Genomic DNA, 72089 nt, shown 5'->3' with positions numbered 1-72089 from the left:
TCCCAGCCACTCCTCTGTGTGTCTGTTTCTTTTCCAATCCCCTCTATGTGTCTCTTTCTTTCTCCATCCCCTCTGTAGATCTTTCTCCCCCTATCTCCTCTCTGTGTCTCATCCTAGTCCATGTGTCTACTACCTCCCCAGCCCCTCCATGTGTATCATTTCACCCTCATTTACGTAAGTTTTCCATAAAACATATTTTTTCAGTTAAGAAATTAATAACTATATTTCACTGACTATTTTATGAACGCACCCAGTCAATTAAGGACATGCCTAACCTTTTGTTAAACACTGGAGTGAAAGCTTGTAATCTGCAACCCTGTATCTCTGTTTTTTGAACTCCATCGATCATAATTCAAGCATCAAGCCAAAAATGTCTCATAACCTACCAGCATGTTCCCATTAATTATTTTTAATTTCTGATGCATAGCACAGTTCTAACTAAAAAGGTTTAAACAAAAGCACTCTAAAGTACTTCACTTTTTCTGAATACAAATGCCTATGTTTGTGCACACCCTGCAACAAGTTATTATTTTGTTCAGGTGAGGATAAAAAGCTTAACTGAAGCAGAATCAATATGAAGATGCAAAGACGTCTAAAAATATCACACATTAGAGTCTTCAGGGAAATGTAAATGTACAAAACATGAAAAATGAACAGAAATGATGTATCCTTAGTTATTTTTATTAGAACATTATCTGAGTGTGGAAAACATTCTGACCTTCTATGAATACCTCAAGGCTTAACTAGAGTCAGTGATAGCTGAGAATTATAGGAATTTGCATAGCACTGTAAATTGTAAATGTAAAGTAACTTTAATTTCTCATAGAAACTGACATCTTGCTGTAGCAATTAAAGTACTGTTGCTTGCCATATTTGTGTGAAAATCGATGTTTCTGCAAATGCTTGCTGTTAGGTATGCAATTCAATTCATAGCACAATCATTAAAATGTGATTGGTTGCATAGTGTCAGTCAAACTTCTGACTTTCACTTTGTAGCCATTCGTATAATAGAGCAGGTGGCATTTTCAGGGACATTAAAAAGTGGTTGGAGAAGGAATTTTCTTCAAGATGGTTTAGAAAAGAATGGCTGATGTAGTGTGAATGGGAAAATGCAGCTGGGGAGGCTAATGAAAAACGTTTTTATGAGGGAAGATGAGTGGATGATGGCAGAGAGAGAGAAAACAAAATGTCTACATTGGCAAGGGAAGAAATGTTAGGAGTAATACTGCTAAATGGATTGGTCTGTTGTAAACAGGACAGGTGTTTGAGACATAACACTATGAACACAGACAGATGTAGACAGACAGAAGTAGAAGCAGCAAGCTATTAGTTCCATATGTTTTGCACAGATAATTTATATATATATATTTACATAACCATGAAGCATGTACTATGATACGATCATTTTGTATAACTTCAGGTAATGTGATTCTTTACCAGACAAAGGCAGGACTTAATAAAGGAATATTTATTATGAGCAAAAAATAGTCACAGTGCATACAAAAAATAGATGATAAATTGAAGATTGTAACGGACCGTTTCAGCAAAAAAAGGGGAAAAATCCGTTTAGGCGATAATCCCCTTTTCTAAAGACAGGCACAGCTACTGCAGAACATCACACTCCCGATCTGGATACGAAATAACACTCCGAACTGGAACAGCTGAACAAGAAAAGCATACAATCGGCTTACACTCTTGGCAGTCAGCTTACAATCCAATCCCCCCCAAGAACGAGACGACACTTCATTTTGAGGGTTAAGCAGGAACTGTGGACTGGGACACCCAGTCTGGCTTTTATTACAAACAAGTACATACAGGACACTCCCAGGGGGAGGATGAAATTAACCAATCACATGGATGTACCTCCCACACATTTCCTCCCCTTAGATTAACACTTAACACAATTATACCGTACACCTTTTTCCCCAATTCCTGGATGTACCCCAAATACATAGGCTACACCTCCAAAACAGGTATCCCCTGATAGCCCTTATTCAGGGGGACAACATATGCAAGAATCAGCCCATTCGGATAAACGGTTCGGGAGTTATGGGACTTTAAAGTATTGACCGACCGCATGGGTAAAGTATCCGAAAACAGTTCCATGCATTTTGGCCCTGCGGTCGGTCACAAACAAGGGAATGAAAACAGGCGAATTGCCTGTGTTATAGAGCCTGGAGAGGGTTTGAATGAATTCCCTTGTTTATGGGGTTCTTTCTACCGAACGGCGGGTCATTCGGTAGTTTCCATACGAATTTCTGGAAGTATGGAGGTCTCAGCGGTGTTTGCCTAGTCAAGTGTCCGATTTTAGTTCCAGACACTCGACGGCAAAACACCGCTGTTCGGTAGTTTAAGATGGCCGCCGCCACGTGTTTGTTTCCCGAATGGCGGCCACCCAGAGGACACAGAACACATTACATGATTGCCAATTACCCGTTTGCAACATTGTTGCAAACGGTAATTGGAGGCACACTTAATCCTGGGTGGTCTGGTTGTTCGGTAGTTTCCTCAATACAATGAATTGAGTGATTCTACCGAACAATCAGATGAATGCTGTACATATATATAACCTAGGTTAACTGCATACATAAATACATATACAATATACAGGCAGTACAATAGGATATGCTTCACAGTCTTAAAGGGACAGTAGTCCCAAAATGTCCATTGCTGATTTTAAAGGGCCAGTAGCAGCAATATAAATTAGTACATGCCCAAATATAGTCTTTAAAGTGCAATATGTCCAGGGGCCATAGTCAGCGGGCAGGAGGCTAGCAGCCAGGCTTCTCCAGCCCACAGTGGCGAAGTTGGTTTCGCCACAAAGATTATATTAGCTTTAGTGTACTAATAATCTTAATTTTAGTAATGACAGGAGGCAAATATTTGCATATCTTTCTTTACTCAAAACTCCAGCAGCATAGAAACATAACAACCAATCAGAAAAAAAGATAAAAACCATAAAAGGCCCTGTCTATGACATCACTTCATCTTTCTTTGAAGCGAAAATTTTAAATAACAACAATAAACATAAACATATTACTTCAACATTTCAACAACATATTAGGGAAAACAACTCCAGTGGTCCCATGATGCAGCGGTATGGGAGGTGAGCCTTCGTCCCGATGAGAAGACGCTCATGCTGCAAGAAAAAGAAAAAGGTGAAAGGTTTCTGGCTTGACAACTTGTCCGCATACCATAAACAATAAGAACCTGACATACCAATGAACAGTAGAATGTGTAACATATTAATATAAAAAAACTGTTCTAAAGCAATGACAGTTAAGAATCTAAAACGCAACTTAATTCAGGTACATGACTTATTACTCTATCTATACCAATCTTACAAGATACACGTTCAAGTAGCAAACATACAACCATAACGTACATGTCTTTCTGAACATAAACAACATATACCATACCCATAGGAAAACAAGGGAGGGATCTTACAGGGTGGGAAATATTCGCCTCCTGTCATTACTAAAATTAAGATTATTAGTACACTAAAGCTAATATAATCTTCAATTTTACCACATGACAGGAGGCTTCATATTTGCATTTTTAAAGCTTAGAGTTGACCAGAGTGAAGGAAGCATGAGAAGTTTGGCGGAAATAAAACGTCCTGAATGTACTCTCCCGTGTCCAGTCTGCGCAACGCATAATGTCGGTAAGGGAGGCGCCCATCCTTAAGGCTTGCGATGCTGCCACACCTCTGACCGAATGCGCTCCGAAGCTAGAGTCAACGCCCGCCAACGTTAGTAGCCAGCGAACCCATCTAGCCAGAGTTGTCGTAGACACCGGTCCATGAGGCTTTACGTAAGAAATCAGGAGTTGACCTGAATATTCCGTAGGGAGGCTGTGATTTCTGTATACCTCATTAGCATCCTGACAACGCATAGTTTGGGGTCTGACCCAAAGTATGGGTAAGACACCGAAGACGAATCTGATTTCGTCCGCCGTGAAATGGAAAAAGTAACTCCCTCTGGAGTGAGAGAGAAACCGTCCACATCGAACGCCCTAACGTCTGACACCCGTCGAAATGGGACGAGGCATAACAAAAGGGCCAACTTGGCTGACAGTTGTTTCAGCGACAGGTAGGGGTTGTCCGACCAGCCCCGAAGGTAATCCAGCACCGCGTCCACCTGCCAAAGGCTAGAGTATTTGGGCGCTGGGGGTCTCGATAGTTTGGTACCCCGTAGTAAACGACATACCAGTGGGTCTTGGCCTGGAACGTGTGCTGCCGAAATAGCAGATCTGATCACGTTGAGGGATCGATATGATCATCCCATCGAGAACAGATGGGCTAGGTAGTTGAGGATCATGGCAGTAAAGGGATCAGAATTCCTTTCCATGCACCAATCACTCCAGGCTGACCAGGCGGACATATAGCACCTCCTAGTGCCTGGAGCCCATGAGTCCCAGAGGAGGTCTTTAGTAGATTGCGATAGACCGTGTGGACTGACCAGGAACCCCTGAAATCATCCAGGCCACCAGTTCCAGTTGTCCTTCCAGGACGAGGGGATGTGGTTCCCCTCGAAGTCCCGACAGGAGAAGCGGAGAGGTAGGGAGCAGGATGGGGTGGTCGTTGGACATCTCCAGGAGTAGGAGTGATATCCTGCGAGTGCGCGTGTATCGCAGCACCTGTGGAATCATGGAAAATGGTGGAAATGCGTAAGCCCCTAGAGAAGGCCAGTCCTGTAGGAATGCGTCCGCAGATTCGCCATGAGGGTCCGGAAGCCAACTGTAGTATCTCAGTAGTTGGTGGTTGGTCCTGGAGGCGAACATGTCTATTGTCAGTGGGCATGTCCACTGCCGTAATGCCTGGGATATCTCCCTGTTGAGCTTCCAATTGCTGTTGTCTCTCCAGTGGCGGGAGAACCAGTCCGCCGTTAAGTTGGAGATTCCCAGTAGATATTCCGCCTGGAGCGTGATGTTCCTTTGTAGGCAGAAGCTGTAGATGTCTTTTGTGGCTTCTGTCAAATCTTTGGATCTCGCTCCGCCCAAGCGGTTGATGTATTACACCGCCGAAATATTGTCCATGCGGAGCAGGATACAGCAATTCGACCTGTCCTTGGCCAGGCTGCTGATGGCGAAGGATCCCGCAATCAATTCCAGGCAGTTGATGTGTAGGCTGGTCTCCTCCCCCTGCCACGGGCCTCCCGTGGAGGCGTCCGAGCAGTGAGCGCCCCATCCCCAGAGGCTGGAGTCCGACTCCACGATGAAGTACGGGGAAGGGCCGAAGATTGCCTTGCCATTCCAGGCTTGTATGTGTAGCAACCACCATCGAAGTTCCGACCTCACTTCCATCGAGAGTGGGATCCAATGGTCGTAAGAGTGTCCAGTGCGTAGGTACCCCGCCTTCAGACATTGCATGGCCCTGTAATGGGCCCGGGAATATCGCTTGTATGGAGGAGGAGAGGAGTCCTACAATCCGAGCGAGCATCCTGTGAACGACAAACTTCATCTGCAATTGTAGCCTGGAAGTGGATTCGCAAAAAATCAGCAAATCGTCCAAGTATACGAGACATCTTATGCCCCTTGTTCGGATGTGAGCCATTACCGGCCTCAGTAGCTTCGTGAAGCACCACAGCTGAGCTGAGGCCGAACGGCAGACATGTAAACTGGCATATCCGTCCTCTCCATCGGAAGCGGAGGAATTGTCGGCAGTGTACGTCTACTGGAACAGACAGGTACGCGTCTTTGAGGTCCAGACGCGTAAACCAGTCGTTCTTGATGAGGAGGTCTTGTAGAAGATGGATTCCTTCCATCTTGAAATGCCTGTAGATTACGAATGAGTTCAACTGTCGGAGGTTGATAACCGGTCGGTAATCGCCTGTTTTCTTCTTGACCAGGAAGACATTGCTTATAAAACCTCCCCCTCCCGGCGTGTATTCTATTGCGCCTTTCTCGAAGAGTGCGCGGATCTCCTCGTGGACATGTGAATCGGAGGAGGGTGGGCGTTTTTTATGGGTTTCATGGAGAATTCTATGACGAAACCGCGTACTGTAGGTTCATGCGTCCTTTTGAGGAGGTGACAAACCTAGTCAGTCGCACCGAAGGCACCATCAGCGACATCATACCATTTGTTTTCTTCCTGGAGCGTGCCCTGCGAAGAGTGCTGGATCAGGCCGTAGATGAGCGTGAAGAGGAAGAGGAAGAGTTGTGGTCACCATCACCACCAGAAACAGCCTTATCAGCATCGCTTGCTGGACCTGCAGCAACGCTGGAATAGGATTGTGAGGAAGAGGAGTCAGAGGAGGAATGTGGCTTTGAGGAGGAGGAGGAAGACCAACCACAACAGGCATCCCAGGGTGCTCGTTGTCACCTATCTGGTACCCGTGGTGTTGTACGTGGCTGGGGGGGAAAACATACCTTCATTGAGATCACTGAGGAGGAGGAACGGGAAATGAGTAGCTCGGCATCCAACCTTGTGCAAATGGGGTCTTTCATGCTGCCGTGTCTGTTGAGGGACCCTCGTATAAAAAGGCTGAAGGAGAACGACCTGTACTGGATGTCCACGCTACTAGACCCCCGGTTTAAGCAGAAAGTGGCTGAAATGTTACCAAATTACAACAAGTCGGAAAGGATGCAGCATTTGCAATATAAATTAAAAAGTATGCTTTACACAGCGTATAAGGGTGATGTCACAGCACAATGGGAATCTAACAGGGGAAGAGGTGAAAGTAATCCTCCTCCTTCCACGACCATGCCGGCAAGGACAGGACGCTTTAAAGACGTGTTGTTGATGGAGGACATACAGAGCTTTTTAAGTCCTACGCATTGCCACAGCCCTTCGGGATCCACCCTCAGAGAACGACTCGACCGACAGGTAGCAGACTACCTCGCCTTAATTGCAGATATCGACACTCTGAGGAGCGATGAACCCCTTCACTACTGGGTGTGCAGGCTTGACCTGTGGCCTGAGCTATCCCAATTTGCGATAGAACTTCTGGCCTGCCCCGCTTCAAGTGTCAGAAATAACCTTCAGTGCAGCAGGAGGTATTGTCACTGAGAAAAGAAGTCGCCTAGGTCAAAAAAGTCTAGATTACCTCACCTTTATTAAGATGAATGAGGGATGGATCCTGAAGGGACTGACAGTGGGAGATACATTCGACTAAAAAAGGCCTGATGAGATGAGCTGCCTTGGTCTAAAAATGGTCTACACGCTGCTGTATTTTAGCTCTGAATGCCGGTTGACTTGCGTGACTTATCCGCCAACAACCAGGGTTCAAGCCACAATGTTTTAGGGCACTTTCTGCCTGGGAAACAAACATCAATTTTCAGCAGCGGCTGCAACAATACCTAATTTTTAAGGCATGTGTACATTGGTTTTATTGTATACACTCTCTGTTTTGTATGTGTACATGCCTAATTTTTCAAGTCTCTGGTGCTGCACTGTGGTTTCAAAAACCAAACCAAAAAAAAGGCACATAACAGGGATTAAACTGATAGGAATAGTACTACTTAACCCACCACTCCTATCTGGTGGCACATTAGATTGCACGCGCAGTGCCCCAAATTTGAAGTAGGAGGACCAACCAAGCATCTTTCTCCATCTCCCGGTTCCTAAAATCAATGCCAGTGTGTATCAGGGTCCCTGAGGACAGGTGTCAATCCATATCTGCCAAGTGACCCTATGTAGGGGGAACAGTCCCTATTCTGCTCTGTGTCAGTGTGTATCAGGGATCCTTAAGATAGGTGTCAATCCATATCTGCCAAGTGACCCTATGTAGGGGGAACAGTCCCTATTCTGATCTGTGTCAGTGTGTATCAGGGTCCCTGAGGACAGGTGTCAATCCACATCTGCCAAGTGACCCTATGTAGGGGGAACAGTCCCTATTCTGCTCTGTGTCAGTGTGTATCAGGGTCCCTGAGGACAGGTGTCAATCCATATCTGCCAAGTGACCCTATGTAGGGGGAACAGTCCCTATTCTGCTCTGTGTCAGTGTGTATCAGGGATCCTTAAGATAGGTGTCAATCCATATCTGCCAAGTGACCCTATGTAGGGGGAACAGTCCCTATTCTGATCTGTGTCAGTGTGTATCAGGGTCCCTGAGGACAGGTGTCAATCCACATCTGCCAAGTGACCCTATGTAGGGGGAACAGTCCCTATTCTGCTCTGTGTCAGTGTGTATCAGGGTCCCTGAGGACAGGTGTCAATCCATATCTGCCAAGTGACCATATGTAGGGGGAACAGTCCCTATTCTGCTCTGTGTCAGTGTGTATCAGGGATCCTTAGGATAGGTGTCAATCCATATCTGCCAAGTGACCCTATGTAGGGGGAGAAGTCTCTATTCTGCTCTGTGTCAGTGTGTATCATGGTCTCTGAGGACAGGTGTCAATCCATATCTGCCAAGTGACCCTATGTAGGGGGAGCAGTCTCTATTCTGCTCTGTGTCAGTGTGTATCATGGTCTCTGAGGACAGGTGTCAATCCATATCTGCCAAGTGACCCTATGTAGGGGGAACAGTCCCTATTCTGCTCTGTGTCAGTGTGTATCAGGGATCCTTAGGATAGGTGTCAATGCATATCTGCCAAGTGACCCTATGTAGGGGGAACAGTCCCTATTCTCCTCTGTGTCAGTGTGTATCAAGGGCTCTGAGGACAGGTGTCAATCCATATGTCAAGGTGTCAATATGTCATATGTCAGGTGTCAATGCATATCCATTGTGATTTAGGAATGTTAGGTGATTTATGCCCTTTATGGATTAAAACCAGACTCTGCATCAACTGTGTAATTTTCCATGGGAGTTTTGCCATGGATCCCCCTCCGGCATGCCACAGTTCAGGTGTTAGTCCCCTTGAAACAACTTTTCCATCACTATTGTGGCCAGAAAGAGTCCCTGTGGGTTTTAAAATTCGCCTGCCCATTGAAGTCTATGGCGGTTCGCCCGGTTCGCGAACAGTTGCGGAAGTTCGCGTTCGCCGTTCGCGAACCGAAAATGTTATGTTCGCGACATCACTACCCATAGCTTGTGTTTTCGTTATGTTTAATTTATAATGTGAACAGTTATTATAGGATTGCAAAACTTTGTGCAAATTTGGTAAAGAAACATATGATTGTGTTAGCGTCATTAAAATATCATCTGCAAATAATGTTCATTATTTTTTATTTTTATACTATGAATATCTGGGTGATCTTGTATTAAAGTAGTCAAAGGCTCAAATATACTATAAGGGTGACAGCGGACATTATTGTCGCGATTCATTTGTTATTTTAAATTGATCAGATAAAAATTCCCCATTTTATATCTTTGCACTTGGATTACAATATAATGCTTTAACCATTGACAAAAACATAGATGGAAATTTATATTTCCTAAGGACTGATAAAAGGAAGGCCCAATGTAGTCCATCAAACACTTTTTCTCCATCCAATGAAAGGAATACACTGGGCCTCCTCCGTTCATCTTGTATATACATATTATCCAAAAATGTTTGTCTTTGTTGTCCTTGCCTTCCCTTTACAAAACCCACCTGATCCTTGTGAATTAAAGTTGGTGTAATAAACTTCATTGGCATAGTAAAAATCTTTGCTAAAATGTTAATGTCAGTGTTTAAAAGAGATATAGGTTACGTTATGTCCTTGATTGGGTGGTTTACCGGGTTTCGGGAGTGTGGCTACGTATGCCATTAGCATCTCTGTTGGCACAGTTTCTTGCTTTATTACATAAGTAAATATATTGCATAACTGAGGGGTCAAACTATTAGAAAATGATTTATAATATATGCTTGTAAACCCATCAGGTCCCGGTGTTTTCCCTTTGGATAAGGATTTTAACTATTTCTTGTGTACTAATAGGGTCCTGTAATTCATGGATTTGAGATGGGGTTAAAGAAGGCAGGTTCATTCAGTTAAACAAAAAAAAAGTATCAATAATTGACTGTGTTGGTTGATAAAGATTAAAATCATCTTTTAAATTATATATTTCCTTATAGTAATTGGCTAGTTCATTTACGATATCCTGTGGTTTTGATTGCTTTGTCCCTTGGTTATTTAATATATATTGGATTTTGGTTTGAGCTTGTTTTTGTCTAAGCATGTTAGCCATCCTTTTCCCTGCTTTATTATTCTGAGTATAATTTCTCATTTTTAATTTCTAAAGTGTGGAGGCCGTTTTTACTATCTCAATTTCATTTAAATTCTTAGTAAGAGTATTTATTATCTTTTGAGTCTGATCAGATGGGTTGAGAAAATGATGGTTTGTAACATGGCTCTGCTGGCTGTAAGACAATGTATTGGATGTGACTGGTGCTTAGTACCAGTTGCTGTAAAGAAATAACTCTTCACAGGGATTGTGTTTTGGTACATCTTCCAAAACTAATTATCAGAATGCTTATTGACCTCTAATCAACTGTTCTTTGTCCCCTCCCCTCTGTCATTCCATGTGTTTTAATTATAACCATACCTGAAAAACATGAAACTGTTACTTGGAGAAACTGTGTAACATCTAGATACTGACTGACCTATGTTATGCCAAGTGGTGTACACATTGCAGGCCCCAACTCACCCCTTCTGCCCTAAATTGCAGAGCCCCAACTCACTCCTTCTGCCCTACATTGCAGAGCCCCCACTCACTCCTTCTGCCCTACATTGCAGAGTCAATGCTCACTGCTTCTTCTCTACATTGCAGAGCCTCAACTCACTCTTTCTGACCTACATTGTAGAGCCCGCACTCACTCCTTCTGCCCCACATTGCAAAGCCTCACTCCTTCTGCCCTACATTGCAAAGCCAATGCTCATGGCTTCTCCCTGCATTGCAGATACCGCACTCTGTGCCCTGCACTGCCCCCCTACTCTCTGCTTCTGTCCTGTGCCCCCCCACACTCTGCTTCTGCCCAGTGTGTATCTGAGTGTTTATGTGCCATGTGTGTATCTGTGTGTCAAGGTATGTGCATGTGTCAATGTGTTTATAAGTGTGTTAATGTGTATGTATTTGAGTAAGTATGTATACATCCCAGCAATCAAAAACAACATGCAAACACATCCCTGCAAGCACAAACATTACATACAAACATGCCCCTGATTTTAAACTCCAAAATTATATATAAACACACTCCTTCACGCAAACACCAATACTTCACACAAATGTTTAGAAGATAACACTACATTAAATCACAACCCTGAAGGCAAATATTACATACAAACAAAACCCTGTATCGAAACGCTAAAGTTAGATGCAAACACCAACTCTACTCACAATTTTACACCTGCATTTAAAAGCCAATAGTACATACAAACACACACCCCTGCATTCAAACGTAAACACTACACACAAGTGCACCACTGCATTCCAATGGTAGTAGTACATACAAATACACCCCTACATGCAGGGCCGGCCTTAGGGGTGTGCGAGCTGTGCGGCCGCACAGGGCGCCATGGAGCAGGGGGCGCCGTGCGGCCGCACAGCCGGCCGGGATTTGAAAAAAAAAATATATATATTTTTTTTTTTTTACAATTTGCAGCGGGGGCGGAGCTTACCGTGCGGCGGGGGCGGAGCTTACGTGCGGCGGGGGCGGAGCTAAAAGCGCCAGAAAACTGATACAGGGGAAGCAGGAAGGAGTCCCTGCTTCCCCACCAAACAGTCACCAGGAGCTGCACTGCTCCCACAATGAACTCCACAGGTAACTGTGATTGTCAGGTGAGTGTGACTCTCTGCCTGTGTGTATGACTGTCTGTGTGTGTGTATGACTGTCTGCCTCTGTGTGTCTGTGTATGACTGTCTGCCTGTGTGTGTCTGTGTGTATGCCTGTCTGCCTGTGTGTGTCTGTGTGTATGACTGTCTGCCTGTGTGTGTCTGTGTGTATGACTGTCTGCCTCTGTGTGTGTATTACTGTCTGTGTGTGTGTGTGTGTGACTGTCTGCCTGCATAGGCGTGCGCACGGGGTGTGCCTGGGCACACCCTAATCCCCGCAGCACGCCTATGTATTGAGACCGGCAGGGGAGATCTCAGGATCTCCGCTGTCGGCTCATGCAGAGCCGGCGCTATCCGAGCGCCGGCTCTGCTCTCAGCCTCCCTCCCCACCGACCCACAGGCAGGGAGGGAGGCAGGAGAGGACCGGCGGAGCTCTTGCCAGCAGCTCCGCCGGGTTTCTCTCGCGAGATTTGAGCGTTGCCGCAGCAACGCTCAAATCTCGCGAGAGTGAACTCTAGCCCCGCAGGGTAGAGTTCACTCTCCACTGGACCACCAGGGATGGCGGTAGCATGATCCCCCCTCCCTACATAAGGTAACAAGGGAGGGGGGATATTAACTAAACGGCACCTCACCTCACCTCCACTGGACCACCAGGGAAGGCAGCAGGAACAAGAATCCCCCCTCCCTACATAAGGTAAGAAGGGAGGGGGGATATTGAGTCATGTACCCCCACCTCCACCCCCCACAATCACCCACACACATACAGCACACACACCTACACACATACAGCACCTTCACACATACAGCACCCTCACACAGCACACACACACATACAGCACCCTCACACAGCACACACACACATACAGCACCCACATACAGCACCCACACACACAGCACCCACACACACAGCACACACACATACAGCACCCACACATACAGCACCCACACACACATACAGCACCCACACACATACAGCACCCACACACAGCACCTACACACACACAGCACACACACACACACACAGCACACACACACACACAGCACACACATAGCACCCCCACACACACAGCACACATACAGCACACACACAGCACCCACACCCACATACAGCACCCACACACATACAGCACACACACACACAGCACACACACAGCGCCCTTACACACACACACACACACAGCGCCCTTACACGCGCACACACACAGCGCCCTTACACGCGCACACACAGCAGTGTGTGTGTGTGTGTATAAATAAATGCAACCATCCCCCCATGTTTCCTATATATATATATATACATACACACATACATATACACGCGGCGTGTGTTTGTGCTTTAGGGTGCACACCCTAATGCAATAGGCTGCGCACGCCTATGTCTGCCTGTGTGTGTCTGTGTGTATGACTGTCTGCGTGTGTGTGTGTGTGTGTGTGTGTGTATGACTGTCTGCCTCTGTGTGTGTCTGTGTGTATGACTGTGTGTCTGTCTGTGTGTATTACTGTCTGCCTCTGTGTGTGTCTGTGTGTATTACTGTCTGCATGACTGACTGCCTCTGTGTGTGTCTGTGTGTATTACTGTCTGTGTCTGTGTGTATGACTGACTGTCTGCCTGTGTGTGTCTGTGTGTGTGTGTGTGAGACTGTCTGCCTTTGTGTGTCTGTGTGTGTGTGTGTATGACTGTCTGCCTGTGTGTGTGTGTGTGTGTGTGTGTGGCCGTCTGACTCTGTGTGTCACATACAACCAATACACGCATATCACACACTGTTAATACACCCATTACAAATATCACACATAGCATACATATCACACACAGTCATCACACCTACTATCACATACACAGACAACACAAACATTACAGCATACATGGATGACGGGGGGGGGGGGGGGGGGCACTGTGAAGATTTTTCGCACAGGGCGTCTAAATGCCTAAGGCCGGCCCTGCCTACATGCACACATATACAAAAATATGCTTACATTCAATTGCACAAACATTGCATACTAATACAACCCTGCAAGGATGGGTATTTGTAGATCCGCCACTGGCATAGCATTTTTGGAGTTGTACGACAGGTGGGGATCTATCTTTTCGCCACTCTTGCTCTAGAGGGGGAGGCCTAAAAAACTCTTAGTTCAGCCACTGGGTTGGAGTGTAGGGCATGATTGTATGCCATAGAGTGGGAGGGCGGCAGAGTCCAGGGGGGCCAAGCAAATGCTTGCCCAGTGTCCAGTCAATATGAAAGACGGCCCTGTGTACCTGCCTCATACAGTTTCCCTGACAACTTAACAGTATTACACTGAATCAATCAATATTACAAACTTCATATTGCTTCCTGGTTCCTGTTTGACACATGGTGCGTCAATTTCCAAACCTTGCTTTAACCTATAATTCCCCAATGCTTGGTTATTCTTGCTTCTCTGTACATGTTCTGGCAAATATCTGCTTGTACAATTGCTTGAACACTGTTCCCAGTTACTTTATCATATAAATGAGACAGGAGCTTTTTTATAATAGTGCTTTGAACAATATTGAGATACGATCAGACAAAATGTGATGTGGAATACCAGACTCAGCAGTATATTTATATGTTTTTTTTATTTGTAGAAACCTGCTACTTGTTAGCATGCAAAAGTTTGTGACATTACACGTTGCTAAAGAACAATGACTCAAGGCAATACTTTGACAATTACATAATATATACTAATTTGCAATAGTGTAGACTTGAAAAGCTGATAGTGGAGGGGAGCGAGCACTTTATATTAATAACTGAAATGATTCCGTGTTAAATCACAGTACTGTCATCAATTTAGTTTACCCTTCGAGTGAAATACTATCACAGATGCTGCATTGGAAAAAAGCCATTAAATTACTTAACACACCATAAAAAAAACCCAACTAATTACAGTAAACCCAAGATCACCTGAAAGGAGATATTTGTGACATTTTGTCCATTCAGAACACATTTATTAACTGTTTATTGAAATGTAGCTGCATTTTGTGAAGGCTGGCTAAGACATATCAATAAAGAACATGTACTATTGACCAGAGGATTGTAAACTAAAGAGGTTATATCAGTTATGCATAAAACAAAACTGCATGCATATTCATTGCTGTGAATGAATGTTATTCTGAACAATATAAACATTTCCCCATGCCAAATATAACTTACCAAGTGAATTTCCACATTCTAAAATCAGTCTCAATGTCAAGATGATAAATACAATAAGAAATGGAGTTGTCATTATTTAGCATATCTATACACAGAGGGTTTATATCGTCCTTCATAGTGTAAAAAACATGCAGAAAGGAAAGAATACCATTCTCTAGAACAATGTTAAATGAACATTCTAAGCCCTATGGCTGCTATGGCTTATTGTAGTGGTTATGGTGCACAGAGTGTTAGGGTGCCATCTCAACAGTTTCTGTCCTACCCTTTTCGAATAGTTTAAGCAAAACTAGGAGTTAAAGTGTGGTCCATCTATCCACTTTAGCAACCCACGCTTGCACTACAATGATTCAAAGACTGAAAAGTAAATGCATAACCACCACCACATAGTTCATTACTTGTATGAATCATTATGTCACGGTCAGCTTTGTACTGGAGTATGTAAGGGTCAGCAGATAGTTGGTTGCAAAAGAACACCAGGAAATGGTATCTAGATTCAGCAGCAGTAGGCAGTGGTGTACATACCAGGGTCGCAGGGGTCGCGGCTGCAACCGGGCCCGGCCCACCAGGGGGCCCGGCCGCCCCTGCGACCCGGTATGTACGCACTGGGCCAGCCTCTTCTCCTGGGGGGGCCCAGGAGCCTGCCACCTCCGGGCCCCCCCGAGGCTGGCCCTGCTTACACCCGGCGGGCAGTCAGGCTGGCCGATGCGCGAGGGAGCACTCTCCCCTGAGTGCTTCCTCTTCAGCTCCCTCGCGCACCGTACTGATACCGGAGCCGGAAGATGACATCATCTTCCGGCGCCGGTATCAGTAAGCGGCGCACGAGGGAGCTGAAGAGGAAGCACTCAGGGGAGAGTGCTCCCTCGCGCGCCCGCAAGCCTGACTTCCCGCCGGGTGACCGGCCCCCCAGGAGCCCAGCAGCACCACTGGACCCCAGGGAATCCCCTCAGCACTCCAAAAGGTAAGGAGGTTGGGGGAATTAAATTAAAAAAAAAATGTGTTAGTGTGTGTGTGAGTGTTAGTGTTACTGTGAGTGTTAGTGTGTGTGTGTGGGGGTGTTAGTGTGTGTGTGTGTGTTAGTGTTACTGTGAGTGTTAGTGTTACTGTGAATGTTAGTGTGTGTGTGTTAGTGTTACTGTGTGTGTTAGTGTATGTGTTACTGTGAGTGTTATTGTGTGTGTTAGTGTTACTGTGTGTGTTAGTGTATGTGTTACTGTGAGTGTTATTGTGTGTGTTAGTGTTACTGTGTGTGTTAGTGTATGTGTTACTGTGAGTGTTATTGTGTGAGTTAGTGTTACTGTGAGTGTTAGTGTTACTGTGTGTGTTAGTGTGTGTGTTAGTGTGAGTGACAGTGAGTGTGTCTGTTGAGTGTGTGTGTCTGTTACTGAGTGTGGTTGTGTTAGTGAGTTTGTTTGATGTCTGTTAGTGAGTGTGTGTTTGTCAGTGAGAGTGTATGTTTTGTAAGTGAGTGTGTATGTATGTCTGTCGCTGAGTGTGTCTCTGTCAGTAAATGTGTGTGTCTGTTAGCTAGTGTGTATGCGTCTGTTCGTGAGAGTGTGTGTGTGTGTCTTCAGCACTTACCTTTCTCCAGCGCCGGACTCCCTTGGCGCTGGGGATCCCTCCGCCGCTCAGCTCCAAATGCGCATGCACGGCAAGAGCCATGCACGCATTCAAACCGCTCATAGGAAAGCATTACTCAATGCTTTCCTATGGACGTTCAGTGTCTTAGAATCGCGGAAGCTCCTCTAGCGGCTGTCAGTGAGACAGCCACTAGAGGCTGGATTAACCCTCAGTGAAACATAGCAGTCTCTGAAACTGCTATGCTTTCAGCTGCAGGGTTAAAACTAGAGGGACCTGGCACCCAGACCACTTAATTGAGCTGATGTGATCTGGGTGTCTGTAGTGGTCCTTTAAGTGTGTGTGCATCTGCATGCACTGGTGTACATACCGCGGTCGCAGCCCTGCAACCCCTGCGACCAGGTGCCCGCCGCCATGTGTTGCGGCCCCGGCCTGCGCAGAGTAAGCGTGCGGGGGGGGGGGCCCACGGATCAATTTTCGCACCGGGGCCCCATAGGTCATGTGTACGCCACTGGCAGTAGGTATATTATAAGTGGAGTTCCTGAATCTGTAACACTGAGACTTCATACTTGTTTATTTTTTCTCTATATCTCCAATAACAAAAGAAAATCAGGAGAGTAATATTTGAAAAAAAAAAATATTTCGGAACAGGAGCAACATTAAGTCACATTTAAAATATAAAGCAGATCAAATACTTTGATCTCAAAAATCTACTTTTTTTTTTTTTAAATGCACATGCATTGACATAGATTCCAGGAACATAAGTTTTTCACAATAAAAAAATAAGAACTCCAAGATTAAGAAAAGTACAGTATCCTTACTTACTGATATCACTGATGTAGAATTGCCACCATTGCAATTAGTCAGGTTGTAAAATTTCATCCATGCTAGCTATTTCACGGTCAACTGTAAGTGGTATTATTGGAAAGTGAAAGCATTAAAGAACAATAGCAACATAACCATAAAGTGGAAGACAACATAAAGTTACGAAGCAGGGTCACCAAGTGCTGAGGTGGGGTCACCAAGTGCTTCCATAGCATCCATAATGTGATTCCGTAGCTGAAAAGTTCCAAACTTCCAGGATCTTCATGGAATGGGTTTCCATGACCAAGCAGCTGCTTGCAAGCCTAACATCATCAAGTATAACACCAAGGATCAGATTGAGTGGTGTAAAGCATGCCACCACAGAACTCTGGAGCAGTGAAAACATGTTCTGTAGAGTGACAGACAATGCTATGATCCAAACTTTCTGGGAGAAGTTTGAGGAAGCCCTTTTTCTTTTCTAGCATGATTGTGCTCCAGTGCACAAAGCAAGGTCCATAAAAACACGGTTTGTGGAGTTTGGTGTGAAAGAACTTGACTGGCCACACAGGGCCCTGACTTCAACCCCATCAAACACCTTTCGGATGAACTGTAATGGAAAATGTGAGCCAGGCCTTCTCGTCCAAAAACTGTGCCTAACCTCACAAACCACTTCTGGATGATCAGGGAAACATTCCCACAGAAACACTCCAAAATCTTGCGGAAAGCATTCCTAGAAGAGTGGAACCTGTTATAGACCAACTATATGTAGATACCAACTACATATTAATTCATTATTTATAGAGCACCAACAAATTCTGCAGCACTGTACATTGGGTGGACTATCAGACACATATTTATAACTAGACGAGTTAAACACACAGGAACATATGGATTGAGGGCCCTGCTCAATGAGCTTACATGCTAGAGGTAGTGGGGTATAGTGACACAAAAGGTAAGGGTGGGGATGAAAAGTAGGTTGTTAGGGTAGTATTTACTGTTTTGTTTTGATGACAGTTGCAGGAGAGGAATCAGGGTGTGGAGAGGGAAAGCTGTCGACAGTTTATTTGATATGCTATGTAAAGGAGAGTTCAGAGTCAAAGAGAATACCAAGGCAGCGAGCCTGCGATGTAGAGCTGATGGTAGCACCATTGACATGGAGAGAAACCGACAAGGGAGTAGCAACACATGAGGGATGGAAGACCAAAAGTTCTGTTTTGGATACGTTAAGTTTAAGGAAATGAGCAGCCATCTACTTGGAAATAGCAGAGAAATAATCAGAGACATGAGTTTAGAGGGGTGGTGAGAAATCAGGGGAGGGCAGGTAGATTTGCGTGTTATCTGCATAGAAATGATATTGGCAGTCAAACTTGCTGATGAGTTTACCAAGGTAGGCAGTATAGATTGGGTTACACCAGAGGGGATTGGGGAGAAGAGAGAGAGCCAGAGAAAGAAACACTGAAAGAGGGCTGTGAGAGGAAGGAAGAGCACAAGGGGAGAGCAGTATCTCATAGACCAAGATTACGGAGGATGAGAAGAAGATGTTGATGATCAACAATAAAAAAAGCAGCAGAAGGGTCCGGGAGGGTCAAGGAGAATTAGGATAGAGTAGTGGCCATGGGATTTTGCAGTGATAAAGTCAATGGATACTTTGGTCACAGAGTAACGAGCGGAATCCAGACTGAAGCGTGTCTAACAGTTGGATTCAAGGAAGTCTGTCAATCTTGCATACATTTACTCTGTAAAGGATCTTGAAGGCAAATGGCAGTAGCGAGATAGGGAGGTAGTTGGAAGGGGAATTAGGGTAAGGTTGGGCTTTTTCAGAATCGGTGTTACAGTTATATGATTGAAGAGTAGAGGAAACATGTCAGAGGAGATGGAGAGATTGAAAGTTTTAGTGAGACGCAGAGCAAGAGAAGGAGACAAAGTGCAGATAAGATGTGAGGGAATAGGATCGAAGGAACAGGTGGTGGGGTGGGAGAACCAGAGCAGAGAAGATACCTCTTCTGTTGTAGTGGGTGCAAATGAGCATAGGACAGTGGAGGGAGTGGGTAAAAAATTAGTAGGGAATGGAGAGAGATGAGAGATTTCTTCCCTGATTGTAGAAATCTTCTCAGTAAAGTGAGTTGCTACGTTTGTGGTGGTCAATTTTGTAGGAAGGGGAGATGCAACAGGGCAAAGAAGAGAGTTAAAAGCATGAAATAGGCATTTGGGTTTGTGGGAGTGTGGTTATGAGCACATTGAAGTAGTTTTATTTTGAAGAGGAAAGAGCCAAACTGAAGGAGTGCAACATAAATTTATAGTGGAGGAAGTCAGACGCAGAGTGAGACTTTCTCCAGCAGTGTTTAACAGTTTAGGAACATTTTTGGAGGTATCAAGTCAGCTTGGTGTGCCAGGGCTGTAATTGGGGTGCTTACTGCATTTAAATGTAGGAGGTGCCACAATGTCTAGTTAGGAGGAGAGAGTAAAGTTAGAGAGGGAGGTTGCAACATTAGGGCAAATGAGGTTTAGGATGGGTGAAAGGAGACTTTGGCATTTGGTGGAGAATTGCTGTAGGTTTCTGAGAGATTGATGTGGTGAGGGTGGTGTAATTTGGGTACGGGGTATGCTGATGTCAAAGGTCAGCAGATGGTGATCAGATAGAGAAAATGAATGTATGTGTAGTCAGAATTCAATGTCATAAAAGTCCCTGTTGGTATAATGGTTAGGCGTCCTAATACTTTAATCCATATATTGAAGCTAACCCACAGTGATCTAAGCATTTTGTACTTTAATCCTTATATCCATCTATGTTTAACTCTTTTTTTCACTATTACATATTGGTGTCTCAAGGCTTCATGTCTTCCTTTAAATATTTGGAGCCTCATAAATCTGAGCCTGAATAGGGAAGATTAAGACATATAATATTTGTTTTCCATTTTAGTATAGTTTGTTCTTTTTTTACAACAACATAGATAACATCAGACATAAGAAAACCTTATGAATAAATAGCTTAAAGTATAAGTAAAATTACTTTTTAGTAAGAAAATATGCTTATCTTGGCTAATAGACTTGTTCAAAGGGTAAAAATGTGGAGTCTAGCCAACTCCTTGGTTTTGCACTCCTCCCTGTCACAGGTGCCTCATCCCAGGGCCCTATTTGGCCTTGTACTGGAGAGAGCCCCAGATGGAATTTTTTCCCCAAGTAAGTGGTTTAATTAGAGTAGGACCTGCCTTATGCAATGTATGATCATATAATGTAACTAAACCCCCATTTTTTTTTGGCCCAGATTAGTTGTTTAAAAAAATAATAATAATAATAAAATCTGTCAGCATTGAAGTTGCTGTTTAGTGAATAGGTGAGTGTACTGGATCTTGTGTATTGTATAAATTGGCCCCCAGCAATCTTGTGTATTGTATAAATTGGATCTTGGATCTTGTGTATTGTATAAATTGGCACCCAGCAGCACCCCATTTATGCATGTTCAGGTTAGTGCAGCCCCCTGGTTTCATACACTATATATATATATATATGAAAATGTATTCATACTTACCGTAATTTTCTTTTCCTGGACATAGGCCATGGCAGCACAACATTGGGTAGCTCCTCCCTATCCCCAATTGGATAGAATTAATAATTGAAAGGTATAAGTACCACCTCCTACCCCTTCTTCCCCAGTCTTGTTTCCAGCAATATCCCCTGGTGGGACCCTGGTGCTGCCATGGCCTATGTCCAGGAAAAGAAAATTACGGTAAGTATGAATAAATTTTCCCATTTCCTGGCCATATCCATGGCAGCACAACATTGGGTAATACCCAAGCAATGACCCAGGGAGGGAATAAGACACAGACACCAGAAATTTTAGAATTGTAGAGTGTGTATTAGCACTACAACCAAGTGACAAATCTCAAAAAAGGGAGAAATCACGTATCCGTTACTGAAAGGCCGGATTTGGCAAACTGATCTGATTGACCTGCTCCGGAGAGACTTCAGCTGTGGCTGCCCAAGAGGATGAGAGGGCTCTAGTGGAATGGGCTTTAAGACCCACTGGAACCGGACATCCTGAGGATTGATAGGTTTGTATGATGGCTGCCACTATCCATCTGCTAATGGTCATTTTGGGAGCCTGTATACCCTTTTTACAACCGCTATGAAGGACAAAGACTCTGGGAAGAGCACCAAGTGGCGGTACTTTCAATATATATCCGAAGACATCTCACTAGGTATAATGAGGCAAGGTCTGCATTACCTTCTTCCTCCTGGAACTCAGACACCAGAGATGGAAGAACAATGTCTTTGTTGATATGAAAAGCGAAGGTGACCTTTGCTCTGTTCTCCGGCACCATACAGAGAATGACTCTGTCCTTGTGAAAGACCATGAAGGGTTCTTTAATGGATAGGGCATGGAGTTCCGACACCCTCCTCCTGGAAGCCAAGGCAGTTAACAAGGCTGTTTTGATGGAGAGAAAATGCAGAGGAATTAACTCGAAAGGTTCAAAGGGCTCCGATTTCAAAGTACTGAGAACTAGGGGTAAATTCCAAGATGATATCTTTCCTGCTGGGAACATAACCTTGAGTAAGTGGATGGAAAAAGAGAAAGGGAGACAAGGAGAAAAGTAGGCTAAAAAAATCACATGCTAAATGTTGTTTCAATCAATGCGCAGGGTTTGAACTCCCCACAGAAAAGAAGACTCCTATTTGATTAAATTAGAAGCGAAAAGGCGCAAGTCGTAGGCATTCAAGAGACCCACTGGCGCAGAACAGACGAAGGGAAATTTACTTGTAAAGATTTCCCCAACTCAGTGTGTTCTTCTCTTAAAGATAAAAAAAAGCGGGGAGTAGCCATTTTTTTTTCATCGACATTAAATGCCGTGATTAAACATGTAAAAACTGATGCGCTGGGTAGATGGATTATTCTAGTTTGTATAATAGAAGATAAACTTTATACAATTGCTAATATATATGCCCCGAATACCTCGCAGATTCAGTTTTTATATAAATTCTTTACACAACTAAATAAAATCAAACAAGGCCATACTTTAGTTATGGGGGATTTTAATCTGGTAACAGATCCCAATATAGATAGAAAATCCGAAAAAGTCAAATTTCCGTCAAGGAATGTTTTTAATTTGGCAAAAAAATTTCGGAATATAATACAAAGAGAAGCCCTCCTCGATTGCTGGAGGACCTTCCATCCAACAGAGGTGGATTTCACTTGTTTCAGTAAGACTCACTGTTCTTACTCAAGAATAGATTTTATATTTGGTGATCGAAATTTAATAGAAAATGTGAAATCTACAAAAATAATTACGGTAACATGGTCAGATCATAATATGGTGAAAATACAACTAAAGAGTAACCGCTTAAAACATAGGACAGACTGGAAACTGAATGATAAGCTATTAATCTCCAAACCTAATAGAGAACAGATCGCAAAGGCGATAGACATGTACTGGTTGGACAATGACAATAACGAAGTCTCCTCAATTACAAAGTGGTGTGCATTCAAAAGCGTCATAAGGGGACAACTTATTAGTTTAGAAGCACAGGGTAGGAAAAACCGACAGGAATCTCTTTCCAGTTTATATATTGAACTAAACGATTGTTATAAAAAAAATACCACGACACCGTCAAGAATGACCTCGAATCAAATTAGGATAATAGAAAATAAAATAAATGAAATACTGATAACTAAAATAAACAAGAATCTCCAGTATATGAAAACAAATTATTATTATAGGGGAAATAAGGCGGATAAATTACTTACTAATAAAGTTAAAAATATACAAAAAACTAAACTAATTACAAAAATAAAACAGGGAAATGAAATTCTATTAGAACCCAAAAAAATTGGAGAAGCATTTAGAAATTATTACTATAAACTTTATAATTTGTCGGCCACATCTTCCCAAGAGGAGATAGATTGCTATTTTTCAAATATTCATCTCCCTAGGCTAGATGATTCTCAATTAGAACAACTGAATACAGAGATTTCACTCCAAGAAGTTCATGACGCAATTCTCGCCATGAAAAAAAATAAAGCACCGGGCCCAGATGGGTTTACAGATTTTTTTTTCAAAACATATAAGGACAAGCTGATTCAGAGACTGGTAGACTGCTATAACTTAGCGATGAATACAGGTAAACTACCCAAAGAGATGCTGGCTGCAAATATTCTACCTATTTTAAAAAATAATAAAAATTCAGAGGAAATTAGCAATTACCGACCAATAGCACTCTTAAATAATGACTATAAAATTTATGCCTCTATCATCGCTAAAAGGATAAAGAATATAATTTCCTCCCTGATCTCAGATGACCAGGTAGGATTTATACCAGGAAGGATGTCCTCCAACCACATTAGGAAGATATTAAATATACTTACAAAGATCCATAGGAACAAAATCCCCTTTCTAACGATGGCCTTAGATGGAGAAAAGGCATTCGACAGAGTCGGATGGAATTTCATGCAAGCAACTCTGAAGGCTTTTGGGTTGTCTGGGCGCATTATCCCGGCAATTATGGCCTGTTACTCTTCGCCATCTAGTAGGATTGTTGGAGGGGGGATCAAGTCTGACTGGTTTATGGTATCAAACGGCACCCGCCAAGGATGCCCTTTATCCCCATTATTATACATCTTAACAGCTGAACCCTTGGCATATGAAATACGTAAAAATCCGGCAATAACAGGGCTAAAAAAAAGAGACAAACATTTCAAGATATGCCAATATGCGGATGATACATTGTTAATGCTAACCAACCCTCTCAAATCTGTACCAGCTGCTATGCAGGCAATTGAAAATTACAGCCGCCTGTCAAACTACAAACTTAACGTACAAAAAACGAAGGTTCTACCCTTCTATATGCAAGAGGAAGAGTATCAGTATTTATCCGAACATTTTGCCTTTAGGTGGGAAAAAAAGGGATTTGTTTACCTCGGGATCAATATAGTGAAAAACCCCGCAAATATAATGACAGCTAATGTAACCCCCCTGATTGAAGAATGTATCCAATCTTTAAAACACTGGAACTCTATGCAGCTATCCTGGTGGGGGAGGGTCAACTTCATTAAGGCATACATTTTTCCCAGGTTTATTTACCTTTTGAGGATGATTCCGATTCAGATACAGCCTCAACAACTTAAACTTATAAATAAGATTTTTAGAGATTATGTATGGCTACAGAAAAAACCCAGACTGGGTCAGGATCTCCTGTATATGAAATACAAACAAGGTGGCATTGGCTTTCCAAATATTTTTATATATCACCAAGCGGCTCAGCTAATGCATACCCTGCCATTAATCAAACAGGATAAAATTTCACAAAACTGGTTTGAAATAGAAGGGGGAAGATATCACTACCCCTTACAATAGTGTAGATCTAATGTGGCCTACAAGGAAAAAAAGTCGAAATAAAAACACAGGATGCACTACAGATAACATGATAACAAAACCCCTTGTAAAATTTTGGACTCAATTTAAAAATCAATTAGATCTAAAAAACAAAATATTACCCGCTGTGCCCTTTAAAAGTTTAGAAGTCTGGATAGAAAATCTGGACACATCAGAATGGATTGGAAAGGGGATTAAAAAAGTAGCAGATATATTAGAGGACGGTAGGATTATACCTTTCTCCGAGTTACAGAGAATTTATGGTCTCTCGAATGCACAGACTTTTAACTTTATTAGGATCAGGAGCTTTCTGTTAAGCTCCCTTAGTAGTAAACTGAAGTCTCCTTTAGTAGTCAAATTAAACGAATTAATTGACACAGAGAAGGACATAAAACTACTAACTAGATGTGCTGAGATCATGAAAAATATAAAAGGATATGTTCAGCCCCTAGCAAAGTGTAAATGGGAAAGAGATCTACTGATAGAAATTAACATAAGGGATTGGAATAGGGCTCTTCAAACAGTATACTCTACGACACACTGTTTAAACATTAGGGAAGCCCATTACAAACTTTTAAATCGATGGTACCTGACCCCAAAGAAGATTCAGAAGTTTTCGAAGGGAGAGACCTCTAGCTGCTGGCGATGTGGTGGTGAGGGGGGTAACGAACTCCATATATGGTGGGATTGTCCTCCAATTAAAGCAGCATGGGCTCAATTTATGGGACACATTAACATTCTTTTAGATATTACGCATAGCTGGACTCCTGATACTCTGCTCCTCCATATAAACCTACCGCAATTAACAAAGGAGAAGAAGTGCTTACTGATCCACGCTTTGATGGCATTTAAATTAGCCATAGCAAAAAATTGGAAAAAAACAAGTATTGAATCCTGGCCACACATCAAGGCGATTATCTTAACCCAATGTAAAATGGAAAGGGGTATAGCATCACATTTAAATATTAATACTCGTCTATTTGAGATATGGGATGAATGGATAAGGGTGCTTGAAAACCATACTGAGGATAGCTTCCTTAACTAGGAGAGGTATAATTTACTAAATGACTGATAGAGAAAAGAAATGTCAACTTTACTGTTTGTATGTCTGTATATGTATGGGTTCAGGCACAGTATGGTTTGTAGAGTAAGAAGATAGGGGCGGAGGGCACTACAATCTTGGCACTCCTCCCTCTACCAAAGCTTACTGGTTAGAAGCATGTTGGGAAGAATAGAGAACTGCTCAAACACTCTTATAGGGCAATACGAATTGTATTAGTGAGCATATGCTTCTATAACCTTATTTATATACACATTGTACTGTACCTGTTTGACGAATGTGTTACTTGTTTGTCTTTTATATTTGTTAAAAAAAAATACCAATAAAAAGAAAATTCATTAATAAAAAAAAAATTCATTAAAATTCCAAGATGGAACGAATGGCTTAATTGGGGGCTTTATTTTTAGGACCCCCTTGATGAATCTAATGACATCTGCATTCAAGGCCCACCTGTGATTAGTTAAGGCGGATAATGCTGAAACATGCACTTTCGAAGTATTATAACTTAGGCCTTTATCAAGACCAGTCTGTAGGAACTCCAGAATATCCGTGGTAGGATTCTGTACATTGATGCTCTTAGCAGTAGCCCAGGTGGAGAAAACATCCCACACCCTATAGTAGGTGGCTGAAGTGGAATGTTTTCTTGCCTTCAGCATAGTGTCTACCACTGCTCGAGAGAAGCCTTTACTCGTAAGCCCTTCCCTCTCAGTCTCCATGCCATGAGATTGAGGGATGATGGGTCTGGATGCCACACAGGGCCCTGAGATAGTAGGTCTGGAACCCTGGAACTGGTAGTCGAAGCGGAGGTTCCACACAGACTTTGGAGGAGGGGAAACCAAGGTCTTCGAGGCCAACAGGGTCCTATCAAGATGAGAGATACCTGTTCTGTTCTCATTCTCCTCAGGATCAGGAAGATCAGTGGAAATAGAGGGTACACATATCCCATGTTGAATTTCCAAGGACTGGACAGGGCATCTCTTCCCAGGGCTATAGGGTCGTCCTCTTTCGTAAATAAATCTGTCACTTTCCTGTTGCCTCAAGTGGCCAGCAGGTCCACTTGAGGGAGACCCCACTTTCTTACAATTGTGTTGAACACCTTGTCTGATAAGCACCATTCCCCTGGGTCTATCCTGGATCTGCTGAGGTAGTCTGCCAGCTGATTCCATTTCCCTGGCAAGTGGATGGCTGTAAGACCTGCCAGGTTTCTTTGGGCCCATAACATCAGATGTTTCATAATCTCCATCATCTTGCCGCTCTTGGTTCCCCCTTAATGGTTGATATAGGATACCACAGTTGTGTTGTCTGTTCTTATCTTTACCCATTGTTGTCTGAGATGTGCATGAAGCATTTTACAGCCTCTAGAACCGCTAAAAGCTCTAGTAAATTGGAATGCATGATGCTTGTCGTGAATCCCCATTCCTCTTGTGCAAAGTTGTGGAGACAATGAGCACCCCATCCCCATTGGCTGGCAACTGTCGTCACCATTATCCATGAGATAAGCCCCTGGATAGGTGCTTCCTGTTCAGCCACCAGATCAGAGAATGGCGTATGGACAGGGGAATCTTGATGGCTTGGAGAAGATTCCCAGAAGAAAATTGTAGCAGGAAATTGGCTTGGAATGGTCTCATTCTCCCCTGTGCCCACCTGGTCAGACCTATTGTGGAAGACATGGCTCTGAGCAGATTCATTGCCGTCTTTGCAGGAACCGCTCTGGATATTAGTATTTTTCTCAGTTGCTTCTTGAGCTTCACAATTCTTGCCTGAGAAAGCTGAACAGTACCCCTCAGCATGTTGAAGTGAGCTCCTAAGTATATCATTGATTGAGTTGGATGGAGGTGGCTCTTCTTGGCGTTGATTTTCCAGCTGTGTGCTTGTAAAAACTGGATGCTGGTGATAGCTTGGGAGGCCAATGTGTCCTTGTCGTCTCCAACAATCAGGATGTCGTCCAAATAATGGTAAATCGCGATATTCCATTTTCTCAGTTCTGCAATCGGGACCACTAATACTTTTGTGAACGTCCTCGGGGCTGTGTTGAGTCCAAAGGGAAGGGTTCTGAACTGTAAGTGGCCTCCTTCCACTGCGAACCGTAGGAACTTTTGGTGAGCCTTCGCAATGGGTATATGGAAATAGGCATCCAATAGATCTATTGATTGGGGAACACAACTCTGATTATGGACTGAAGGGATTCCATTTTGAACCTGCAGATGTCTAGATGCCTGTTTAACTTGTGCAGATCTAGAATAGGCCTCCATCCTCCCGAGGACTTCTTTGCTAGAAAGATGTGTGAGTAAAACCTTTATAATAACCCTTTCTGCTTGTAGGGATGAGATGAAGTTCTGGAGGGCCATATGCTTCTCTTTGTCTCCTGGCCATTTTGTGAGATGAAAGGATTTGTTGGGGGGCTTCTCGTAAAACTCCAACAGATATCCCATCCGAATAATCTCCAGAACCCAAAGGTCGTTTTTGGATTCTTCCCATATGGACTGGTATTGAAGAAGACAAGCCCCAACTCCTTCTAACCGTGGGATTATATAGTCATAGATTCCTAGAGTTCGTAGAGGAGGAAGTGCCCCGGTACTTGCCTCCTCTTCCTCCGGATTGGCCTTCTCTCCAGGATTGAAATCTGCCATACTCCCTCCCAGGTTTGTAGGATCTATTATCCCGAAAGGAATGGTATTCTTTATGGGCACGAAAAGACCCTTTGTATTTCCCCTCTTGAGGTAGAAAGGCTTTGTTCCCTTCGGCAGCCCTTTTAATGCATTCGTCCAGGTTCTTATCATACAACATATTCCCATGAAATGGTAAGAAGCATAAACTATTCTTGGAAGAAGCGTCAGCCACCCAGGATCTGAGCCATTGCGCCCGTCTGGCGGAAATTGTAAAGGCCTTATTTCTGGCAAGATTCCTCATAAGGTCTACTGCTGCTTCAGATGAGAAATCACTGGCCAATCTCATATCTCTCAGGCTATCCAATATAGAGGGACGGCTTCTGCCACTCCTAATATCTTCTTCCAGTTCCTGTAGCCAAACCTTCATTGCTCTTGTAACTGAAGTGAGTGCAACGGCAGGGTGAAGACCTGTTCCTGAAGCCCCATATGACTTGAAAAGCTAGGTCTCTCAGTGAAGCTGACTCCATAAACTCCTTCCCTGAGTCTCCTGGAGAATAGTCTGAGGGATCAGAATGTCTGGGTCGCTTGCGGGCCTTGCCAGCTTCCTTGATGCCCTGGGCAACCACTTGTTTAATATATTGCATAATGTCCGGTGTTGGGTGAGATGGGCCTGCAGCTGTTGAGAGACAATCTGAACAGAGACATTTCCCTTCTATGGCTCTGTTGTCACAGGATATGCATAACGTCCTTTTGGGCAACTTCCCCTTGGACGATCCTGAAGTCTTGGTACCTTTGGCACTGCAAAAGGAAAACGTGCCTTTAAGTACTTCCCACTTTTTTTTTTATCAGTACATCTAGATAGATTGAAAATATACTGCTTTGATTGTGACCTATTATGATGAGAAGAATCCGAATCCCTGGATCTTGAGCGAGAATCCATCTGTTAGTCAAACAGGTGTTTCAAATTAGACTCCAGACAGGAAGAGAAAGGAAAAGAAATAGAAAATTATCTGAATCCCACTTACTTTAAGAAGAATTCAAGATCAAGAAAAAAATACATTCCAGCAGGGGTAAGAGGTGAGTATACAGGTGAATCTTGCCCAGCAATCAACTACAACAAATATTGCAGCTAAATTGAGATTTGACGCTTTAAAAAAGCCATCTTGCGTAATGCATCGGCCGCCCATGTTAATTGCGCATGTGCACAACAAACTGTCGAACACCGAGTATAGATGAACACAAGGAGAGCGCGCTAACCAGCACTTACTTGCGCCCGCGTGTTCACCTTTAGAAACGAACGACGCACATGCGCGCTGTAACATCCAAACGCCGAAATCACGATGCCATTATATGAAGAGGAATTAAAATCTTACCGGTACCATCCTCCTGAGTAAGTACCATCTTGGGGAGCTTCCACTCAAGTTGCAGCTTCCAGTAATGCTGACCTCCTTTTAACTCCTTAATATCCTCATCCAGGATTAAAGGTATATATACATAGTCAATACTTGCTACCCCTAGGGTCACTGCAAGTTGACAGAAAACCCCCGGTAACTAAGGGGGTTTTCTCCAGGGGGACACCTTTGCGCAGGGCCGTATACTGGAGACTTCCCAGGGGAGAGAGGGTAAACTCCCAAGGGGTTAGAGGAACAAATCCTCAGGTAAGCCAAGTTAAATTTTTCTTTTATGGCTTACCTGAGGATTTGTTCCTCTAACCCCTTGGGAGTTTACCCTTTATCCCCTGGGAAGTCTCCAGTATACATGGACAGGAAAAAAAAAAAAAAAGACTGGGGAAGGAGGTGTAGGAGGTGGTACTTATACCTTTCAATTATTAATCCTGTCCAATTGGGGATAGGGAGGAGCTACCCAATGTTGTGCTGCCATGGATATGGCCAGAAAAAAAAATAATATATAAATATATATATATATTTTTTATATATTTGATAGTCCTTGCACTCAGGCTAAAAAGTTGCCTTTTGTATGTATATATATTATGCCGGGAGGAACAAGCAAGTAGCTCCAGACATGAATACAGTTTTTGCAATAAAACTGTGTGCATAGGGGCATGGTCTAGCTACCAAAGCGCATAGTTGCATGGCCTCTGAGCTTCGTAGCACCAAGGAGAAAAACGAAATAAACCCACCGAACAAGGCAGAAAAAAAAGAACGAAAAAAAAGAAACCGGACCACCCCTGGCAGGGTATGAGGCGATCTGTGGCGGCAAGCACAAAGCTCACACAAGCCCAAGATGGCGACCCTGCACGGCGGCTGCTCTGACTTCTCAGAGGGTACATCGGATGAAGCAGAGGGTGACCCCATGCCATCACTGGTTTTGCCGGTAAAAGCCCACCTGGCACTGCTGCCTACAGAAACAGACGCCGCACCCCAACACTGGCGGCTATCAAAGAATTACTGGCGGACCTCCACCAGAAAATTTTGGCGGATGTGGCTATGATAAGAGAGGACCTACGGGGCCTGACAGGCCGCCTCGGAGTGGTGGAGGGTACATCCCAAGAACACACTCAGAAAATTGCTGAGCCGCGCCAAGAGGTGAAGGAGCTGCGCAAAAGAATCTAGCCTTTAAACACAAGCTGGATGCACAGGAGGACAGGAGAAGGCAGAAGAACCTGAAAAACAGGGGGGTTACGGAAAATGTACAGATGGCTGAACGCCCAACGCCTCATGACAGCCCTGCTAACCCAGAAACAAGCAAAAGCAATGCCCCTAGAGGGAATCTTCTGACTCTCGAGACCTGCCAAAGCTCCACCCGCGACCACAGATGACCTGGTGGTCATGTTTCAAAGCCAGAAGGATAGATCAGCAGTACTGACTGCCATCAGGGGGCAGTTGCCCTACAGTTTCAAAGGAATGTCACTAACCCTCTTCACGGATCTCTCAGGGGGGACCCTGGCCTGGCGGCAATCACTTCGTGAATTCACAACCCTCCTTAGAACAAAACATCGGCTACCGGTGGAGCCAAACCCACACGCTACTCATCCCACTAAGAGACTCATGCATCACCATCAACGATCTAGCTGAAGCAGCAATGCACCTACAAACTCTGGGCCTTCCACCCGACTCCCTGGGCCAAACAGCCGCAAGACGTTCGAACGCTCATGGCTGGGACCCAGAAACCACCCGGGACTTTGTGCCCAGATGCACCACCCCGAACTCTCATGTCAGAGCCGCGACTTAATCTCCTATAGAGCGCAGCAGCCATGACCATAATAGCACGGACCCCTTGAGAATCACTATATTAGTTCCCCATCCCGGGGCAGAATGCACCACAACCTCCCGACTCCCCCCCCCCCATGTCCCCCTTTACACCTAAGGGGACTCATCACTCCGACTACGAAATTAAGAGACAATCTGAACGACTTTCACGGACCCATATGCCCCCCCCCCCGGCCCATTAGCAGACTCACCAACCATAGATTCAAGCGAGCACAAAATGCGGGCACACAACCGACAGCCAAGACAGGGTGACATGAACAACCCACAACAAACACCGCCTCTCACGACTTGACCACCGCGGAGTGCCATACGACCGACTCACCCTAACATGGACTGGTAGGTCATAGAGGGGCAAGTCTACCACTCCCGTAATCATGAGAAAGGGGGCTCACATTCCCCAGCTACATAGTGCTAACCAAGGACACTCATCCACAGATACGCTTAGACTAGCAGTCAACACTACTGAATTTAGACATATGCATAGACTAACAGACGATCCATCTTTACCCACACTCGAATAGACTACCGTAAAGCTCTAAAGCTAGTAATATAGCTAGTAATATACTACTGTTTGGATTATTGTAATTATAAAATGTGCACTGTTTTGCATACCTACCTGTTGTTAATATATGTTGATTGAAACGCAAGCAAACGCTGTTGGGGCAAGGCTAAAGCGTATGTAACATTAAATACATGCACCAAAAATAAAGAATTTAAAAAATATATATATTATGCCGGGTGCCAGCCCTGGGGCTTCAACATGCAAAGTTATGAAACAAGTGGTCTGCACTCACGGTCTTCCTTATTAAAGGTTCCTTTATTCCAACGTGTAGATCAACGTTTTAGTCCATGCAGGGACTTTCATCTGGATCAAATTATACCACTTGTTTCATAACTGAAATTCTTTCATAAACTTGTTTCCTAAACTAAAATTCTGGTCTTTCCAAGTGTTGTTACTCCTGTGTCTCCCTCCCTCCGAGTCAACGGTGCTACCATTAGCTCCACCATGCAGGCTTGCTGTCTAGGTGTTCTCTTTGACTCCGACCTCTTCTTCAAGCCTCGTGTTCAATCTATCGCCAAATCCTGTCATTTCCATCTCTAAAACATTGCGCGCATCCGCCCCTACTTAACGATGCGACTAAGGTGTTGGTCCATTCCACTAAGGTGTTGGTCCATTCCACTGTCCTTTCTTGCCTTGACTATTGTAATCCGCTTCTCAGTTCTTACGTGCTCCCAACTTGCACCGTTGCAGTCCATAATGAATGCAGCAGCGAGGCTCATCTTCCTGTCTGCCCGCACCTCCCATGCCTCACCCTTCTGTCAGTCCCTACATTGGCTTCCTATAAAATATAGAGCTCAATTTAAAATTCTGGTTCTTGCTTTCAAATCGCTACATAATGCTGCTCCCACCTATCTATCCTCCCTGATACACAAGTATGTCCTGTCTAGGCCCTTACGATCTGCTGAAGACTTACGTCTATCTTCTGTCCGTACTCCCACCTCTGATGCTCACCTTCAAGATTTCTCGAGGGCTGCATCGTTCCTGTGGAACTCGCTTCCCTCCTCAGTTAGATGCTCACCCAGTCTCCACTCCTTCAAAAAATCGTTAAAATACCACTTCTTCATAAAAGCGTATCAATTAAACTGTTAATAGCTCCTGACTGATTCATCTTCTGCAACTGTCACTAGTCTAATACTATCCTTACCTTTTTGTGTCATTTTACCCCACTCCCTCTAGCATGTAAGCTCATTGAGCAGGTCCCTAAACCCCTCTGTTCCTGTGTGGCCAACTTGTCTGGTTACAACTACATGTCTGTTCGTCCACAGATTGTAAAGCGCTGCGAAATTTGATGGCGCTATATAAATAACATAATAATAATAATATATATATATATATATATATTAATAAACCACCTCTTTTACAGGTAAGATGTTGTCACTGATCTTGTAACCACTGCCTTCTAGGGTAATGAAAGTCCAGGACACATCCAGCTCTGTTTTCAGATTTATTTGGTGAAATATATATACAGGTGTCTCAAAAGTGAAAAAATAAACAAAACAAAATTCCTTGCTCTTGCTTGAACACTTACTATACACAGCAAATCCCGATCTGGAATTGGGTGGCTTTCCCACTTGCCAATTTACAAAAAGTATATCTGCAAGACACCATTCTTCTGGCTTTTCCTCCTCACCCTGCAGCATGCTGATCCCTTCTTCTTAAAAGCCTGCTAGCTAATTGATCAGATACAGGTGAGGTGCAATTAGACATAAGTGATACTACTAAGCAAAATAAAAGTCCTGGTTCGACTGTTACATAGCAGCTGGTTCTATTGGAGCACTGGCCCACCCTGCTCCGCCCCAGGGACCCATACCGTCGTTTGCAGAGTACCAGTAATGCATCTTGCAAACCTAACATCTCTCCCTGGGACATTTAACTGTCAAACCTCAGGCTGCTGTTCAGTAAATCAGGCCTTATATATTTGCCATCAACTACCAAACCACATTTCCTCTTACAATATGTATATTATTATTTTTATTTTTGTTATTATATATATTGCCATCTTTTATTTGGAAAATACATTTGTAGAAAAAAATTAAGAGCATAAAACTTCAAACTACTAAATTTCATGACATAAGACCACTTGTTACAGTGTTGTTGTTATTTTTGTATTATTTTATAGTGGCTCTTTTTTAATATTCCCACACTATATTGGAATATTAAAGTGTCATTATAATTTTATTTTAATATTTCCATGATATCCATACTTTGGGATACAGCGACACCATTACGAATGAAAAACTCAAGTAGCAGTACCCATGTCATTATTTAAACAAGGCATGGTCTAATAACATGAACAGATGCAGGGCTCTTTCTCATCTCCTTGCCGATGACTGCTTTTGGATCCACATGTGGGAACTGACTCAGTGGGAGGAAGAGATGTGTGCGGCTTGCGCCTCATTGGCTGGTGGCTTTAATCCTGTTCACAGATTAGATGGCATCAAGCAGACTGAGTGAATGTGACTGTCAACCGACAGGGGATCATAAGGCTGTCTGTAAGATTTGCTGTTTTTGTGCACGAGCAGCGTTAAGATGCCCTGTTACACTCACCTTTCTCAGTTAGCTTTATGCCATCTTCCGTAAACGTCATCCAATTCTGCCTCCACCGTGCACAACATTGCGTCTTAGGAACACTGCTTTTTATGGGGAAACTGGCGCAGGGGAGAGGCCCAGGGGCGTAATTAGGGATCACAGGGCTTTGGTGCAAGAATCAAAGAAGGGCCCTCCTTAAGCTCTCACTGGTACACATACACTGATGTACACTCACTGACAGTTATGCAGTTTTTGGCACATACACTTTCAATTACAGATACATGCTCTCACTGATACACATACACTGTCAGACACACATTTCCTCATTACCCATGCTCAGCCTTGCCCCGGACACACTGCATTTTGTCAGAGTAGGCTACTGCTCCGGTAACCAGGGGCCTACTTTACCTTTGTGACCAGCCAGTTCATGTTCCCTCCTGACAGGAGGACCTCAGCAACCCCTATAGTTTTGCCACTGGCTGCCACGTAGGTGGTTGTGTGTCCTAGGAGACTGCCTTTGCATTCACAAATAATGTACACTGTGCTTTTAGTCATTTATTTATGGAATCCTTTTTATTTAAAAACTAGATGAATATTTAAAGTTTTAACTTTCCAGTGTTGTGTATAAATATTAGTCTACTATTGAGTTTATACTGTTATATAGAAGAAATAAAAGAAGGCACAGTTAAGTATACTTTTGGATCAGAGTTCACAAACTGCTAATAGTTACAATATCCAATCACCTGATGGGATATGCAATCAAAGCATGCATAACCTTTCCTGCTGGTAACTCTATCTAAGAACACTAGGTAGCAAAGAATCAATTATTATATATTCTAGAAGCAGTATTGGTAACATGTTGCTTTTAATTGCTATTGGAACACATTCAAAAATATTCTTTATGCCTCATTTTAGTGTCTAGACTTAGTCTTTTAACTGAAACTATGAACACTATTTCTGTGTGTGTGTGTGTGTGTGTGTGTGTGTGTGTATAAAAAAAACGCACTCCAGGGACTTAATATTACAAAATATAAAGCTTGGCTTTTATTTACATGATCCAATAAAATGTCGACAACAAAAGTTGTAGTCCTGATAAAAGCTCTCAGTTGGGAGCTGAAATGTTGACATATTATTGTATCATGTTTTATATTTTGAAATATTAGGCTAGGTCTTTGGAGTGCGGTTTTTCCTTGTTTTGTGTATTGGGACACAGACCCCCAGCTGGGGTTATCCACAGTGCACATAAGTAGTCCCTCACTGGTGTCACTGTGTCTGGGAGTTAATTGTGTCATCTCTTGCTAAACTAAGTATCTCCCACATACAAAGAGACTCCAGAGAGGTCCCCCAACTGACAGGTTGGGGTTTCATTTCTCCTGCTCTTGGTCAGTATACCTTTTTAATGGGTTTTTGCATTTAGCGCTTTACTTACATTGTGGTTTTGGTACTATATACTGGTTTAGCACTATACTATGCACTTTCTCTCTGCTATAATGATGCCTTGCTGTATTTTCGATGCATGAATAAATACTCTTTTTATGTGCATGTACATGAATATATCTGGTATGGGAACAAATTCTCTTCCTTTAAGAGCACCCTGTACCTTATAAACCACACACTTATTACCCATTTTTCAGTAGAGCTTTTCCTGTAATTTTATGTTTGTATAATGAGGTTTAAATACCTGTTCAAATCTTCTGATTGTCCGAAATCGGTCTTTTACCCCAAAACGTGTGCGCGGCGCGTGCATGACATCACACACGCGCCAACGTCGTCAATCACGTGAGCGGACGTGGGGGTATATTTTGCCATGGATCCGCAGTGGCCGGCATCCATTAACATGCTACAAGTGTCAGTCATGCAGACGCATGGCCACTGGGTGCAGAGACCGCAAGGTGAGGAAGAATATGTTACATGTTGAAGGTAGGATGAGGAAGAGCACTGGAAACTGCTGGAGGGTAGGATGGCGGAGAGCGCTTTTGCTGTAGGTCCAGAAGGGACTATGGGAAGCCAGGGTAAAGTCTTTAGGGAGATATTTAGGAATACAAGGCAGGTATTGCCAAAATAAGCATTAGACATCCTTATACCTGTAAAATGTGCCTTCTACCACAATGATATGCAAAAGGTAGATCCTAAAATGTCATGCGACCCTCACAATGCGTTGCCAGCTGGGGATCACCAATCTACCAATTGGTGCAGGGTTGTATTTAATAGCAGTTATTATTATCCAAGACCATCTGCACTATATATTCCTTTTTTTTTTTTTATGTACCTTCAAATTTGCACTTTCAAGTCTGTTGTTACAGTGAATTGATGGGGTAAGTTAACCCCTGCACAATCTTTATTCGTGTAGCGCTCCAGTAATTGGTATACAGTGTATACCATACATTTTCTATATATTTTGTATATTCAAGATTTATTGCGGAAATAGAGTATAGGAAATAGGGTTTTCCATTTTGTGTGTAGAGCTGCTTTTCTGTTTTAGGCAATATATTGTATAAAGATAGTTATGGGGTCCTTTTCTGCATCATCTCCTTTAGTTATGTGTTGCAGCTTCTTTGGCCTTCACTTCAATTCTTCTCATCTTTATTCACTCTGACATATGTAACTTATTGCTACATTGAGGGAAACCCATTTTCTTTTTTTTGGCTTCCATGCTGACAAGATCAGCTGTACAGTTAGTTATAAAAAAAATAAGTTCAGCAGTAAAATGTATATTTTCTAAAATCCAGGTATAATGCCACATTAATCCTGCTTGCCGTGTCTATGTTTCAGTTAGTTTCTTGTATCATAAAATCAGTTACAGGGATAACTGATATTATTGATATTATTGATAAGTAAAAGTAGCATACAAACCAGGGTGTTAGGACAACGCCCACTCTGGATGATAGTCAGAAGTAGGATGCACACTTCCCAACTTTCCACACTGTCAATCTTTGTAGTGTTGCCAAACAGGATTACAGCAGTGGATCTTCATATTTCTTTGTCCAGTCTATCAGGGTTGCTTTTAGCTTCAAGCAACAGCATGCATGAGTGAAGAAGTTGGATTTTTGATTGAACTCATATCGTGTCCTTTCTCCATTCACTTTACATGCTGCTCCCTCGGGTCCCACTCAGCAATAATGTAAGTGTTGAGACAGTAAAGGAAGATACACAACGAGAGATTGTAATGAACACTAAAAGAGTGAAAAGAAAAGAGGGAAACAAAGTTTGAGGTGGAAAGGAGAGACATAAGTGGAGTTATGGGGTTAAAGCTACAAGGGGGTGAGGTGGGTAAAGTGATACACACAAAGGGTAATTGAGCTTAGGAAAGGCACACACACGGAGACTCAAAAGTAGTGATGGGATTAGAAGATACACACTGGGTAAGGGTAAGCTAAGAAAAACATAAATGAGATGAGGGGTAAGGAGAAAGACAAATAGGATAAGATGTACCTGGATCCATACTACTGATGACCGCTACATACTGTACTCATTGCATGTATATTGAACGTCTGTTAATGAATGTATACTTTAACCTGGCACTAGCTTAGTTTAATGGGACTATAGCTATACTGTACTTTTTGTCCGTTTATCACATTAGGGATGCTGATTCAATTTTGAGATACACTCTCCCTTTATGAAAATCTAGTTCAATACCCTTTTGGTTGTTGAATATAAAAGGAATTTGTAGGGGCGTGGCCGACCGCGGAGCTGAATGGACGCACACTAGATTAGCTCCAGCGGACCCGGATTCCAATCCACACTAATCGGAGACATAAAACAAACATGGGCAACCACAAGAAGCAAGGTCCATCTCATGGACATCCCGGGAAAACTCCCAATACCAAATCGGGAGCGTTGACCCGATATTTTAAAGAAAACTCGAACCGCGAGGAAGAGGCCGCGACCACGACTAACGTAATGGCGGAAACCGAACCGCAACCCACTAGTCCCTTAGCTTCAGAAATCTCGCACACCTCGGCAGATATAATGCTTGACGCTGATATAAAAACCATCCTAAAGAACTTACCTTCAAAAAATGATCTGTACAGCATGCAACACGACCTTCAAAACTCGATGGGTAAGCTGGAGGCCACATTCCACAAAAAAATGGAGGCGATAGGCTCGGAAGTCCGCCAGTTAAACCTCAGAGTGACAGACTTGGAGGAAGAAAGGGACACCACACAGGCCCTACTCACAAATATATCATCAACCTTAAATTCACATGCATTTAATATGGCGGCCACACAAAGGCACAGAGATGATTTGGATAACCGAGGGAGGAGAAGCAACTTGCGAATTAGAGGTCTGCCAGAATCCCAAGGTGAGAGCTTAGACTCCATATTAAATGAGCTTTTTAATCTCATTCTAGGGGAACAACAGGAAAACAATATCCTACTAGACAGAGCCCACCGTTCACTACGCCCCAGAGGCCTGTCAACCGACACCCCAAGAGATACAATATGCCGACTACATTACTTCTCAATTAAAGAGAATATACTCAAAGCTCTTAGGGAAACCTCACAGCCTTTACTATTTCACGGCCACCCAATACAGATCTTCCCAGACCTCTCTCGTTACACTTTACAGGCACGCAGAGCTCTGAAACCTGTCACTGAACATTTGAGGAACAGAAACATTAGATACCGCTGGGGTTTCCCATTTGCTTTAATCGTTAATAATAAAGACACACTATTATCGATCTCCTCTATCCTAGATGTTCCCCCGTTCCTTCAGGCACTAGACTTACCACACACCACGGTACTAGACTGGAAAGGGTTACAATTCCAGCACGAATCAACCAGCCTTCCTCAGAGACAGCGATGGATTACACCTGCTAAAAAAAGACGAAACGATCAAAGATTTGTCTCGCCACAACAAATTTCAAGAATTTCCTCAGACATCGCGGATCCACAGATTCTACAATCTCCGGAATGACAGAAAACCTCAAAGCTCTACACTATCCCAAACTTTGCCTCCATGTTTCAACTCTTACAGGGACTAACTAGAGGACAAAGTTCTGACTCTTTGACAATTAAACCATTGGCGGACGACTACCATCATCATCATTATCTAGAACATTGACTATAACTACTCCAGATGCCTTATCTTTATTGTTCCCCAGATTGCTTTACAGAAGACAGTTTCGGTCTGATGGGACGACCAATACCTGTCTGAGACTTTTGCGAATCAAGCAGGATATGTCAGCGGGACGCACTGCATACATCTGAATTCAACTCATCACATAGCCACACGTAACTCCTAACACCCTATTCCTTACGCAGGTTGTACCACTCATTTCATGTTATGTTGGGTATATTGAGATGAACCCTCGAATGAGGGGATTTCATAAGTTTAGGTTAAGGCTATATGATACAATGATATTGTCAATGTTCACTGTAAACTCAATGTGACGAATATGTTAACGGTATAGATATATCATATCACCTACCTATATAGGTATCCTCCTAGATCCCGCCATCTCATCGCTCCCCATCCCTCCTCTTCCCCCCCCCCTTCTGCCTTAAACATCCTATAAAACTAAGACTACCGTTATTACCTACTCTACCTACCTGTTATATTATTATTGATACCTCTAGTTCTTACCCTCTCATTAAGTTCATCAACTGTCTCAAATGTAGTTTAATTTTGCATTATTGGATTGCAGATCCGGGACCCTTGCTTAAGCCACAAGGTTCTCCCCAATTTTTCAAGGTATCTATCGTTGTGTCCAGATAGATTACCTACACTCTCGCTAATTGAGAGTTACCCCTCTAGAAGGGGCTGTTGTTTATAAATATATCTACAGTTGTTATAACCTTTTCTTTTGTATTTTATTTTATTTTATTTCATTTCAGTTTAATTGTATAACCAACTGCACTTCACTCTGTTATAATTGCAGGAAAACGCGCTTTTGAAAAGGAAATTTTTAGTGATAGCTAATAATAACTTGAGTTAAGGGAAGCCTAAGTTACATTACCCTCATCATATATCCAAGGTCAGAATCACAGACAATCTCTCCCTTCCCATCTCTATAATAATATCTGTGACATACAAATAATATCGCACCACAGTCTATTCATGCAACAATGACTTCACTAACAATATTAACACAAAATGCCAAAGGGCTGAACACTCCAGAAAAAAGATCTCTTGCTCTGTCAGATTTTAGTAGACAGAAAGCTGATATAGTTTTCATTCAAGAGACACATTTACGTAAAGGCACACAAATTAAATTACGCAATAAAGATTACCCACAAGGCCACTATAGTCATTACTCTGAATCCAAATCAAGAGGGGTAGCGATCTTGATTGGTAGAAATACTCCATTTACTCTTCAGGAGCACCTCACTGATGACTCTGGTAGATTTTTATGCTTGAAAGGGAAATTGGGTCCCACTTTGGTAACACTGGTCAACTTATATGTACCTAACAAAAAACAAAACCAGTTCTTGGAAAAAATCCTACATAAGCTTTCAGATTTCCAAGAGGGTATACTAATAATTGGTGGAGACATAAACATCTCTCTAGACGGAAATCTAGACTCCACAGCAAAATTAAACCCACAAATGACACAAACTAGAAATAGGATAAACTCTACACTCCTTGCAGCACAACTATATGATTGCTGGAGAGCACTAAACCCTACACGAAAAGATTTCTCATTCTATTCTACACCTTCAGGCACATATTCTCGGATCGACTTGATCTTCCTCCAACACAGATATCTACCCCTGGTAACAGCGGCGTCTTACGGCCCGATTACTTGGTCAGACCATGCCCCTATGACATTGAAATTAAACATACCATTAATGCCACAATAATCCACACAGTGGAAACTCTTAAACGACGCAAATAATGTTAAGCTAATTGAAAAAGCTATCACTACTTACCTTGAGGAGAATACACATCCAGAAACTTCACCACCGCTCCTGTGGGAAGCTCACAAAGCAGTACTAAGGGGAGAGTTTATCAAAATTGCTTCCTCGGCCAAAAGAAATAGGGAACAAAGAATTTTGCAACTCACACGCGAATTAAAAACGTTAGAATCCAAACATCATGACTGTGACTCTTCCCTTGACACTTACAAACTAATCCTATCCAAAAGATCAGAACTCCAGACAACACTACTATTACATGCAAGGCGTAAAGTAACCTTGACTAAACACCGCTATTACACAAAAGGAGGTAAGGCAGGGAGACTACTAGCACAATCATTGAAACCAGAAAAGCAATCTACCTTCATTCCGGAAATTAAACTGGAATCGGGGAAAATGACTAAAAATATGCCAGAAATCATCAATGAATTCCACAAATTTTTTACAAACTTATACAACATTTCAAAAGAACATCCGTCTAGGGAAGAAATTCTCGCATTTTTAAAACCAAGAATTAAAAGAACAATCCCTTATAACGAGATAGCATTTTTAGATGAACCCATTTCCCAAGAGGAATTTTATAATGTTGTTAAATCACTACCCTCAGGTAAAAGTCCCGGCCCAGATGGGTACACAGGGAAATACTATAAGACCTTCTCATCGTTACTAACACAACCATTCATTAAAGCATACAAAACTCACAAACTATCACACCTCATTCCAAAAGCTTCCCTGGAAGCAACCATCACACTTATCCCGAAACCGGGCAAAGACCCAACTGGTTGCGGAAACTATAGACCAATATCCCTAATTAACATAGATCTTAAAATACTAACAAAGATAATGGCGAACAGACTCAAAGTTTTCCTCCCAAATTTGATTCACCCAGACCAGGTGGGCTTTGTCCCCGGTAGGGAAGCAAAGAACAACACAACGAAAGTTCTCAATTTAATCCACTGGGCTCAAACCCATAAAACCCATAGCTCACTTCTTGCTATAGACGCCGAAAAGGCATTTGATAGAGTTAGCTGGTCTCTAATTAAACACACTTTACAAGCCCTTGGCTTTGGACCACGCTGGCTGGAATGGTTAGCCGCTATATATTCGAAACCCACAGCACGGATACGTATTAATGGCCAATTGTCACAACAAGTCCAAATTACTAATGGGACGAGGCAAGGATGCCCCCTCTCACCTCTCCTGTTTATTCTTATCTTGGAACCCTTTCTACAAGGGATTAGAGATAATCCACAAATCAAAGGCATCAAAGTAAATCATCATGAATATAAAGTCATGGCATTTGCTGATGACCTCCTCTTCACAATAACAAATCCACTATCAACCATTCCAACTATCATCTCCGAAATGGCCCTTTATGGCAAAATGTCAAATTTTCAGGCAAATCTTACCAAATGTGACTTGATGCCCATCTACTCCACAAAATATCTAAACACTCAACTCAAACAAAGATTCCACTTTACGTGGCAACCTACCTCAGTCAAATATCTAGGAGTCCACATATCACACAATCTCAAACTGTTATACAATCTCAATTTCAGCAAACTTCTAGATAACATCACTAAAGACCTCCAAGGATGGCAAAGACCATGTTTTGGGTGGTTCTGTAGGATCAATATCATCAAAATGAATATCCTCCCACGGTTACTCTACACTCTCCAAGCCCTCCCAATCCAAATTAAATGAGACTTTCTTCTCAAAGATCAGAATGACACTCACCAGATATATATGGTCAAACACTCAACCAAGAATAGCTCAAGAAACTCTTATTAAAAGCAGAAACAAGGGTGGATTGAACTTACCTGACATAAAATCTTACCATACAGCGGTCTATTTGAGTAGGATATATGAATGGACAAGACCCACACCAGCACACCATTGGGTACAAATAGAGAACGAACATATTACAATACCTTTGGCAGAATGCCCATGGCTACCAAAGGCAAGTACACATATTCCACTTCTCAGTGGATCACACCCTACTATTAAACCAACCATCCAGCTCTGGTATAAACTAATACGTACCACGAATATATCCCCATACCCCTCGCCACTCTACCCACTTACTAACAATCCAAGTTTCCGGGGAGGTCATTCAGGGAAGGCATATCTCAATTACCACAGTGGTTCCACACTGAAATTACGAGACATGGTTTCACACAATGCACTGAAACCTCTTCAACAGATTTTCCCTTCAACCTCTCCTACCAACAATCAACTACTCCACTACTCGCAACTAAAACACTTCATTAACGCTAATAACCTACTACCGGGTGGTATTCGCCAACTGACAGAATTTGAAAACATCTGCTCACACCATAAACTCACAAAAAAATTACTGTCCACCCTATACCAAATAACTAGGGATCTACAACAAACAGGAATGCCAAATTACACACAAAAATGGTCACAGGAACTACAAATTGATATTTCCGTGGACCAGTGGAGAGCTATCTATAAAGCCACCCACCAAACATCTACCTCTCTGATGGCCCAAGAAAGTAATTATAAACGTATTTCGAGATGGCACTACACTCCTAAGAAACTTCAACAAATACATACCCTAGACAAAATTACATGCTGGAGATGCAACAACAACTCAGCAAACCACGCTCACATCTGGTGGCTATGCCCGATCATAAACAAATTCTGGAATAGAATTCACACCCTTACTCAATCCATTTTAGGTATAACGTTTAGTATGACACCTCTACAGTACCTTTTTCAAGTATCTCCTTCTAGCTATGTCCTAAATAGGGCACAGAGTTCACTTTTCAATCTCTTGACTATGGCCGCTGCACAATTGATCCCCAAGCATTGGAAAAAACCCCAAGCCCCCACGGTTAGGGAATGGATATCAAGAATAGAGAGTATAAGACAAATGGAACTAATATCACACGCTATTTCCAAAGACTTCGGAACATTTAACACTATATGGGAACCTTGGACAAGATTCCTAAGCGGAAAAGCGAAACACAATATCCACCTCAACCCTAACAAAAGGATCTTTCCCTAATTCTCACTTCCCTCCCCCCCCGCACTTCTCTATATTCACCGGTATAACATTTCACCTTCACACGTAGCATCTGGTCACAATTCTCCATCAAATAAAATTACACAACTACCAATCCTCTATACATAAATTTGTATTACACCTATGCTTTATATTTTATAATTATGATTTGTGTATATTTATGTATCTCAAAAACATACCTGTATACTTTGATATCACCACATACAGTAAGAACAAGAATGTATACTAATGACTATTTTCTCCATATTTGTTATGAATCCTGTAACATGCAATTCCCTTTGATGTATTTGATACTAGTTATTACTCTTCTATACTTAAGCTTGTATAACACTTATGCTTTATAATTGTGATTTGTGTATATTTATGTATCTCACAACGTATCTATATACTATAATATCACCGCATACAGTAAGAACAAGAATGTATATTAACGACTATTTCCTTCATAATTGTTATGAATCCTGTAACATGCAATTCTCTTTGATGTATTTGTTACTTGTTACTCACAAAAAGAATAAAAATCTTTAAATTAAAAAAATAAAAATAAAAGGAATTTGTAAATGTCATGTGTGGGTTGATGGTACCTACCACTCAGACCATTCCTAAGTATGGTCTGCTAGTTAAAACTAGTATATGGTAAATAACCCCTCACTGTATGAAGTGGTGTTATGGTTTATGTGCCTATATGCCCATGCTGCTATGTGTGAGCACTGATGGACGAGTCACCTGAAGGGGCGGAGCAGACCTGGGAGTATCCCCGCCCCCAGTCAACTCATGAAGAAGCTGATTGGTTGTGTTTGTTTGAAGGCGGGGTTATGCTCCATTTTAATCAGTCCCACAGCTGTGCCGGGAGCTCTTGACAAAGGCGTGTTATTGCGCCGAAACGTGTGTTGATCGTTTCTTGCTGCCATTATTTGTTTTTAGTTCTTGGGATGTAGACGGCTGTTTCTTATGTAGGGTACAGCAAGTGGGGATTGACAGGCAGGTTACCAGTGAGGTTACCAGAAAGGCTGCCTTGAAGCAGCATTAGAAGGTAGAAGGTGGTCTCCATTTCTGAAGGCAAGTCTAGCCAGTGATTTGAAGCTGGGGGAGGATCTACTGATAGCAAGTCTGCATTAAGATTGTGTTGGCTGGTGGGCGATTTTTCCATTATAGGTGTTGTGTATACATCTATCCAACTAATATCATTGAACACCTGCAGGTTACTATCTATGTCCCATGGGTAACCACTTTCAGCTATCCTAATAATTCCCTAATTTCACTCTTGTACTTAGGTGAACCTCCTACCTATGTAGTTTATTATTACCTACCTGTACTGTCAAGATTTTTTTGACACTATACCCCTGTAAGAATATGCTCGGATGTAAGCAGAAGGTATGAACATAAGCTGTTACTGATAATTGTTTCATAATACAGCTAGTATATGAGTAATTTATTTATTGACCATCTGGTTACTTTATATCCATTACATGGGTGTATCATTTAAGTCTATTTTAAACCTTGTTTCTGTTTGCTACAGACTAGATACAATCTATGACCTATCCTGCCATGCTGGGGTATGCTTTACTTTAGTCTGTATATCCTATACTGAGACCTTTAAGGTTTATTTATATACAGCCAGGGTACAAGCATAACTACGTATTATGTATATACCACTTTTTGGAGGAGTATCTTCAGGTATTTGATTTATTTATATAATACACTGAAAATGTTTTCTTTATATAAAATTTGATTCCTGACATTTATCTACACTTTACTCCTGATATTTATGTGGTAATGTATACTATATCTACCCAGATTTTAAGTGTGTCACTTGGCTTTCACGGTTATCACATTTATTATTATTATTATTTTTTGTTTATATTCGGCTCAATAAAGGTTATACCAGTAATACGAATTTATAAATTGAAGAGATATCCTCTGGTGGAGTGGATATCCATTTGTCTTTTTAGACAGGATGGCCACTCCACTCTAGTTCTTCCTTTTGTCCCTGTTCATTAACAATGTTTGTTTCTCCTACAATGTTTATCTCCAATGCGATGATTTCTATGGGAAGGATTTATCTATCACTCTATGCCAAACTCAATAAAACATATTTGACACAAATAGGATAATAGAAGGTCAGGAATAACCCACAAGTGGTGTGGCGGTGCAGTGAGACACTGCAGGTGCAACAGTTTTGTTTCTTTTTTAATTTTGGGTATGCAACAAACAAAATGATGACCTTGATTTAATATTTTTGGATAAGTTTTTAAGATAAGTTTTTGGAATATATTTTAATATTTTGATATTTTTACATATTGATTTTTTTTTTACATTTGATATATTTTTTGATATTTTGATATTTAGAAAAAAACATCTCAAGTTTATCTAAAAATAATAAATAATTTGGAAAGCATATCCAAAAATCTTATATCAATACCTATGACAATTATTTTTAATTTTAAGGTATTATTCTGTTGATTTGAATAACACTAAAATGTCACCTTCTTGGGTAAAAGGGGTGACGTTTTAAAAATCTAAAAACAAATAAGCATTATTTCAAGACTAATTAAATCAGAGTTGTGCTAGTATAGAGTGCATAAAATGTGTTTAAAGGAATACTACAGCATGTTACTGTGGTCATGGTGCTTAGGGTGACTTGGCACCCCACCAGTGTTAGTAATCTAAACATTTCATAAGTTTAACTTATCTATAATCCACTGGGTCCTGCTCCACACGTACTCTTTGCAGGAGCTTTCTTAATTGAGTTAAACCCAGAAGTACAAGGATTAGTTCATTGGCTGAGAGCAACTGTGGTGGACCACCTGGTACCCCGACTGGGTACCTCCACCAGTCCCGCTTCCTAGTAATCCCCGAGTATTAGAAGCACTGCACTGGACACCATAAGCACTGTATCCCCTTAGCCGCCACAGCTTGGGTAAAGTGGTAGTGGTCAGTCAACTACGGTAGTTAAAAAATGAATAAACTACTGAACCCTGAAGCTTGTTCCCCATCATCCAGACGAACGATTTCACTGAACAGTGCCCTTCCACGATGTACTGTACTGAGTTCAAGTGTCCGATTTTATTTACATGCACTCGATGACCAAACACCACTGCCTGCTTTCGTGTGAACAAGATGCCCACCACCACGTTTTCGTGCATTCAAAAGGTAGCCACCCAGACAAACACTTAGAACAATGCAGTTAGAATCGTTACAAGGTGTTAATAGGGTCAGTAGTTCATGAGTTGGTTCAGTTCCCGAACAGTCCTAGGAAACCACCCGAACCCAGTCTCTTTTACACGGCCCACAATCCTTGGGCAGGAGGCTAGCCAGCAGGCCCCTCCAGGAACACGTGGCAGAGGCATCTTTGCCACAGCAACTATCTGATGCAAGGCTCTGTTTATGAGAGCTAACAGAAGCTCCTAAGCTGGAGCTTCTGGGACTCCTTCCATCAGAAATGAGGTGGGGAGGAGCTCCTGGGGGATGTCAGGTAAGAAGTCAAACCGTTACTAAATAGTTTTACTAGTTACATTGCTGGACATAAGGGAACTCCTTACACCATAGCCATTATAGCACCTCTTGTAATTATAGTGATTCGAGTGGTAATTGAAGAAGGCACCTAAACCACATTATGACATAATTAGACTTTGGGTAGCACATTTTCTGTAAAAAACATTTTTAACAGTTTGTCAAAAATAAAGGGCTCTCCCTTTATCTAAAGTATGGTCATCTAATGTTTGTTTTTTGCTATATCTCTATCTCCACAAGGTTTTGTTAATCCTTGTAAGGTTGACTGATGTCTTCTATTATACGTATATAGCAAGCACCCAATTACTATGTTTCCTTTTTAAAAGTAATTATTGCAGTTTCCCAGAAACTGCAATAATTACTATTGCAGGATTAATGTGGCAGGGACACTGCACCCAAACCAATTTAATGAGCTGAAGTGGTCTAGTTGCCTATAGTGTCAATTTAAATAAACCACACTCTCAATGGGGAAAAAAAATAACTTTTTTTTTTTCTTTTCATGACAGGTAAATATAGTATTTTGCTGTTTTAAATGGCTTTTTTTTCTCATATAAGGGGTGGTTCAAAAGTATATGTTAAAATTTGCATGGTGTTTTTCCAGCCTTAAGCATGTGACCTGTATCACAATGACAACTAAGAAAATTTTAACCAGCCTTGCTTTACACAAATGACACCTGGAAATGTTATGCAAATAAAAGAATACACTTCACTTGGGAACTAAAAAGTGTAAAAGACATTTTAGTAAAAAGCAACACACTTTTATTCTATTTTTTTTTTTGCTCTGGGTCTTTGAAGAATCCTCCCTGCTGTTTTCACACATTTTCAAAGAGTCAACACATTTACAGATACCAATATACTGGCAAACATTTACAGAAACATACACACACAGACAGACACATACAAAGACAGGCGGATAGTCAATGTGTAGTTGCGACATACACAATCAGCATGTTGAGATAGTGGCATATTCATAGCACATCTACACTGGCAGGAAGAGTAAACAAAGTTGTAGTCTGCATGCTAGCATAGCCTACTGGACTGGGCCATTAGACCAAGTATCCCTAATGGTAATCCAGGCCAGTTTAGCCAGAAAATGCCTTAAAAATACTAGTTGAATGTACACTGGAGAAAATACAATGGATCCTCTCTCCTAGACACTTTTACATAGTTTTACTTAAAATGCATGCATGTGAGTATATCTTCAAACACACACTTTACGAGAAAATACTATTAATATTTGGCGATGATGGTTCGAAAATAGCTTCAATAATGACTGAATGTACTTTTCTTTGTACAGAAAACTAAGCAATATAAACAAACATGCCGTTTTTTTGGAAAAATATATTTGTTTTTGTTTTAAATCATTAAGATAGATACTTATTCTTTATCTTTTATTGAATGTAGATGATTTGAGAGCATAATAACACAAAGGAAGTGAATATATGGCAATGATTCACATTAAGTAAGACAATGATAAAACTTACTACGCTTTCAATTGCATTTGGATTGAATAGTGCTAGTGAAGATATAAAAACCTAAACCGATATCTGTTTTGTGATTTCTTTTTTTCTGTCTCCAAATGGGCTTGCATGATACACATTTATTTTTCTTTAGAAGAATTAGAATTTTGTCTGTCAGAGGGCTCATTTCAATTGCTGCCTCTAAACAGCTGCCAGGATATTAACTAGTACAAATTGCTGGCTTGTTTCCAAACTTAACCCATATTTTGTTTTTACTTTTCAATAATACATCCAAAATAACTAATACCAATCAACACATAGAGGCATATTCACTAAACTCCACATTTTATTGAATTAAAGCTTAAATATCTGGTTATGAAAGATTCTCCAACTCAACTCTAGTTACAGCCTGACAGGTGTAGCCTTGATTTTGCCATTTGGATTGAATTTTAACATTCCAAGTTTAGTGAATAACTGTGATGTTTACCATTGTTATGGAAATGTATTGCTACATGCATTTTTTTCAATTTTCACAGCAGCTACTAAAGGGTAAACTGACAATGAACCCCTTGAGTACCAAAGCAGGTTTTCCTGGGACCCTAATATTACCAGGAAGTGCTCTAATGAGTGACCCATATTCTATTCTTCACCCCATGTTAATCAGAGTGAAGGGTGATTATAAATGGGTACAGGGGATACTCAGTCTCTTGGACACATACATTTGCTTCCATAAACTAGGCCAAGAAGATATGCACAGTGTTCTGGGCATATAAATGTGCCCCATAAATTGGGGAAGGCTCCTGCTCCAATAAATTGCCTGCCCCACACAGGTGGCTAGGGATTCCTCAAATGCTAGCCACCTTCCATATCTAATAAGGGCCCATAAATAAATAAAATTGAGTAAAAGAATCCTGTGATTTTTTATTTTTTTTTGAAGTCTTGATGGTCTTTGCTATAAGAAAAACAAACATTGTAACCATACAAAAGTGAATGAAGTTAATACAATTAAATTACCCAATTTAAAACTAGTGGAGAAATAAAAACTGAGATGCATAAATCCATGTGAGTTCATAAATAGGTTGTATATGCTTTCAAAAATACTTTTCTTGCTTTAAATAGCATGATTTTTATTTTTCTATCAGTTTTTTTTCAAATTCAGTCTTTTTTAATTTAACACTTTCACCTCTGAGTAGTATGAGGATGAGGGGAAAGCATAGACAGGGGTTGTAATATCAATGATTGAACAGCTGTTTTGTGTTTCTTTAATCTAATTCAGGGTTTAACTCCTTCCCTTAAAGCGATTTGTTCAGGGACAGGAACTAAATTAAAATGGTTGGTTAGGAATCTAAAATAGGACCTTGGTGTCCCTGGATGCAGGATATCAGGGAAATTTCCAAATGATTCAATACATTAAGAAACATTTTCCAAAGGATTTATATGCAGAAGTCAACATTAAAGCCCACAGGAATGCATGTACAGTTGTGCTCAAAAGGTTTCATACCCTTGGAGAACAAACTGAGGGGTGGAGTGATGACGTAGAGATGCACGGACCATAGCTGCGCGTCACATGTGAAGGCTGGATAACGGAAGCCACAATCCACAAGCTGCACCATGCCAAAAAAAAAAAATGCTGTAAATTTGGCAAAAATGGCTGGGGAGTACTAATTTATCTCACCAAGCACAGATGAAGCATAGGTGAACGTGGGAAGAGTCTCGGAACGAAACTGTAATCTGGAAACAACGTGTGGAGCCAGGAGAAGAATGCGGCAAACAGTAACCTAAGGCGGGAAAATCTGGAGCTGATATTGGAGCAGGAACTCGCATCAAATAAGAAGCATAAAAGGAGTTGTGAGTAACTACAAATCCTCACTAGTATTACCAAAAACAGAGTACATATATGGATGGTTGCTGGTGCATGGCACATATAACCTGAAACTCATACAAGTTTATTAATTTCATTTATACTGCTGTTAACTGTATAAATTAACCTCCTAAAGGACGTTTGAGATATAATTTTATACCTTCTGCAAAAAGAAAAATAGGATTAATTACTTGGGCAGGTGAGGGAGAAACAACTCAGAATCAAACGTGCATCTTTAAAACTGTGGAAATGAAAGGAATTCAGAAGTGTTTCACAGAAAAGAGATACCCTCTGGGGTAAAGAAAATTGGTAAAAGAAAGAGAAAGGTGAAGGAAAGATGATAAACAGAATATATCTCATATCCTGGATTTAAACGAACAAAACAGATATCCTCACATTTCTTCTTTGATTACTTTGCTGGTACCATAATAGAAAATGTCTAGCACGAAAAGCACACAGGAAATGAAACAGACAAATCTAAGGAAGGATAAGAAACAAGATCAGAAACCTGAAAAAATACTTTCTAACTTCTTCACAGCGATAGATTCTAAGATAGATAGTAACACATCTTTAATGGAAGGTAATAGTACTCAAGCACAAGATGGAGATAACTCTGATCTAAAGGAAAGCAAGAAGAGAACGAAGTCTGTCCTATATTATGGGGATATACCCCATATGTCAAAAGAAAACAGTTAAAAATTTATATCTTTATTAGGTAACATAAACTGAGTCATTCAGGAGTGTATGGCAACACCGTAGTGTCAGTAGATGTTGGTAAACTGTTGAGGAATCGGAATGGTATCCGGAGGATAGATTGCGGCCGAGTGGTATTAAAACCTTGAGATAATATACATATAAAGAAGGGTGGCCGGATAGTGGGTCCCGAAGGACAGAACAGGGGGTAACCCTACGTAGTTGGGAGGAAAGCAAGAAGAGAACGAAGTCTGTCCTATATTATGGGGATATACCCCATATGTCAAAAGAAAACAGTTAAAAAGTTATATCTTTATTAGGTAACATAAACTGAGTCATTCAGGAGTGTATGGCAACACCGTAGTGTCAGTAGATGTTGGTAAACTGTTGAGGAATCGCAATGGTATCCGGAGGATAGATTGCGGCCGAGTGGTATTAAAACCTTGAGATAATATACATATAAAGAAGGGTGGCCGGATAGTGGGTCCCGAAGGACAGAACAGGGGGTAACCCTACGTAATTGGGAGGAAAGCAAGAAGAGAACGAAGTCTGTCCTATATTATGGGGATATACCCCATATGTCAAAAGAAAACAGTTAAAAAGTTATATCTTTATTAGGTAACATAAACTGAGTCATTCAGGAGTGTATGGCAACACCGTAGTGTCAGTAGATGTTGGTAAACTGTTGAGGAATAACTCTGATCTAAACTCACAAAATACAAAAGACAATAAGGAGTAAAAAAAAAAAAACATCACTTCTGAATACCTCCAAGAATGTTTTGATATGCATTTTATCAAAATGAAAAGGTAAATGGAATCAATCTAGTTTGGATAATTTAAGATCTGAGTTTTTGAACTTGGGCACAAAACTAAAACAAACCGAAGAAAAAATGGTTGGAGAATCAGGTATCAGCTCTAAAAAATTTAAATTCATCACTAGAAGAAAGAAAATAAAAATCTCTAACAAAAAATACTAAACTTGTGGGACAGATCCAGAAGATCAAATCCCCAAACTCCGGCACTCCAGATGTTTCTGAACTACAAGTCCCATGATTCTCAGCCTATCTGTTTCATCCATAGAATCATGGAAGTTGTAGTTCAGCAACATCTGGAGTGCCGGAGTTTGGGGAAGCCTGCTCTTACACATTTACCTAGAGATGTGATATTCTGTTGCCATCCGTGCAGGACAAAACAACAAATTACTTCAGCACTAATAAAAAAGAGAACAAAAGGCACAGCATATGAATCAAAGTATTTTCAGATATTTCTTATCAAACCAGACAGCAAAGAAAAGAATTTGCTTCAAACACGAAAATCCTGAGAGACAATGATATAAAATATACATGGGAGTTTACGACGAGACTACAATGCAGCAGAGATGGAAAAAGAGAAAGCTTCGATACTCCCACGAAGTTAAAACAGTGGATTAAAGAAGAGAAGCTTAAGGAATATCCCCAATAAGGAACAAATTTATATTTTATTGCAGCAAGGATAATAATATAAAAACTTTAAACAAATATATATACCGTATATACTCAAGTATAAGCCGAGTTTTTTAGCACATTTTTTGTGCTAAAAAAACCCAACTCGGCTTATACTCGAGTCAATAGTCTGTATTATGGCAATTTGCATTGCCATAATACAGACTGGGGCTGTGGGGGCTGTAAGAGAGTTTACTTACCTCTCCTGCAGCTCCTGTCAGCTTCCTCCTCCTCCGCGCCATCCGTTCAGCACCTCGGTCAGCTCCCAGTGTAAGTCTCGCGAGAGCCGCGGCTCTCGCAAGACTTACACTGGGAGCTGACAGAGGGAGCTGCACGGACGGCGCGGAGGAGGAGAGAGCTGACAGGAGCTGCAGGAGAGGTAAGTAAACTCTCTTACAGCCCCCACAGCCCCAGTCTGTATTATGGCAATGCAAATTGCCATAATACAGACTATTGACTCGAGTGAAAGGAATTCAGAAGTGTTTCACAGAAAAGAGATACCCTCTGGGGTAAAGAAAATTGGTAAAAGAAAGAGAAAGGTGAAGGAAAGATGATAAACAGAATATATCTCATATCCTGGATTTAAACGAACAAAACAGATATCCTCACATTTCTTCTTTGATTACTTTGCTGGTACCATAATAGAAAATGTCTAGCACGAAAAGCACACAGGAAATGAAACAGACAAATCTAAGGAAGGATAAGAAACAAGATCAGAAACCTGAAAAAATACTTTCTAACTTCTTCACAGCGATAGATTCTAAGATAGATAGTAACACATCTTTAATGGAAGGTAATAGTACTCAAGCACAAGATGGAGATAACTCTGATCTAAAGGAAAGCAAGAAGAGAACGAAGTCTGTCCTATATTATGGGGATATACCCCATATGTCAAAAGAAAACAGTTAAAAATGTATATCTTTATTAGGTAACATAAACTGAGTCATTCAGGAGTGTATGGCAACACCGTAGTGTCAGTAGATGTTGGTAAACTGTTGAGGAATCGGAATGGTATCCGGAGGATAGATTGCGGCCGAGTGGTATTAAAACCTTGAGATAATATACATATAAAGAAGGGTGGCCGGATAGTGGGTCCCGAAGGACAGAACAGGGGGTAACCCTACGTAGTTGGGAGGAAAGCAAGAAGAGAACGAAGTCTGTCCTATATTATGGGGATATACCCCATATGTCAAAAGAAAACAGTTAAAAAGTTATATCTTTATTAGGTAACATAAACTGAGTCATTCAGGAGTGTATGGCAACACCGTAGTGTCAGTAGATGTTGGTAAACTGTTGAGGAATCGCAATGGTATCCGGAGGATAGATTGCGGCCGAGTGGTATTAAAACCTTGAGATAATATACATATAAAGAAGGGTGGCCGGATAGTGGGTCCCGAAGGACAGAACAGGGGGTAACCCTACGTAATTGGGAGGAAAGCAAGAAGAGAACGAAGTCTGTCCTATATTATGGGGATATACCCCATATGTCAAAAGAAAACAGTTAAAAAGTTATATCTTTATTAGGTAACATAAACTGAGTCATTCAGGAGTGTATGGCAACACCGTAGTGTCAGTAGATGTTGGTAAACTGTTGAGGAATAACTCTGATCTAAACTCACAAAATACAAAAGACAATAAGGAGTAAAAAAAAAAAAACATCACTTCTGAATACCTCCAAGAATGTTTTGATATGCATTTTATCAAAATGAAAAGGTAAATGGAATCAATCTAGTTTGGATAATTTAAGATCTGAGTTTTTGAACTTGGGCACAAAACTAAAACAAACCGAAGAAAAAATGGTTGGAGAATCAGGTATCAGCTCTAAAAAATTTAAATTCATCACTAGAAGAAAGAAAATAAAAATCTCTAACAAAAAATACTAAACTTGTGGGACAGATCCAGAAGATCAAATCCCCAAACTCCGGCACTCCAGATGTTTCTGAACTACAAGTCCCATGATTCTCAGCCTATCTGTTTCATCCATAGAATCATGGAAGTTGTAGTTCAGCAACATCTGGAGTGCCGGAGTTTGGGGAAGCCTGCTCTTACACATTTACCTAGAGATGTGATATTCTGTTGCCATCCGTGCAGGACAAAACAACAAATTACTTCAGCACTAATAAAAAAGAGAACAAAAGGCACAGCATATGAATCAAAGTATTTTCAGATATTTCTTATCAAACCAGACAGCAAAGAAAAGAATTTGCTTCAAACACGAAAATCCTGAGAGACAATGATATAAAATATACATGGGAGTTTACGACGAGACTACAATGCAGCAGAGATGGAAAAAGAGAAAGCTTCGATACTCCCACGAAGTTAAAACAGTGGATTAAAGAAGAGAAGCTTAAGGAATATCCCCAATAAGGAACAAATTTATATTTTATTGCAGCAAGGATAATAATATAAAAACTTTAAACAAATATATATACCGTATATACTCAAGTATAAGCCGAGTTTTTTAGCACATTTTTTGTGCTAAAAAAACCCAACTCGGCTTATACTCGAGTCAATAGTCTGTATTATGGCAATTTGCATTGCCATAATACAGACTGGGGCTGTGGGGGCTGTAAGAGAGTTTACTTACCTCTCCTGCAGCTCCTGTCAGCTTCCTCCTCCTCCGCGCCATCCGTTCAGCACCTCGGTCAGCTCCCAGTGTAAGTCTCGCGAGAGCCGCGGCTCTCGCAAGACTTACACTGGGAGCTGACAGAGGGAGCTGCACGGACGGCGCGGAGGAGGAGAGAGCTGACAGGAGCTGCAGGAGAGGTAAGTAAACTCTCTTACAGCCCCCACAGCGCCCCACTGAACTGCCAATGCTGGACCACCAGGGAAGGAGAGCCCCCCTCCCTGCCATGTATCAAGCAGGGAGGGGGGACGAAAAAAAAAAATTAGTAATAATAAAAAAAAGAAATTAAATAATAATACAAAAATAATAAAAAATTAAATTAAATAAATAAAAATAATGAATAATAAAAAAAATATTAAAATAATAATAAAAAACAAAATTGCCCATCCCCCACCAAGGCTCTGCAACACACACACACACACACACACACACACACACACTGCATTCATACACACACACACTGCATTCATACGCTCACACACTGCACTCATACGCTCACACGCTGCACTCATACGCTCACACGCTGCACTCATACGCTCACACGCTGCACTCATACGCTCACACGCTGCACTCATACGCTCACACGCTGCACTCATACGCTTACACGCTGCACTCATACGCTCACACGCTGCACTCATACGCTTACACGCTGCACTCATACGCTCACACGCTGCACTCATACACACACGCTGCACTCATACACACACGCTGCACTCATACACACACGCTGCACTCATACGCTCACACGCTGCACTCATACGCTTACACGCTGCACTCATACGCTCACACGCTGCACTCATACACACACGCTGCACTCATACACACACGCTGCACTCATACACACACGCTGCACTCATACACTCACACTGCATTCATACACACACACTGCATTCATTATACACACACTGTAAATAAATATTCAATTAATATATTTTTTTTAGGATCTAATTTTATTTAGAAATTTACCAGTAGCTGCTGCATTTCTCACCCTAGTCTTATACTCGAGTCAATAAGTTTTCCCAGTTTTTTGGGGTAAAATTAGGGGCCTCGGCTTATATTCGGGTCGGCTTATACTCGAGTATATACGGTATATTTTTTTTGGGGGGGGTAGGGGGGCAATCATGGTTTTCAATAGCAAATTAAGGAAACAACACTATTATTAAAGAGTAACACTCACATATAGGAATATAAAAGATACCAAATAGGAGGGAAATAAATACCTGCTAACTTCTTGAAAGTGATAAATTAAAGACACAATACACATAAATTGGTAGAAGGGAGACTTAATTTTAATATAGATTTTTTTTATTGTGTCAACAAATGCATACACATGATTCTGTTAAGGTTAGAACATGCTGCATACAAGGAGAAAGAGCACAAAGGAGGATATATAATATAAGATCAGAGGCACATAATTGAAAAAAGATAGTAAAAATAATAAATATACAGAAAAACATTAAAGGTGACAAAGGTGTTGTTGATGTGGCTTATATAAATATCACAGATGGAAATAGCTAACAAATTGATGTGAACATGTTTATGATTAGCACAGGATGTATTCACATTTAGGTTTGGATAAAATATAGATATATATATATAGATAGACTTGTTAGAAAGGCTGCTAAATTAAACTGACATGTAACTAATCTATTTTTTTTCCATTTGGGTGGAAGGGGAACTGAGACGGAAGGAGGGGGAGAAGATACCAACCGTGGATCTCTCCCTCTCTCTCTCTCCCTTTCTACGCCCTATTTTCTTGCTATTTTTGGATGACTATAAATGAAATGTTTGGCTTCTGCTCCAGCCACAGAGTGTTGGATTTGTGCACTCAATCGAAGAAGGTCAATATGACCAACGTAATGGTAGTACCGGGTTAGGTTACTTCTGTTGTGAATATGAATGCATGGTTGTATTTTTTTCCAGTTCAGTGGAGAAAGTTTTTATGTTATATGTTTAGCATCCATGAGAGATAATAGGATTGTTACATTAAGTAAACAAGGTTTTATAAGATCTGAATCATTTTGTTGAATGCATGGGGGTTTAATTTGCCACCAAAAAGATTAAAAATGTAAAATTTTCTGAGGAAAGAAAATATAAACATATGTGCCATTCAAGAAACCCATTGGACACTGAATGATAAAACCCTTGTAAGTTCAAAAAATGTCCCAACTATTATAAGTGCCTCATTGAGAGATAGGAAGAAAAGAGGTGTAGCATTGTAATTTTCAAGTAATTTAGCATTGGATATAAAATATAAAGAACTGGATAAGGAAGTACGCTATATAATGCTAATATACGTGAGAAATAAAATCACGTATACTATCGTAAATCTATATGCTCCGAATACATCTCTGGAAAACTATATAGCCAAACTTTTAAAAAGAATTTAAGCTTTAAAACAAGGGTCTTTGTTAGTAATGGGAGATTGTAATTGTGTCCCAGATATTGAAGAGGATAGATGTACAGTAGAGGGGAGAAACAATATAAAAATAAATAAAAACACGGCAACCAAATTACAATCATTAATGAAACAATACTCCCTATATGCTTTTTGGAGAATACTGAACCCCACAACAAAGGGCTATACATGTTTTTCAAAAACACATTTAACCTACTCAATAATAGATCTAATTATGGGGGATTTACAATTAGTAGCAATACTAACAATATAGTGTTCAAAGTTGTTTCCTGGTCCGATCATAGTCCAATAATTTTAGCCATCAAAAATACCTTTAAGAAGAAAAGAACAGAATTAGAATTAATACTTTTTGAGTAATCAAGAATATCTTGAACACATAAAGAAAGAAACAAATTGGTACTTCCAGCTTATTAATGTCTCAATGGATCCCACAATAACCTGGTGTGCTTCCAAATGCACGATTAGAGGTCAGTTTATGAAGCTATCAGCCAAAGAGAAACAGAGAAATAAGGGTAACGAGTTACCTAATTTATATATAAGTTTAAATGATTTAAAACAACAAAATAAATTGAGGCCATCAATGGAAATTACTGAGAAAATTAATGCAATTCAAAAGGAGATCAATAACCATCTTAGAATAAAAGCAAGTAGAGCATTAGAAAAATTGAACTGTAACTGGTACTATAAAGGTAATAAGGTAAATGAACTAACCACAAAAAAAATTGAAAAAGGAAAAGGCAGATGGGGTAATAACTAAAATACAAGAAGAGATAGAAGTGATACAATGCCCAGATAAGATTGGGGAGGCATTTGCTAATAACTATGGAAATTTATATAATTTACCGGCGAATACCTACAATCCAGCAGTATATGAGCATTTAAAAAATTGGCAATTACCTAAGATCAGTGAGACCCAAAAAGAAATATTGGATTCTCCAATAGAAGTAGAGGAGGTGGTTAAGTCAATAGATAAGCTGAAAATAAATCCCCAAGACAAGATGGATTTTCAAATTTATTTTTTTAACTGCTAAAAGTTAATATTAGTAGTGAGTTAACAAAAACCTTTAATGAGATAAAATAGAATGGCACCAGATGAATTATTGATGGCAAGCATCATTCCTATTCCCAAACAGAAAAAAAGATGAACAACATCTATCTAACTTTAGACCAATATCATTACTTAATACAGACATTAAAATATATTCATCAATTTTGGCCAAAATAATAAAATCCATAATACATGATGTCATAGATAAGGGTTTTATACCAGGCAGGTCTGCAATCAATCATATGAGAAAAAATATAGAAATTATCGATGTTGCTGAGAAAAGGAAAACTCCCATGATAATACTATCAATTGATGTCGAAAAGGCATTTGATAGGATAGGATGAGATTTTATGTTTAAAGCACAAGAGAACAATGGTTTTGGGATAATGCATGTTGAATGCAATACAGGCCATATATGTAAATCCATCGGCCAGGGCTAAAGGACCCAACGTTTTTTATAAAATTTCCAAATAAAAAAATGGGACATGCCAGGGGTGTCCACTTTCACCCTTGCTATATACCCTAGCATTAGAACCGTTAGCAATCAATATACAAGTAAATTAGCATATTAAGGGTTTTCATACAGACAATAGTGAGAGTAAATGGAACCTATATGCTGACGACCTATTACTTTAGAAGATCAAGAACTCTCTTTGAAAGTATTAATTATAAAATTAAGCCCTAAAGTAGCTGATAAGTGGCAGTCTTATTTTCAATAACCTCCTTATTAATTATTAAATGTGAAAAGTGAAAAGATATTGGATCAGAATCAAAATCAAACTAACCAATAATTAACAAAACAAATATCGGCACAGAGATTTCATTTTTCTTTACCCCTACTTCATTCCTCCCCTTTTCCTTGTTTTTCCCCGCTTTTTATCTATTTATTTATTTCCCCCTTTCGCTACTCGGGACCCAAATGGATTTATGGTTTATATATATTCAATATTAGAACTAGATAGTAGCTCAATAAAATAAATATACTGAATATAAGATAAATTAAACCTTAATATAAATATCAAATAGACATTATTGTAATTTGAACACTATATAGAGGTGATTTACATAGCATGTAAAAAAATTAAAAAAGTGAATGTATGTTAACTCAACCCCCTCTCTTTCCCTTTTTTCTTTCTGTACCCCTTTTATTGAATTAAAAAAATGAATACAATTCCAAGTGAAAAAAGTATAAATTGCAGAAATAAATGTATATGCTAAGTAGTCATGTTATAAGATTTACTTGGATAAGTCAGTATTCTTAACTAAAAATCTTCAAACAAAGGTGGTGGAAGTGTATACAAAAAAAAAATTGGCCTGACCTGGGCTCAACAGATTAGATAAAATAATAGGTCGCGCTGTACAGAAATAGTACAATTTAAGGATAAAATGAGAGATAAAAAATAAATAAAAATTTACTCACATATAAATATACAATAAAATAAATATAAGGATAAGCGTAATAGTCCCAATATGTAGTGGATTCCAATAGACTGATGGAAACTTGATACTGTAGTCAAATAAAACGCTGGATCTTCTATGGTATAGGCAATCTTGACTCAATGATGACCATGCAAATAGAAAGACAGGGAGACTCCAATAGTGCAGACTGTATTGGCATAAATAAAATAAAATAAAATGGGTGTAGGGGAGGTATTTCACTCACCTATGCAAGAGCATGTACTTGCTCAAGTGTAATCAGCATTCAGTGGCGTTTATCCCCCACTGGCGGGACATAGATGTGGGTAATTCCTCGAAGTAAAGGAAAAATAAAATATAGTGCTCACTGTATATAAAATATAAGAGTAAGGCTTAAAAAATAGAGAACGTACTCACATTTGAATGAGCAGGATATACTGCTCACTATGATGGCGTGGGTGGTATAATCCCCACCTAGGATTCTTTAGACAATAGTCAGCTCCAAAATGACGTGTAACCAGGTTAAGAGAGAAAAAAGTAATATAATATAAAATATAAAGATAAAATAAAAATAAAAGGTATATGGCAAATGTATGGTGAAAAAAGCCAATATTCCTTTATTAGTACAAATATAAAATATATATATAAAATATAAAAAATTTATGTATATATTTTATATTTGTACAAATAAAGGAATATCGGCTTTTTTCACCATACATTTGCCATATACCTTTTATTTTTATTTTATCTTTATATTTTATATTATATTACTTTTTTCTCTCTTAACCTGGTTACACGTTATTTTGGAGCTGACTATTGTCTAAAGAATCCTAGGTGGGGATTATACCACCCACGCCATCATAGTGAGCAGTATATCCTGCTCATTCAAATGTGAGTACGTTCTCTATTTTTTAAGCCTTACTCTTATATTTTATATACAGTGAGCACTATATTTTATTTTTCCTTTACTTCGAGGAATTACCCACATCTATGTCCTGCCAGTGGGGGATAAACGCCACTGAATGCTGATTACACTTGAGCAAGTACATGCTCTTGCATAGGTGAGTGAAATACCTCCCCTACACCCATTTTATTTTATTTTATTTATGCCAATACAGTCTGCACTATTGGAGTCTCCCTGTCTTTCTATTTGCATGGTCATCATTGAGTCAAGATTGCCTATACCATAGAAGATCCAGTGTTTTATTTGACTACAGTATCAAGTTTCCATCAGTCTATTGGAATCCACTACATATTGGGACTATTACGCTTATCCTTATATTTATTTTATTGTATATTTATATGTGAGTAAATTTTTATTTATTTTTTATCTCTCATTTTATCCTTAAATTGTACTATTTCTGTACAGCGCGACCTATTATTTTGTTTTTTCCATATTCTTTATTGAGGACATTAGAGGGAACCTCATACCCATAGGTTGCAGCTTCTTTCCTGTCTCTTCTCCTTTAGACCACCTAGCGCTGATCCTATACCCCCTTTTCCTCAACAGATTAGATGTCTAAAAATTAATATAACTTTGTAACCGCAGCTGGTTCCCTTATTTACCACTATAACATCCTAAAGCATAGAACTTAGCAGAGCTAACGATACAGATATCGTAGCCATAATTTTATATAGTTAGTGAGAGATCCTCTATTTAAAATATATAAATAATTGAGAATACAATATAAAATAAGGATTGTCTTGGAAGCAATAAAGTATTGTCTTTTAGATATTTATTACATAAAATTATAAATATAGACATTTAAAATCCATTTCAATAATTTATAGCAAAGTTTATATGATTAAACTTTATGCTTGCAAATATCATTAATAGCATAACATACCCTCCTGAACATGTCATCATATCAGCCTCTATGCCATTATAAGATGGAGCATCTGTCTCCAAGTCTCTCCTCTGTTCCTTAACATTTAAAAGTACACCTATTTATACCTTAGGTGTTTGTATTTTAGGGTTACCGTAGTTCAGATATGAAAAAGTAAAACTTCTTTTGTTTTTGTTCATTCTAGGGTCCTCCCTTAAAGGGACACTATAGTCACCTGAACAACTTTAGCTTAATGAAGCAGTTTTGGTGTATAGAACATGCCCCTGCAGCTTCACTGCTCAATCCTCTGCCATTTAGGAGTTAAATCCTTTTGTTTATGAACCCTAGTCACACCTCCCTGCATGTGACTTGCACAGCCTTCCATAAACACTTCCTGTAAAGAGAGCCCTATTTAGGCTTTCTTTATTGCAAGTTCTGTTAAATTATGATTTTCTTAACCCCTGCTATGTTAATAGCTTGCTAGATGCTGCAAGAGCCTCCTGTATGTGATTAAAGTTAAATTTAGAGATTGAGATACAATTATTTAAGGTAAATAACATTTGTTTGAAAGTGAAACCAGTTTTTTTTTTTTATGCAGGCTCTGTCAATCATAGCCAGGGGAGGTGTGGCTAGGGCTGCATAAACAGAAACAAAGTGATTTAACTCCTAAATGGCAGTGAATTGAGCAGTGACATTGCAGGGGAATGATCTATACACTAAAACTGCTTTATTTAGCTAAAGTAATTTAGGAGACTATAGTGTTCCTTTAACTTAGCAAAAATACAAGACCATAACTAAAGTCTGAACATCTTTATCTATTTAGGGTTACCGCAGTATATTATGTACTGAAAGAGTTGTAGCATAGCCTTGAAGCTTGTTTATGCATTATTGTTATTGTATTTCATCTGGGACAAAATGGCGTAAACATATTATGCACTGGAAGTAGGTAAAAGGTTATTGCTTCAAGAAACATGTATGCAAAACAATATGTTCCATTTCTAGCACCTTGTCAGTTTTGATATCTCTTAAAGACAAAGTACACAGTTTGAGAAATACAATATTTGCATTTGTCCACAACAACTTCTTCTTAAAGTTCTTTTGTTAAATATTATTTTTGCCTTTTAATAAAACAATCAAATAAAAAAATTAATTAGTTGGAAAATGCTAAATTTTTCATGGTGGGGAAGGATAAATCTAGTACGTGCTTACATTTTACCAAGCTGGAACTATTTTTTCAGATTCATTCCTTTAAAATGTTCGGAACATTGGCTCAAAATAGTTCATTCCCTAATTTTTTTTAATTGTAATGGTCTGGGAAGAAACCCATGATAAAATGGAAATTATTCACCTTAAACACTAAACAAGGCAGCATTAGTATGCCTGATATTTTTTAAATACTATAAAGCAAGTAGTAGACTCATGCACGCCATGATTACACAGAAAAGCTGTTCTCAAAAGGACAAGATTTATCTTTAATTAAGAATTTACCATCTTTATTATGGTCATTGGGTCTGCAGAGAGATATACAAAATAGTTTTTGAGAATTAAAATCACTAATGGACATATTGGAAATATATAAAGAAGAAACTCAATCTAACAAATAAATTGTTGGGTTCCTTATCATTAAAAATTCTTGAAGGAAATATGGAGAATATAAATTTAAGTAACTGGCACAGTAGTGGATTATATACTATAAATGATATCATTATTGTGAATAAGGTTAAATTGTTTTCCACTTTGGTCCAAGAAAAAAAATCTACCAGGAAGATAATTATTTAATTATTTAAGAATTTCTAAGTATCTTCCAAGTAGTATTTCAGAAGCAGTGAAAGATCTAGAAATGCTATATAATCAATCTAATTTTAAAGGATATATCTCAAAATGTGTGCAAATACTATAAAAAAATGAGTGACGGCAATAATTGCACTGCAAAAAGAAAATGGGAACGAGATCTAGGTATCGAACTACACTACCATGAGTGAACAGCCTCTCTAGAATTAACCTATAAACATATGAATGCTTTGAATCTGAGAGAGATGCAATATAAAATACACAATAGATGGTATTGGGTTCTGAATACATTAGCTAAATTAAAGAACTGTGTAAATCCAGATACAAAGTGTTGGAGATGTGGTGTGAATTTGGGTACTTTTTCCATATATGGTGGTCTTGCCAATTGATTATTCCATTTTGGGAAGAGGTATTTTTGTTTATAAAATATCTGTGATATTAAGTAAGATCTCCAGAGGTAGTGTTATTACACTTAAATCTCAATAGAGTGTATAAATATTATCTCCCTATAGTCCTTCACATCCTTACAGTAACTAAATTAATGGTACTAGAAAATGGAAATCTGCTAGCCTGCTTCAATGTGACGGATTATATGAACAGATTATCTGGCAATGCAAAATGGAACTAGGTTGTGCAAGAACAGAGAATTGCAACATGGTTAGTATGTGCTTATACTGGATTAAAACGTTAGACCCCCCTTAATGCACATATATTATTGTAAGAAACCAGGATTTTTGCAATAGAAGATGGTGCTTCAACCTTTATCTCTCAGGGACATCTAGGTGTAATTTGTGTGAATATTCAAGATTTTAATGTTGTATATGTATTACAGTAATTGCAAGTTTTTTTATTAGAATTTATGTCATGTATGTTATGTCATTTTAAATAAAGACAAATATATTAACACAAAATATATGTACCATTTTTAAAGGAAACATGAGTGAGCAGGCAAAACACATTGCTTTTATTTCTTATGGGATTAATATTCAACTGTAGGTTATAACAGAATGGCACAATCATAAAACAAAACATGGCAAAAAAATGACCCTTGTTTAAAAGTCTGCATACCCTTAGTTCTTAATACTGTGCATTGCCCCCTTTAGCATCAATGACAGTGGGAAAGTCTTTTGTAATAGTTGTCTATGAGGCCCCCAATTCTTGCAGGTGGTATAGCTGCCCATTCGTCTTGGTCGTCTTGCATGAACCACACGTTTGAGATCTCCCTAGAGTTGCTTGATGATATTAAGGTCAGAAGACTGTGATGACCACTCCAGAACCTTCACCTTTTTCTGTTGTAACCACTGGAGGGTGAACTTTGCCTTGTGCATAGGGTCAATTTCATGCTGGAAAGTCCAAGAGTGACCCATGTGCAGCCTTCGTGCAGAAGAATGCAAATTGTCTGCTAGTATTTTCTGATAACTTGCTGCGTTCATCTTGCCATCAATTTTCACAAGATTACCTGTGCCGTTAGAGCTCCCCCCACCCCAAAAAAAAAACCATCAGTGAGTCACTACTACACTTCACAGTGGGGATGATAATCTTTTCACTATAAGCCTTGTTAACCCCTCTCCAAACATAGCGCTTATGGATGTGACTATAAAGTTCTTGTAGCAGATGGTATATGAGTGAATTGAGTATTTGAGAAAGGGAAAGACACTGAAACCAAGTACTTGTAAATAATCAATACAAACTTTAGTAATAACATTTAATCTATAGTGCACATTCATCTAAAGGAAACCGTTTAATTATCTAGATATTCATCCTAAGTTATACATCACCATTAGAGAAGCTTGCTGCACTCGACTGAGAGAACTTCTGACAGTCAGGCTCCAAGGGATCCTCTCTTACTGGGAATCCACAGAACCAGCAATATTATCTGTATCTGTATTATTGGTGGGTAGTACTCCAAGCGAGTTCCAAGTTTTCTCGTCTTTTATGCCTTTCTTATCAATGGGATGGATAGTCTGTACTTTTCCACCAAGTTTCCTTATCAGTGAAGCCCAACAGAGACCTTGCAAAAGCATTGGATGGGACCAGCAGCTGGCCAGGCTGTTCAGAACCAGCAACAATGCCATGCCAGGTCTGTGCGGTTAATTATCTCTTATCTAAAAGCTAGCTCTGTACTAATATTTATCTTGTGATGGTATGCATGGGTCATTCTGATGTTGTGTTTTTAATAACATATTTAGTGCTGTGTATTAATAGCTGTGGCATTCAGGCCTGCATCTAGTGATACTGCCTGTGTGTGCTTATGTGCTTACTATCTTTAAGAGTTTAATTTGCTCAATAGTGATCAATCATTCTTAATTAATATGGAATATTATTATCACATTCCATCCCTTGATTACTCAGTGAGCAAAACCTCACACATTTACACATACCATTCAGGTTATCAGCAGGGGGATCGCCCATTTACCAACTGATTCCCATAATGCTCCATTCACACCTGGAACCAATTCAAGCAATAAAGCTCTCTGAGTCTAGGGTCACCTAATGTGACAAAAGCAACTTCGCCACTCTGTTTTTGGAGGGGCCTGTTTGCCAGCCTTCTACCCTGGGACTATGGACCCTGTGATAACCCATGTTCAAAAGTACTGTTTCTGCCCCTTGGACTTTTAACTAGAATAGATTCAAACATGTGGTGGCGGCCATCTTAAATTGTCCAGCAGTGTTTTGTCGTCGACTGTATGGAACTGTTTTGGGCATGGGACCATGTGCACGGTGGGGCAAAAATAAGACTTCCAGGAAATTCCTGAACCCCTGAACTGATCTGGGTGATTTTTGCATATGTTGTTCACCCAGATCAGGGCTATCAGGGGATGTGAGTGGGGATATGTTGTATGTTGGGGTACTTTTTGGGGTTTGTAATACTTAACGTTTTTTTCTGCTTAGAGTTAATTGAGTTAGTCCATTGTCTTTGTTAATTAACTCAATTATCCCCCAGGGGGCTTTACAAATTTTCCTACCACCACTAGTCAGGCTGATATATAGGGTTTAGTTCCGAAACTGTAACAGCCAAATGTAAGGTCAATCCTTTCAGGATATCAATTCCAAATATGTATTCAGGTATGGGGACAATTACAACTGAATACTTCTTTTTTGGCAACTGTCCAATTTTCAGTTTTACACAGGTCTGGACCGCTACTATTTTCTTTTTCCCCAGACCTGTAATTATATAGGGTAATCCAACAAATTTCTTAGGGTTTCCATAAATTAAAGTGGCCTCAGCTCCAGTATCTACATGGGCAGTAACCATTTCAACATTTTTATTCTTCCAGTGTATTTCAACTTTTACACGGGGTCTGTGGCGGAACAGACCTCGCAACATGTTCTTGGAGGGAGCTGCTTGCCCACCTCCTACCTTCTGACTATGGCCCTGGGATATATGGCATTTGAAAACACTATTTGTGCCCTGTGACAAAACTGGAGATTGTGCACAAATATGACTATTGTTCATATTTTCTATGATTCAATTTGATGTTGCACTGTTCCCCATGTGTTTCATCTGTTGGTTCGGCTGGATAGACTACCAGACAAACTGTGGAGTTACTGGGTGGCCACCATTTCATGTATCAGAGGCACATGGTGAGAGCAATGGATGAAGCACATGGTGAGAGCAATGGATGCCGGCCATTTTAATTCACAGACACTGTTTTGACTTTTCTACACGGTGCCATCTCGCCGGTATTTGGTGCACAAAGACATTGTTCAGTAGTTTTAAACTACAGAACAGGGGACACATTTAACAGTAATTATTTTTCATATAGCCTGTACATGTTCTGCAGAATCTGCATTAGACCGTATCTTCCAAACTACTGAACGGATCTGGGTGAATTTTGGATATGTGGTTCACGCACATATTGCATGTTTTGGGGTCCCTGTGATATGTTTTATAATACTGTATTTTCCTGCCTGTGATAATTAAGTTAGTCTATTGTGTTGAGATAATTGTATCACAGGCAGAGGGGAGGATTTCTGATGTAATGAATGGGAGTGTTAGCTGTGTTGTAATGTGTTGATTGGCTGTTCTTCAAAACCCTGTGGGCAGTACTATGTTTGTAGAATGTGAATAAAAGAGGCTGTATGTGCCAGTACAGTCAGTTCTTCTTTACACATCAAAACGTAGCTGTATCTCGTTGTTGAAAGGGAATTTGCAGCTTAATCACTAGCTCTTTTCAGAGTTCTGCCTCTCTATTTCTCCAAGGATCCAGCGGATGGGACTTCACCTCTCCCCTACCACCCAGCATCTTGCCCGGAGGAAGGACGTCACCAACGGCAGATACCCCTCACTACCCTGGATAGCCGTTACAGGGTCTATGATCTTTTACTGAAAAGTCAATCACTGGAGCCTGCCTCACCAGTCAATTCCTATCTCCTAGGTCTGTCAAATCCAGGTCTCCCAGGTTAGGCAATTCTTTGTGTGCGAATTCCTCTAAATTGGGGTACAATGAACTCACTTTCCTTTCCCCACTTGCCTCCATCCTTTCCAACAAGTCTTGCACATGCTTGCTAATTTCACCAAGCTTTTTAAAGTTATTTTCTAATTCCCCTCCCAAATTTCCCTGGCAAGCTAACTACCTCTCCTCCTCCTGGCAAGAGAGGTGCTGTAGGAATCAAAGCAGGTAGCTTTGGTGGTTCCTTAGCCTGGGGAAAGGATGGTACTTTATCTGGCCATCCTCAAGGTGTTGGGGCATCTGTCCACATATTATTTACTCATTTCGTATGAAGTCCCATTTTCTTGTATAATCTCCAGAGAGTGGGAGTATATTTTCCATCAATATCCTCTTTACTTTCCCCTTCTCTGAGGAGAGCCATGAACATTTATTTTTCTACTTACCCTGTTTTTAGTATTTCCATCCTTTGGTGTCCCAGATGGTTTGAATGATGATGAACCTGGTTTAGGGAAGCCTCCCTCACCAGGGTTCTTGGGTGCCTGGGTCTTGGGTGCCCAGTCTCCCAATTCTCCTAATTGTATAATGGCTTCAGTAACCAATTGCAATGTGTTTCCAGTTTGATTTATAAGCAGTGTCATTATCACCTGCTTATATGCTGGAGGAGCAGTTTTTATGATCTTATTTCTCATTTGAACTGTCACATGCATTTCCATCAGTCTATCCAGTTGTTGTGAATTCTGGATAGCCTGTCTGACCATCTCCTGTTTCAGTTTCCTTACTGCATCTGTCAGCCCGTACCATGGTTTGTCATTATCTGGCCAGTCACTGACAGATGGATACGTCAATTTTAACCCTATCTGGACAAGCTCCAAGAGAGTGAGTGAAGCTGGATTCCCAATTATTGTGTGAGGTCCGTTTAACAACATCTTCCTGGCATTCTCATCCTCTGAGATAGTAGCCAACTTTGGTGCATCTATGGCATCAGGATTAATGCCTCCTGCCCCTTTTTCAGCTAGTCTGACAACCCACTCATCCAGCGGTTATTTGAGCACTATCTGAAGGTTGAAAGAATATCAGCCATCTCTTGCTGCGTACAGTCTTCCATAGAGGTCCTGCTAACTTACTCCAATTTTCTTCTGACCACAGGCAATGCATTTAGATGTTGCCATCCCAAGTTTCAGGATCCCAATCTGGTCCTATTCGTGCTAAACACACCTGCATCTTCCTCTTGGTAAACTAACGAGTTCCAACCTTTCCCTTGGCCCTAGTTACCTTCATCACAGATTTTTGCAACAACATTTCATACAAATGCTTTTCTTTTTCTATGTGTGCCTATATATATGCAGTAAGTATTTACCAACCTCTTTTCTGCCACTCATCTTTTGGGATCTCTTTCAGACAAGTAAGAAGGTTAGTATGCATTTCACTGTTTTCACATTCATAGTCACATTTACCAGTTGAACAAGCCCATTCACTGGTAATCAATACATATGGTTCATCTTCTCATCCGGGAATGATGGCGTCATCACCCTGTTTCTTATTCTTTTTAAACATTGTGCAAATGTCCTATGGCTTTAAAAAAAAAACTTGCACTCCTTGGGATTATGTGTTATATGTGTTTATTTAATTTCACTTGAATGTGTACTAATCCAGACACCTAGTGTCTGGCTTATTGTCTTAATCTTCACTCAAGCCTGCCCAGGTGACTATTCTGGCTGCAGGTTTGTGCTCCCCGACCACACTGGCTTTCTACACACTCAGTGAAGTGTATAGGGGCATCTATGATCGAGACAACAATCTCACACTTTCAGGAACAGCCGTTCCATTTACTTCCCAAGTCAGTACTGGCTTCCAGCACCTGTTAAGGTGCACAGGTGCACTGTTACTGACCAAGCACAATCACCCATTAGTGTCAAAATCACCCCAAACAATCCTGTGGTATTGGTGACCTTATCTCAATACCTGGTATTGAGCTTATTAAATTAGCAGCAATTCAGCCTTATTCAGGACGCTAGCCTGTTTAAGGGTATCGCTCCCCAGCCAGCACTGGCATTCTACACACTTTCAAGATGTATAGATGCATCTACTACCTGAGCACAACTTGTATTCTTGAATCAATCTTCAGAATCACTCCTCAATCTTTTTAGATCGCGCATTCGCACATCAATCTTGCTCTTGCAACGTCATGCAATTATTTTCAAGTTTACACAATGTTCAAAGATTCTCTAGAAACCGTAATGATTGTTATCTGATCTTAAAATCTCTATAGTATATTTACTGCAGCACTCAAAAGAAACTGATAGCTCTTAAACTGCTTTTTTCCTTTGTGACGCAGCAGAAACTTAACCTCGTAGAATGTTAGTTTCACTTTCACCTTCACTCAAAATCTTCACAAACAGTTCTAACAGTTTCTAAACACAATTGTCTTATTTTAAACTATTCTAACATATTTCTAGCAACTATATTTCACAATTCATTTTCCACTCAACCCTGCTTGCAGCGCCAAAATGTTGTGCCTAATCATTAAATTTGTGAAGCGCCAATATTAAAAAGCAATAATCAACAAAGATATTGGTGGGCACCAAAACCCTATTCTGGATGAGTAAATTGAGTATTTGAGAATGGGAAATACACTAACACCAAGTACTTGTAAATAATCAACACAAACTTTATTGACTAACAGAGACTTAATTAATAAGAGCATTTAATCTATAGTGCACATTCAGTTTAAGTTATACATCACCATTAGAGAAACTTGCTGCATTTGAGTGAGAGAACTTCTGGCAGTCAAGCTTGAAGGGATCCTCTCTTACTTGTAATCAGCAGAACCAGCAATACTTGGAATCAGCAGAACCAGCATAACCAGTATTACAGGTGGGTAGTACTCCAAGTGAGTGCCAAGTTTTCTCTTCTTTTATACCTTTCTTACCAATGGGATCGATAATATGTACTTTTCAACCAGGTTGACATATTGTAACCGGGCTTTTTTGTGGCATTGGTGCAGTAAAGGCTACTTTCTGGCAACTCGACCATGCAGCTAATTTTTGTTTAAGTATCGTTGTATTGTGATCCTTAAAATAAACACCCTGTCTTTTTTCCAGAGCAGCCTGTATTTCTTC

This window comes from Pelobates fuscus, chromosome 1, assembly GCF_036172605.1.
Source record: "Pelobates fuscus isolate aPelFus1 chromosome 1, aPelFus1.pri, whole genome shotgun sequence".
Lineage (NCBI taxonomy): Eukaryota > Metazoa > Chordata > Amphibia > Anura > Pelobatidae > Pelobates > Pelobates fuscus.
Note: the sequence above shows the minus strand (reverse complement) of the source record.